Below are 71,853 nucleotides of genomic sequence, written 5' to 3' on the forward strand. Positions count from 1 at the left end.
CTTCCCTGCCCTCTGCTGCCAGGCTCCCGCAGCTGCTGTCCCAGCAGCGCAGCAGCCAGCTGACAATGTGCTCGCCTGGAGGACAGCTGCAATCTTGTCCCATGGCTCGCAGCTCACCCAGGGATGGGGATCACCTGCTTCCTGCTGCTTTTCTCTCTGCTCTCCTTTCCAACAGCCTCCTGTGCCCTGGGATGGCCCTACCTTGGGGTAGGCTGCCTCGCCTTCCTCTTGCTCCTTCCTCTTCTTGGGAGGACTTTCTGCCCTTCCAAAACGAGATGACTTCTGCATGCATTCCTTCCCCTTGTGTGTATTGGTGCCTGAGACAGCAGCGGGGTCGTCCCCGGAGCCAGCTGTAGGGCCTGTGCCAGGCTTGGAGGGGCTGCAGGGAACATGCCAGGGGCTGGAGGGGCTGCAGGGACCATGCCAGGGGCTCGAGGGGCTGCAGGGTGTGTGACAAGGCTTTGAGGGGCCTCAGGTCCTGCCGCAGTGGTTGAAGTCGATGCAGGGAACATCAGAGTTGTTGGAGGGGCTGCAGGTAGAATGCCAGGGCTTGCAGCAGCTGCAGGCTGCGTCACAGCTTTGCATCAGGTCAAGACGCATTTTCCTAGAACCATACATTTCCTCCTGAAGGGGCTGAAGAGCATGGAATGGTCTTCAAAATGCACAGAGCAGACCCCAGCAAATGTAGAGCTGCTGCTAGCAAGTAGGTAACTTTATTGTTCCTGTTGTTAATTTTGTTTCACAACAACAGATGCAAATATGTATCTTGAATGAGGGCAAAGGTGACCTTGGATCTGAAGCACACAGGCGTTCGCTAGTGTCCCCCCATCCGGAGTGAATCCAGAATGACTCGGAAGGAAAAATAAAGTCCAAACCAGTGCGTTGTGATAAAGAGAGTTTAATAGGGTAGAAAAGGAATAAAAACCAACAAAATAATAAATAATGATACTTACAGTTTATAAGATATTAATATATAAAAATATTTAATACTATTAAATACTTATAATTTTATAATAATAAAACAATGCCATACCGTACAACACAGTCAATAAAGTGGATTTAATTAAATAAATAAGAAAACCAATAAATTAAATGAAAATTAAAAAATTTAAATTTAATACAAATAAAACCCATTTTTCCCATTCCAATGAATTGCTATCCCCATCATCACTTCCCATCCCACTGATCATTTGCTATCCCAAAGACCTCCCAGTTCTTATCCCCTTGGCATGCCAGTGCAAGAAGAAGTGCTCTGCAGGCAGAGGCCTTGCTGAGTGACCACCTAAGGAGAGGAATTTGATCCAGAAGGCAGGAAAGAAGAGCAATGCCCCGAAAGAAGAAGCAAGTCTTGTCTCTCAGCCCTTTGGTGTCCCAAGCAGCAGTTGCCATGGCCAAGCTTTCCCAGCCCAGCTGCTGCCAGCATCTCCCCAGCTTGCCATTGCCACCTTCCTGGGTGAGGCGCGCGCGCATTTGCCATTGGCGCTGTTGCCATCCCTGTGAGTGGCAAGCCCATCCCCTAGCTCCAGCACGAGAGAGGGGAGAGGGCAAGCGAGAGGGGCAAGGGCTGAGGAGCGTGGCTGAAGCTGGAGCACGTGCCTGCAGAGGTCTCTGTGCCTGCCTGGGTGCTGCGGGGGCCGTCGAGGAGAAGCCCGAGGTCGGTCACGGGTAGCTGGAGCCTGGCACTGTCGGCGGGGCGCTGGGCATGCTGCTGGGGCTGCTGGAGGTGGGCTGCGGCTGCACACAGGCCAGCTGGCACGCTGGCCCCAGCGCCTTGGCCCTGGCCCCCAGCGGCTGCAAAGTCTCGCTGGGGGTCTTTGTCCCCGGCTGCTGGCGCTGCAGCGTCCTGGCCCCGCTGGCCTGGGGACAGAGCCTGTCCTGGGGCCGCACGGCACGGGGCTCCCCACTCGGAGTCTCCGGCAGCAGCCGCGCTCTGCGGGGAGGTGGCGCCGCTGCTCCTTGCCCCCCTGCAGCCCCCGGGCTTCGCGCTCTCTTGCTGGGTGCCGTGGTGCTGTTGATCGCCAGCTGCTGCGCGCTGCTGCCTGCTTCCCTGCTGCTGCCAGCCACCGTGCTGCTGCCAGCCGTCTTCCCCTGGCACGGTCTCTTGCGGCCTTGGCCAGCCTGGCCCAGCAGCGTCTTCCTCTCCTTGCCGGGGGGGTTCTCCGTCGTCGGCCTCCTGTGCTGGCAGCTCTGCGCTGTCCCGGGGGTGCTGCTGGGCGCAGGGCGCTTGGCCCCCCGCTTGGTGCCGGTGGACGCAGGGGCAGGCGGGGGACTCTTGAGGGGACCCAGGGGGCGTTTGGGCAGGGGTCTCCTATGGTCACTGCGGCCCTTGGGGTTGGGGCGTTTCTTGGGGGAACTCAGGGGGGATTTGGGCTGGGGTCTACGAAGGGCACTGCAGCCCTTGGGGTTGGGGCGTTTCTTGGGGGAACTCGGGGGGGATTTGGGCTGGGGTCTACTAAGGGCACTGCGGCCCTTGGGGTTGGGGCGTTTCTTGGGAGAACTCGGGGGGGATTTGGGCTGGGGTCTACTAAGGGCACTGGGGACCTTGGGGTTGGGGCGGGTCTTGAGGGAACGCTGGGGGGGTTGGGGCAGGGGTCTACTAAGGGCACTGAGGAGCTGGGTGTCAGGGAGGCTCCTGGGGGGACTCAGGGGTGGACTGGGTAGGGGGCTCCTAAGCGCACTGGGCAGGGGACTGGCTGCAGGGCTGAGCGGGGGGCTCACTGCTGGCACGACGGGGGACTGCAGCGACAGCCCACCCTCAAGCTTCTCGGGGCGCAGCCCAGGGGTTGAGGGGACCTCACCGAGGGCTCCTGTGGCTTCCAGTCCCTGCGTGCTCGGCTCCTCGATGTCCTCGCAGAGGTCGGGCAGCTGCGAGAGGAAGCGGCTGAGGGCAGGACTGCTGGGCAAATCGGGGAAGGCGTCCTGGGGCTCCACGGCATCGAGCCAGCTGAGCAGCTCCTCCATGCCGGGGATGGGGATGTCCAGGTCGGCCAGGAGCTCGTCCTGCATGTGCTGCAGCTGCTGGCTGTCCCCTGCCAGCTCTGGAAAGGCCTCGGCAAAGGCATCAGGGCCCAGCTCGGGCAGCTGCGGGGGCTCCTCAGGCACCTGCGGGGCTGTCGCCGCTGAGGACGAAGCAAGAAAATCCCCCAAGACGGGCGATGTCAGCTTTCCCATGGCCCCTGGGTGTGGGGCGCCCAGCGGCCGGCTGTGCCAGCCCCAAACTCACCGTCAGGCGTCGCCGTCTGGGTGCTGGCGGTCCTTGGAGCCTGGGCAGGCTTGGGGGCAGTGGGGCCGGGCAGCGGGGGCCCCTGGTCCTCGCTGAGCCCCATGGCGTGCAAGCAGGGCTCCGGCAGCTGCCCCCGGCTGCTGCTCAGGGTGCGGGGCGTGGGGAGCGCCTGCCCCCGCAGCGGAGGCCCCGGGACGAGGGGTGGCGGGGGGTTGCGCTGGGCGGGGGCCTGCAACAGGCAGGTGCCTGCGGGGTGCAGGAGCTCCCCATGGAGCACGGCCCTGGGCCCCAGCCCCAGCGCATGGTGGGGTACCAGTGTCCCCGTCACCATGGGCTGTCCCCACTGATGGACACAGGGGGCACAGGGAGGAGCGGTGTGGGGGAGCTGCCCCCCGGCGGGGAGCTGCACCAGCTGCAGCTGGTGCCCCATGGTTGGGAGCTGCACCAGCTGCAGGTTTTGCTCCACAGCGGGGAGCTGCACCAGCTGCAGGTTTTGCCCCACAGCGGGGAGCTGCACCAGCTGCAGCTGGTGCCCCACGGCGGGGAGCTGCCCCACAGCAGGGAGCTGCCCCCCGGCGGGGAGCTGCCCAAGCTGCAGGTGGTGCCCCTGGGCTGGGAGGTGCCCCCCAGGTGGCAGCTGCACCCCGGCGGGGAGCTGCAGCACCTGCCCCTGGACCCCCGGCACCACGTGCCAGACGGTGGCCTGGGGCAGCGCGGAGGGGAGGGTGGGTACCTGCGGGGGCTGCAAGGGCAGCGCCGTCGCTCCGGGGAGGGAGGGCAGCAGCCAGGCAGCCACCGTTGGCGGCACGGCTGGGACGACGAAGGGGGAGTTTTGCGTCTGCGCAAGCCGCGGAAGCCGTCTGGGGAAACCCTCTGTGGGAAAAAGGCCGCTGGGCTGAGCTCTGGGGCGCTGGGCTCGCCAGCAGGGCCGCAGCCCCGGGAGGAGCGGGAGCCGGCTGCTGGACCTGCCATGGTGGCTGGAGAGTGGGGCGGTTGCTTGGGGAACCCGGGCAACGGGGGTTCCGTCCCAACGGCTCACCAGCCCCTCGCCGACATCTTGGGGAGGACTGCAGGCTTTGGACCCAAGCAGGCTGCCCAGCGCAAGACTTGGCCATGTTCATTAGAACATTACTAGCCTCTAAGCCTCATGGCATCACCTTCCATCTTGACTGCTAAACCTCCTTGCTCCCTACTATCTTCTTTGCCAAGATACAGCTGTCCACATTTACTTTTCCTACTTGGCTGGACTGAATTTAAGAAGGGAGCTTGCAACTCTTCCTCTTGTTTGCCACTTCATCATCAAACCAAATGAAAATAGAGCTTAGGGAAATGGTTTAGTGGGGACTGTTAGCGTTAGGTCAGAGGTTGGACTCGATGACCTTGAGGTCTCCTCCAACCTAGAAAATTCTGTGATTCTGTGAAAACCATTTGCCTTTAACCTCTTTATTTCAGGCCTTCTTTCCTAGTGGCCATTCAAAACTGGGAAAAAAATAGTCTACCAAGTGGGGTTTTTTTTTGATTTGATAATAAATCTGCAGACTGTTAAGTCATCAAGCACTTCAAGACTGTTTGAAATAATCTCGAGATTAATATAAAAGGAATTCCTCACACACGCTGCGGCCGCTTACCTTTAGTATAGTCGTTGGATGCGATGGAGCAGTATTTCTTGCTTTCGCCTGCACTGGAAGTCTTCCCTTCCTTGTAAGGTTGTTTACTGCTCTCACTTCTGCATTACTGACATGAAGAGCCATCTGGAGGATGGCATTCTTCCTTCTTCTCCCGCGTTATCTTCTGGAAACGAGGATCCAAGTGTTCCAAGGAGCCTTTTGCTTTCCTGGTGTTTCTCCTTTTTCTTCTTTTTCTTCTCCTTTTTCTTCTTTTTCTTACGCTTGCGATTGGCATTGTCAAAGCGGAGCGCACAGAAACACAAATCATGAAGTCTGAAAGAAACATGCAAGTTAAACAGGGAAAAAAAGATGTGGCACTTGTTGCCTATATGAAACTTGATTTATTTTACCACAGGTGATGATTTGCAGCATGTCAGCTATTTTGTGGTGCTTTGTGCACACGCAACTTACTTTAGATGCAGCAAACTTAAGCCGTCAGATTGAAGGACCATAGGTCCTGGTTTGTACACAGATCATTAACAACGGCTAGCTCTGGAATATGTGCAAGCAGAAAAAATCTTTTAACCTAATCTGGAATGGTGTACGGATGTGATTCGAACTATGTGGTCCAAAGCTAGTGCTCTGACACAATTCAGCAAGAGCTTTCCTGTCTTCACTGATCAACCTAACAACATGATCCCCAGCCAGCTGGTGCTATCTAAAGAACTTAGAAACTACCAGAAAAAAAGAAAAAAAAAAAAAAAAAAAAAAAAAAAAAAAGGAAGACATGAGAAGCACCCAGAAAAGAATTAGAATAAAAAATGAGGAGTATGCTGGAATCCTTGCTTACTTGGAATCCTTCTCTCCATCTTTATCCTTAGACTTCTGTTTCTTCCAGAACTTGTGATATTTTTGCATTTTTTTCACCACCTAAAAGCTCCTTTTCTATCTTTCTGTCTTTCCTTTCTATTTCACTTTCACTACCTTCTGCACGGGTATATTTTCTTTTTCTGTTTCCTTCTGTTTCATTTTTCTGGAGACAGTTCTCCAAATGAGCTGACACAGGTGGAAGCGCATGTCTTTCACGAGAATGTCTTCTGGAATGTTGCTGAGGTACCGAGCAACGATGCAAGTCTGCTCGGGGTGTGCTAAAGCGACGTACATCTTCCTCTCTCAAGAGGGAACCGTGAGGCCATCCGCTTTTGTAATGATAATGCTTATGTGACCTGCTGTAGTAAGTTGCAGTCCATCTGTCAAAGGCTGAATCGCCGTGAGAGAACTTTCTCTCTCTACTGTCTCCTGTCGCATGAGGTGAATAGTAATCCTTGTAATAGCCACATCTTTCCCATCTCCGTGCTTCGTCTCGATAGTATCTTTCTCTGCTCCAACTTCTTTCCCCTTTGGATCGGTAGTACCTATTGCTACCTTGTTCTGACCTTCCTCCGCTGCCAGATCTGTACTTTGAATATTTGACTGCTCTTCTGCCATTCTCAGGGCTGTTTCTTTCACGAGGGAAAGATCTGTACCTGCTTCCCTCCCAGTACTCCTGCTTGTGACTCTTTTGCTCAACAAATTCCACGCTCTGAGAACACCTCCTCTTGCTGGAAGGACCTGCTTTTTGACTCTCCTTCTCTTCACTAGGAGCATGTTCCCTCTTGCTTCGGTAATGCTCTTTCTCAGTGGTTTTAGTCTTGTCCTTTGTATCTTGGCGTCTATCTGCAATAGCTAAGGAAGAAAGATTGTTAGAGCTACATTCAGTGTCAGACTTGAGAGAGGAAGTTTGCCGCAATTTCTCACCAGGCTCACAAGACTCTTTGCCAGACAAAACGGTTTCTTTTGAAATGAGGTCACGTTCTTTTGATCTTCTTGCTTTCTCCTTGTCTCCACGGTCATCACATTGGTACTGGGCGAGGTATTCATCGTTCCCAGGAGATTTCGGAGGTTCCGCAACACTGCATAAAATAAAAACCCATTTCTCACTTCTGCTGAAGGACGTGAATATTAAGAGTAAAACCTTCCAAAGGCAAACAAACAAACAAAAACCTCCGGACTACAGGAACCCTCGCAAAGATATGCCATTTAGAAACCTCTCCTGTGATTAGGACACCTTCTTCAGCTCCCAGAGAAAGTGCTTTTTCCCCTCTTGCTTCTGAAGCCATTGCACTAAAAAAGCAAACGCATCTGTCTCCTTCCACCTGCTGCTCTGAGAAAAAAGGCATAGGGGCGAGCAGGGAACAGCCAGTGTTTCTCCAGACAGTGGAGAAAAATGGAAAAACATTCTATAAAGGAACACAAGTTCTCCTTGAGGCACCAACCTGCATCAGAGTGATATGCTCAGTGCTGATCATTAGTTCTGTTCGTGACACTGGACACACAGTATGGAATTGTACTAATTTAAATCCTTCCATTAAATACTATTAGTAGACAGATAAAACTGTAACGAACTTCCATAAAGTCTTGTCTTAATCAGACTGTGCTCATTTTACCTCATTTCCTCTGACAAGCTGTTCAGCTGGCTGGCTCTGAAGGACTCCGTGATGACTTCTCGATTGACTGAAGGCATAGCTCCAGGCATCTGCAATTAAAACGCACAAGTCAGCAGACAAAAAAATACTATTTGTAGTAGTACTGAGGACTAGTCTTGTCAGAATTTCTCCATTAAATGGTAAGCAAGACCGCTGTGAGTTGTATGCATTATCTACACTTCAAAGATAACCCCAACTCACCCCCCAAAATCTACTTTAGGAAACTTAGGAATTTTTATCTCAGCTGAGCTTAAGTTGACAAGTTCTAATGTAAGCTCAGGTCTGCAAATTCTAAGGGGATCATACCACAAAGTCTTACGATCACGTGTGTGCTGTGTTTTCTCAGTATTTCACCTGAATTAGGAACACAATAAACACTCCCGAATACATCGTAGGTGAGAAATTCTCGATGGAGCAAATCTATGTTTCAAGCAATCCATTTGTTTTAGAAAAGAACATCTCAGAAGGTTTAACAGGTTCTACTCGGCAAGTGGAATCATCAAGTTTCAGTCCGTTTTCTTTAGATTCATTAACTAACCTAATAGCACCATTTAGTGAATCTGTTTTTGGCAGCTCATGCTGGGATCTTCCTTTGTCAGCATTCTGACAGGAAGAATTGGAATGCTGCAATGTACGGACTACCTTTCACACCAAAATTCCATTAGAGGACATTGCATTGCATTTCAAATTCCTTTGAAATAAGCCCTTTGACTCCTCCTCAGATTTTCCTGAAGATTCTGCACCATAAGGGACTGTGTTATCAGAGCTGAGTTTAGGATTTTCATTCACTGTTGGCTCCACAAAAATTTCATCAGAAACTTTTTTGTTTGTTTGCATTTGCTTCATTTGCATTACCAAATTTGTAATTGTGGATGAAGGAACAGCCTGGTAGAGATCTTCATCCTCCACAGCACTGCTAAGAAAGTCAGGCTGTGACACAGTCTGACGAGCAGGCAATTTATTGTGAATACTGATGGTGATCTTCTGTTTTCTTGACGTATCAGTAATTGAAGGCCTGGTAATTGCCTGGTTTTGAACACAGGCCATTGGTGGTGCTGAAGATGGCCTTTTTAGGGTGACACCAGTGGTCTTTGCGTCCTCTTTTATGGATCCATTTCCATTTAAACGGCTTGAATTCTGTATTTAAAAAGAAGAAATTGCAAGATGGATTAACGCAAACACTGCATGTAACATTTTGAAACACAAAACTCTCCTACTGAGTGTTTCTACAAATGGTCTTAACACCTAAAAAGAAAAACACACTGCCCGTTAAGGATAAATGCAAGTCCAATAAGCGTATTCAATTCCTGCTTTTGGTTTACTGCAGATTGGTATCAAATTAACATCATCTTTGAAAAACAGCCAAGCAACTTAACATTACCTGCTGCTATTCCCAAATATATTTATTTTCCCCTTTAAACATACCCTGAAAAGCCTGAAGTAATCGTTCTGGTGCTCAGGAATAAGACATTTAGTTTTCCCTGTCTTAGCTAAAGTGACGAGGATAGGAAAAACAAGTCCTCTTTTAAATGATTTGAGGATTAGTACACTCTGCTTAAATAGTCAAAGAGCGTAGCTCTCTGTGCTTTAGAAAGCTGTCTTGGAGGTATAAAGTAATGGAGTCGCATGGCTGCACAATTTAGCAGTAACCACTGTTTGAATGACTCTGGCTGTAGCATGAGGGCTGTGAAGAAAGCTGCAGCGTGGGAAGGAAAACAAAACTAAGATGCCGAAAACCAAACAAAAAACCCCACACCAAACCCCAAACCCACTAGCAGTTTGGTGCCGTTATCTGCCCTCCCGCTTCCCTGAATTACCTTAATCATATGAGGAAGAAGTCGTGGTCCCAGAAATCCAGCCTGCTTACTATTAGCCCCCTGCTGACCAGGAGGGAATGAACAGGGATAAGATGGTGCTGGCAAGTAAAACGCACGTTCTCCAAGTGTCAAATCATAGCGCCTTCAGAAAAGAGCAGTGATCGTAGTTTAGTTTTTCTTTCAGCCTACTCTTGGATTAAATCCCATCCTATCATTTTAGAGGAACAGCTCATACGATATGGAAGCCTTCTCTACAGAAGGCTTCGCCATGACTACAGACTGAAAAGTAGAGAACAGTCTTCCTACTAAGACTATCACTTGCACAGCAATAATTCATTCTTACACCACAGATGGCCTTCATTTCTCTCCTTCTCTAAATTAGCCAGCTACAGATAACACATAGATAGCAATTTACATGAGTGCTGCAGTTTAAGGCCGAGCAACAAAAGATAATAAACGACACAGAGAATTTCAGGTTAGACAGAACTGAATTAGACAAATAATAATCTTCTCCCGGGATAGCAAGAAAAACACTTGCAAAACAGAAAAATATCAATAACAGGAAAGTAAATCTCTTCTGAACACATTTTAAGATTTGTTATTACCTGATATAAAAAAGTATGTAAGCTTGCTGACCAAGAACTCTTTTAATGTCAGTATGCACTACTTTAGCATCATTCATCTGATACCAAAGTCCATTACCAGCCTGCAAATAAAGACAACGATTTCTTTAGGTGAATTGCACGTTTTCCAATTGAAATCACGGATAGGAACAAAATACACACATGTCAAATAAAAATATAATGAAATCTTTTTCCCTAGAAACAGTAGCTGCTAGTCATGCTTTAATTGGTTTGCCAGCACAACCTTTACCCTGTTAGAAATGCTGTTGACTTCTACCTTTACATAGCATATATAGTGTCCTGAGTGACAGCTGACACCGTGATGTACCAGCACCGCGTATAAGGCATAGAGCAGTGGTTCTCCCATTGACTGCGACATGTAGGCTCTCAGGTCCAAATACTCCGGATATTTCACCTCCTAAAGAGACATCAAGAAGATAGAAAAATTATCCCAGAGTACTTCGTGGACTAGCCAGAGAAAAACACTTCCAAAAAACACAGACTAGAATTGATTTCTAGAATATATTTCTCGAATATATTTCTTGATTCACTACAAATAAGTCTTCCCATAAACAACGGTTAAGACTAGAAGTTGCAGAGAACTGTTTCCTGATGAATCAGCCTTCTCAGAGGAAAGCATATGCTTCTTGTCAAGCGGGAACTTTATTGATATTAAGAGAAAGAATAAGCCATAGTCGTTAGTCTACAATTATTGTCTGAAAATATTAACAACTTTCAGCTTTGGGGGATGTCCCATTACACAATGATATAGTTGCATTACAGTGGTAAATATACCTTGTTGATCTTTCCACCTGTGAAATCTGCAAATCTTTTCAGTGATATTGTGAGAACCTTGGAAGAACGGTGTATGGTAAATCTCTTGGACGCAGGAACCATCTTTTTACACCTTAAAAACAAGCAGAGATAAGTGTTTGAAGGCATCTTCTTTTTTCGCCCCCAAAACAAACTCCTTTTAATGTCTCACGCATGCCTATGCTATTTGAATGATATTTACTTGCATAATAGGTTGGTCTTTTTTCTTTTCATAAACCCATGCACTGCGTGTCAGGTTTGTTAATACAGAGAAGAAGGTCAATTTTCCCAACAACTCAGAGCATAGCGGGAACAGGAATCTCTCACAAAAGGGTATGACCAGGTTGGATGGCAAGGTACCATTTCTTGGTCTACAAAAGTGGCTATTTGAACTCCAATCCTGGATACATTCTTTCAGCTTTCAAGGGAAATACAAATACTGAAAGCGGAACGAGAGAGCCTTGGTCCCCAGGGCTAGAAATTGCAAATAATCTCCAACATAGGTCGACTATCAACATCAAAAATACAACAGAAGCACATGGTCATTCTACAGGAGGGAGACATTTAACAGTAGGAAGTCTTCATGTACTGAGCTTGTCTGGAAAGACACTGAACCCATCTGCCATCCTTTGAAACAAAATAGTTCAGTTTGACACATTGCCCGCTCCAAGGTAGGACCTACGGTGTAAGCAGTGAAAATTAGCCACTAGCCCAGAGAACAACGGAAACTGGGCAGTTTACATCAAGAAAAGTACTGTCGAGAGCTAATAAATAGAAAGAACAAAAGTAGCTCTTTTTGAATTCTGATGGCAAAATACAAGCCAGAGAATTGCAAACCCATAGGGAATGCCTATGAACAAGACTTCCCCCCTCCAAGGAAACAAAAATCCAAGTCTTTTATAAACTTCCACAAAACTTGTAAGTAGATCCAAAGTTTAGAGGTAGTCCAACAGAGTCATGCAACATAGAAAACTGACATCTAGGATTAAGACCTAATTCGTCAAAATCTTACTCGCTACATTTATAGCAATTCTCTCCATCCAGCTCTTCAGGTTTCACAAAGAGTTCCAGAGCTCTGCTAACAGACGAAACCGCCTAGAGCAGCGAGAAAGAAGAGCGTAAAGTCACCGTAATTCAAAATTCCAGAGACATACTAGTAGTTTATAAGAGAATCTTACTAACATACTCAAGCGATCTACTAGGAGCACTGTGAAGAAGGAGGCAGAAAGAGCATGCTCAGCATTGACCTCACCTGGAAGGCATTTGACTTTGGAACAAATACTTTCCCAGTTGCCTAGACAGCATCTACAGTGTGCTTTGTCATCAATACTGGGGACAAATTCATCAGTCTAACAATTAGATGTATATTGAGGTAGAACAACAAAGAAGTAGGACAGCATTATAATTTTTGCAGAAAGAGAATTCTTTCCCCTTAAACCCAATGCAAATGTGGAGACTATTTACATGGGTTCCACGGAAGGACAAAGTCCAATCCACTTCCTTAGCACCACCAAGCTCTTACGTTTTAACATTATATGTGGTTTGGTTTTTTAAGTTAAACAAGTTTAATTTAGAAAGTTATGCATGTACTTAAACATCATGAATTATATTTAGAAAACATCTTACCTTTATATCCAAAGTGATATCAAGAAATGCCTCATACGTATCCGAAACTGCTTTGCAATTCAAGCACTTCACTGGAAACAAAATATAAATGCTTAACATTATGTGAAGGAGACTAACTGTCCAAATTCAAGTTGTTGACAGATACTACTTTAGACAAACTACAGACTGCTTTACTACTGACAAAAGACACAGATCAGTTCTAAGGACAGGAATATTTTTTCAAGTACCTCTTGATCTTAGAAATCCTCCAAATATTTGATGAATGATGGTGGTAGCTTGAGAAGATCTGTCCAATCTGGAAATAAATTATAATCAGACCTCAGAAGATTTAAGGCACAGAATTAACTCTTCAAAGAGTTTGATGAAAACCAAGGATGATGTAGACTTGCGTTGCTGATAGTAAATAAGGCACTAAAAGGTGCTAGAGATCATTTCTGAGAGTAAATAAAGGACTAGAAGGTGCTAGAGAATGTATGAAAGTGAACTTGTTTATGCTTACTCGGTGCTTCCGTTCAAGCACGCTTCCTGCATAGCATCAACAGTATAGCGCAAGAACTCGTGTGCGTCTTCTTGACTGCCAAAACGGAAATGTTGTCCTATTCCTAAATAAGAAGATGATAGTATTGACCTCATTTAAAAATGAAATCATTCTTGTATTTCTAAAATCTCTCTTCATTGGAGTGTTAAAACCACTTAGACACATCAAATAATTATTTGAAGATTACAAGCTATCGAAAAGAAACACATCTGAAGCCACTTACGACTGAGATTACTGATAACATGCGTAGGCTCGATGGCATCAACAGTGCAACGCAGGGCCTGGTTAATGTGAGTCTCCATCGTGCACATCATGCAAAAATCTTGTTCACGACCTGAAGAGTGAAAGAACAAAGCATCCCAGTCCAGCGAAATATCCATACCTACGAACATCTAAGTACAATTTAAGCTATAGATACCATATCCACTCTCCTTGCTACATTCTCTTCTCCCAAGATGCCAATGTCCCAACAGTCTTGTAACATTTCATTTCACACAACTTGACAGAAGAAAAATATCCACTAAGCCTGTATTCAAATGCATTTTGTGATGAGAAATCTAAAAGACTACTGCAAAGTCGCAGTTGTAAAGGCTGACAGGAATGTGAACTCCACAGGCTGCAAAATGTATTACTCTCTAAAATTATTACTAAATGCATTACTGTCCAATGCACTTCATTATTCCCATGAAGCAATAAATGATCCTTTAATAAACAAACAAACAAACAAACAAACAAATAACTAAATAAATAAACCATGGTGCATTAATTGCACTCCATATGCTATTCGGAGCCCACTGCTAATACAGTGCTCAAAGCCAGCTGCTACAGGTAAAATCAGGCAAATAAGCTTATCTCACAGAATCACTGCTGTTCTTTCACCTTCAGAGCTATCCAACAGATTCAAAATACTGTTAGAAAGTACTCACATGACTGGCTGTGCTCAAGAGAAAGCATGTAATTGGCAAGTGGGGGTGTGTAGGTCAAACACTGCAGAGTAGCATTAAGAAAACATGTGTTGCCAAGATTGTACAGGCCAACTCCAACACTTTGTGTTTCTCGCCAATCCATACAAATCTTCTCAGGTGGAAAAAGAATGCTCTGTGGCGGAGCAATTCCATCATTAACGACTGCAAGAAAGTTAAATTTAAAAAGAGATCTTGTTTGTTTGTTTCGAAGAAAGGTATTTAAAAAAATACTATTCTGCAGGAGCACCTAGAGGAGCTAGCTACAATCCAAACCAGAAAAACTTATTGCAGACAGCTTTAATACCACCAAATTCATATTGGCTGGTCAACACAATGTTTTGGGAAAAAAAAAAAACAAAAAACAAACAACTTTAGTCAACCATTTTAATGTTGACTGTAAATATATCAAAATTAATTTCTGTAACATCAGTCACTTCAGCTGCCTTAGGGGATTCGCTTTTGAAGTCTTTGTTCACAGTAGTCCCCTTCTCTATCAGTGCAACAAGTAAGAACTGCATTTTCTACTTTTGCTTTGAAGAAAATGGAGGCAGGATAAAACACACACTTACTTAGATCTCTTGGGGCAAAAGCCTTAGAATTTTCAGATGATCTACAGTAAATAGCACCTCCACGTCCTTGGGCCACAGAGACTTGGCTTGAATCTTCTGCAGGCACTATCCGGCCCCAGTTGGCGGTGCGTGACATCACTATTTTAGGACTTGGTTTCTTGGATTTGCCAGACCGCCTTGAAGAGGGCTTTTTAGGCTTTGAAGATTTGGGCTTCTTAGCTACGGTCATTGTTCACATCTGCAACAGAGACAGAAGTTCTGGCTGACGTAAGAATATCAAGAAGCATTCCAAGAAGAAAAGAGTAACAGAAGTCCTGTCACTTAATCTCAAAGAAACAGCCTTAAGAACTAAATCGCTGGTATGAATGATTTAAAAAGAATCCCCAAACTAAACACACAAAGTGAAAATTTCCATCTGAACTCTATCAGTATTACTTTTCGCTTCTGCAGAACTAGTGGCTGATGCCATTTCTTTCCCTTCCGTAGGATTTTAATCCATTACAACTCTGGAGTCTTTTTAATATAAAAATGTAGAAGACATTCTCTGAGGGGAATCAGTTATTTATTGATTTCCGGAGTTGCGCAATTATCTGTTAATTAGTACCTATGATCTAACAGATAATTGTTGCAATTATCTATTGCTGGCATTAGTAACGGAACACTATTACTTCACTGCCTGCGTTTTTCTGTTTTGTCTGCACAAAGGTACCCAGAACTCACTGCTACTTTTCTTCTGTCTTTCCAGGGCTCGCCCTCTACCTCACTGTCTACTGCACCAGTCATGAGGGGTTTGTTGTGATTCTATAATGAGCCTAGCTTTTAAATACACCTTTTCTGGGCGTCACTTGGTGACGGCAAGTTAATTTGTGAGGGCTCCTCAGTCTACATCATGCGGTCGCTTTTTCCAGGTGAAAAAGCGGAGCTGTAAGTGGCAGTACACTAAAGCCCTGGCATGCTGAGATCCAAGAGGAGAGATGTTTGGCCCTCCTTTTCACTCCTGGGAACCATATACCTCAAAACCCACAGAGGATGGGCTATATCTCAGAGAAATCTTGGGAAAGGAGAGCATGAAGAGCATGTTTGCAAATTCATTTCTCCCTGGGCTTCTTCTGCTTCTCCAAGAAAGACGAGTTTGAATATAACTTTGGCAGCAGTACTTCTGGTGTTTTACTCCTACCACATTTAAAACTCCTATGAAAAACTGAAAAGTTAGACTAAAAAGCAGCTCTTTCCGTTCTACTTTGTAAAGTTGCACGCTTTCCTCATGCAAAACAACAGGGGAATGTAAGCTAGAAACGGAAATGCTGAATGTAAAACAAAACAAAACAAACCTCAGCCCTCCAGGACAAAAGCCAATAACTGCTACAAAGTCCTTTTTAAAATGCTGATTAGGTTTCAAGGTGATACCGCTTTAAATAAGCGTAGTTGTGTGTCCATAGGCAGAAGCTGAATAATGACAGGATGAACTTCTATACCTCATGTTTTGTTACTGTCTTACTGTAGCACACAGGGACTTGTTACCTTTAGGGAAACCACTAACCTCATGGAGGGTTTAAAACATAAGCTAGTTTGTTATACCAAAATGACGGAGAGAACAAAGCATAAAGTGCTTTCAGATTTCTAGCACGCCTTGATTGCTGTCCATTAAACTTCAGACACGTTAAACAAAACACAGTAAATAAGAAAACTCCTAGTCCCACAGCTGGCAAATTGTGTGCAGAGGTTGTAATTAGAACTTTTTTGCCTTGACGTTTTACATTTAAAATTGATTTTAAATCCATTCTATACACACTTTCCATTCCTGAAAAAACAATACGCAAACCTGACAAATGCATTTACATGAGAAATGAAGTCGTCCTTGTCCGATTGGAAGACTAAGGTGACAGCTCCTGGGCTCAGGGATAAGCTCCGATCTTCACCAGTGACAGCTCCTTTTGTAGGATTGAAAGGGAAAATGTTTCAGCAACACTTTGGAAACATACTTAAGGGACAAGAAACAAAATCAAGACTGCAGTGAGAAGGAGAACAGAAAAACAATACTGGGGAAAATGAAAAGGGAAGGGAAGGGAAGGGAAGGGAAGGGAAGGGAAGGGAAGGGAAGGGAAGGGAAGGGAAGGGAAGGGAAGGGAAGGGAAGGGAAGGGAAGAAGAAAAAAAAGAAAAAAAGAAAAAAAGAAAAAAAGAAAAAAAGAAAAAAGAAAAAAAAATAAAAAAAGAAGAAAAGAAAAAACGAAAAAAAGAAAAAAAGGGAAGGGAAGGGAAGCAAAGCGAAGCGAAGACCTTGATCTTTATACTGACCAATGAGATAAGCCTTACACATTTTTAAGTTTATTTTTGACAACTGATTGAGGTGTTACCAGGTATTAAGTACGATTCAAGAGCAAATATTAACACTAGAAAGAAGAAATCCGATCCACCACCACTGTTTCAAAATACATCCATTTCTCATTTGGAGATGACGTCTCTCTGGCAAGATAGTAGAAAAACTGTAAATACCAATAGAGCTTCCTCTCCCGATGTTCCATATACATACCGATGCTGTTCCTACACCTACGCTCTGAGCATAAATTTATGTTGACATGAGTGACAAGAGAGGGTGTTACTCCTCTCTTTGTTTGCCTTGAGAGACACACCTCTTGTCCATTGAAAAGTAAATTCAAGATTCCAGATCAGTTAAGACAGTTGCTATCCCCCCATTCAGAGTTCTGCAGCAGCACTCTTCAGATGTGTTTAGCAGTCTCTTTAGAAAATGTTATCACTTAGGACCTGCTTCTCAGTAGGTCCACGTTTGGCCTCCGCTTAGCAGAGAGTCAATCCCAGCTTAAGCTTTCGTACAAGAGCCCCTTCACGAAACGGAGTTGAACCCTGACATAACTGAGTTGAACCTTTAACCTTGAAGCTTCCTTAAAGAAGAAAGCAGCACCCAGGCCAGGAAATAGAAATTAATCGTCACTTTACCCTGAAACGCAGTGGGCTATTCTGTGCTGGCAGGATTGCTGCCGGGCTGGCCGACGAGGCGGCGGGCAGCTCCCCGGGGCCACAGGGCCTGGCACAGGGAGCCGCCGGGGGTCTCCAAGGTCCGGGAACAGCGGCAACAGCGGCAACAGCAGGGACAGAGGGGACAGCAGCGACAGCAGCAGCCACCTCAGCCGGGGCCGTCTCCACAACCGCCACAACGGCCTCGGAACGCCGCCGAACTCGGAGCTCCAGCGTGACGCCTTTTGAACCTGGCCGCGCTGCTCATGGCTAAAACCAGAGCGTTTCCTCCGGCGTGTGTTTACTGTCGGTGCCGGATCGGCCCTCACCCCGAGCTCTCCCTGCCGGGAGGGCTTTGGGGTTGGGGTTTCCCTCCCGCCGCCGCCGCGGGCAGGCCCCGCGCGCAAGGGGTCCGCGCTGGGGAGCAGCATCTCACCCACGGCGAGAGACCGAGGGCACGACATGAAAAAGCCCCGACACGAAAAAGCCACGACATGCGGCCGAGGCGGCGGGGAGACGGCTCTGAGGGAGCTGCCACTTCGCCCCGCCGTCCTCCCCTCCCGGGCCGCCCCACCGAGCCCCGTGCGCCTCAGGTGCTGCGCTGAGGGGGTGGCTGGCTACTGAGACAGCTGCCCAGGGCACTGCTCATGGCACCGAGCCTGACGGAGGTCAACAAGTGTTGAACAATGCTCTCAGACATCGGGTCTCACTTTGGGGTGGTCCTGTGTGGAGCCACCAGTTGGACTTGGTGACTATTGGGAGTCCTTTCCACCTTGGGATGTTCTCTGATTCTAGGTCAGCAATCCAGTAGCTGATGAGAAGTGTGGAGTCATTCAAAGGGAAGAGAGAGCACAACACTTCTCGTTTGCAGAAGCGGCTATTTGGTTACCAAACCGACGATTCCTTTGCTTCTAGAGCAACTAACAGCAGGGATCCGCTTTACAATGGAGGGAAAAGAGTCGTTGGCATGTCATGTGAAGTAAGCTTCAAATCCCAGAGGATGATTTTGTTGGAACTTTATTCAGCTGAAAACACAGAAGCCTTGCTTTTGCTTGTGTTAGTTACAGCTCCAGTTTACTTTGGTTGGGAGGGAAGGCATTCCAGGCTAATGTGCTGTACCTGTTCCTTCAGCTCATTGTCCATAAACGGAGGAGCAAACGAAATCAGTTTTATCTCCATTAAATGCAGCAGACAAAGCGGAGTAGAGGGCGATCTAGCACTTAATTTTTCCTGTAAGCAGGAAACCCAGAACTCAACAACACTTTTCAAATCTTGTCCTGCAGTAAATGACCAGCTGAGTGAAGCTTGCATTTAGAGGATGTGCTCCTCCAGTAGACGGAAATAGCTTTTCCTCTTCACAAGTGCAACTGAGTGGTGGACTGGCAGCTACGTGGTTAACTAGTTGTGCCAAAGGGGTTGTGTTGAATGCACAGAAAAATATGCAGGTCCCAACAGTAAAGGGTTGTCTGTAGGCATGACACTGAGTACAGATGTTGTCTGCAGGTTCGTGCAGAGTGCACCGCGCCAATAAGCACCCAGAGTCGGAATGCACACGAAGGTCTTTTAATTATAGAATTACTTATAGAACTCTGCAGAGTCAGGTACTTGGCCATCTTTCGCAAAGCAAGCACACCTCTGACTCGAATCGCCGTCATTTATACACAGGAAACTTGTGAAAACTCTCTCTTTGGCTCCTTTGGATTGGTTATTACAGCTCACCTAACTTATCTCCACTGAGCTTGTGCATTACAGAGGAATACCGGGGGGGAGGGGGAACAGGAGAGGGGGGACACACACCGAATCCCACATTAGCATAGATTAGCATTTTGACAGGTGTGATTTTTAATGTGCTAATGACCCTTAATGAGAAAAAGGTTACTATAGGTCAGTCTGGAGCTCGTGTTCTCCTTCCTGTTTTTTCCCTTTTAGCCCTTCTCTTCCTTGCTTCTGCTAGCTCAAGGCTACCTGTCTCTCTCCTTCTTTATTTTCTCAGCTAAAAGACTGCACAAGCTACAGGCCTCCCTATTTGCTTCAACATTTCCTTGGTTTTTTTTTTTTGTTTTTTTTTTCCCAGCTCTGGGACGACACAGGTGTGGTTTGATATTTGCCAGTATAGCTAAAACTCACGCCAGTCTGCTCACGCACAATAAGTAGTAAGATTTAAGGACTGGTTTCATCGGCTTCTTCCATACTAACATCCTTCTTATGTTTTAGATATGCTGTAGTTAAATCAACACTAAGTTACTACTTGTGGAGTAATCGCCTTAAGCGACTAGGCATCATAAGCACACCTCCATCCCAAAAGCTACCCGCCTCCAAGGTGCAACCACCCCTCACTGAGCACGCCCTCGGAATTTCTCACAGTCTGTACCTTTAAACGCAAGTGAGATCATTTCTACCAAGCACAACCAAGATATGCATGACTAGAGTCACTCAAGCTCCACCTTAAAGATAGAAAATAATATCAATTGCTTTAAGAGAAAGGGGATGTTAGGGAAGATACTATCAGGAAGGATTCCTTCTGACATCACTCGACAGGCTGAGCCTCTCACTCCCCCACCCCCACTCCATTGGGACGCCGTGGGGTAAGATCTGAACGCTTGCTTATACCAGGCGTCTCTGTGGAATCTTAGAAATCTCTAGAGTTTTGATGCTTTTTCATGTCTTAATACCTAGGCTGTGTACCTGTGCATTTCATGCATGCTAGCTTGCTTTTGCAGACAGTGAATTTATCACTGACAATCCAAAGAACCTGTGTACCTGTCGCCGTAAGAAATTGCACTTAATTGCATTCTTCCTAGCTGTGAGAGTTCTCCTTGAATGCGACTAGAGCGAGGCCGTACTGCGTTGTTGGTGAATCCGTGACCGTGATAGTTCAGCACCCTGAATCTGACGGGACCCATGACGGTCAATCGGCTACACCCCTTAACACGACACTACTAGAGGAAGAAGATGACAGGGCTTGCATGCACTGCATTAGGCTTTGCATGTGAAAACACCCCCAAATAATTTCACGTACATTTAACGTTTTTAAAGCTACAGCCCTACATAGTTAAGGCATCAGCATTCATTCCTTTGCTTGATAGCAAAGTATGAACATACAGAAGAGTTAAATATTTTCTTTGCATTCTTAAAGGCGATTTTTCAGACTTGGGCTTCAGTTGTTGGAGTTGAAGAGATCAGTAGACATCCTTACTTTTACGTTAAGACCAAAATCTTTATCTAAGATTGTGTTATCTAACGCAACTAAACTCCCACCCCCACATGGTTTTTTTGTAACTTCGCAATGATCTTGCTGCAGTCCCACTCTGATGGTCTTTCAGTAACATGCAAACTGCCGTGGCAGATTCTGTTACAGTGCTTTTCTATTGACAGTGTGCATAACACTCAAGGTAAAGCCCCTCATTTCGCAGTGGGGACATAAAGTGTTTCTTTGGACCCTGCTGCTTCTGTTAGTACTCATTTTTTCACAAACTTGTTGAACCTGAGCCGTGCCTACTGAGCCAACGAATGCTTTGATGACACAGTATTTTGTCAAAGCAGTTTTGCTTCTTGGAGCTACAGAAGCAGCTCTGGCTACGTGATAGGGAATTGTGCTGCATTGGCAAAACCAGACTTAGCTACAGACTTACAACACTTGCTAACTCGATCTATTTCAAATCTCATTTTAACTTTAAAGGACAATCAGTTTTGTGGCTCCTGTCTTACTAATTTGCCTTGTTTTGCATGGAAGGGCAGCCTGTGAATGTTTTGCTTTATTGCATGCTTCAAAAAAAAAGGCTGAGGTAGAGACTGGAGGAACCTTTTCTATTCTATGGACTTTCCCCCGACAGTGTGGAATTGCAGGCTACTTGGATGAATGTTCCAATGTGAGTAAGGGAGCAGACCTCAGCCAAAGGAGGTGGAATCCTTGCTTAATAGTAAGTATCAGTGTGGGGACATCTTTGCTTAACGGGAGCCATTTAAACTCTTCATAGAAACAAAATAAGCTGGACATCTTATGCTTGGAAAGCAGTATGGTTACACAGCTGCTAACATAATGACTTGAGTCTTCTGCTCTGCAACTTCAGGTTTTGTTTTCAAGCAGTGCATACATCAGTTTAAGCTTTGGACAAGGAGATTTGCAATGCAAATAGTGATAAACCAGAATCAGCGGCGCTGACGAGTGTCAATTCTTATATGCTGAAATAGCACCTTCAAGAAAATCTGTTTATCTAGCCAGGTAACGGTGTCTCCCTGTAAACATGAAGGAAATGCCAGGAGCAGCCAAACCTCTTTGCTGTCAAAATAAAGAGCAAGTCGAGGCCAACATCATGCCATAGTGCAAAGGCTTGCGAAGAAAGATCATTCTAAGAGGTCTGCAAGAAAAGATGACTTACTTTGTCATAAGTTTGTCAAATAGAATGGACGAGTTAGTAGTCGAGTACCGACTGTGTCCGACTCTACAGCTGCGGCGCAGCTCCAAGTCCCTGTTTTCTCCGTGGACTCGTCTCACAGTTTTTGCACCAGCTCTACTCCTCAATGTTCTGGTGACTGAAACGCAGAAACAAAGTCTTTTGAAACAGTGAAGATGGGATTCTCCTTATTTCACCGTTGCTCTTGTAAAATGGAAACAGACAGACAAAAAAGGCACCCTGAAGTGGATTGAGTTTTCTTTACATTTCAGATCAGAAGTTGGTGTCACAACCACTGCATTCCACTTCTTTATCGCTCTGCACGTTTAAACTGTCTACTTAAAACTGGGACCTGTAGGGAGATTTTTAAAGAGACTGAAAGCTAGCCAGACAAAAACAAACGTGCAACTTTTGTTCCATGCAGGAGGGAAATCTACTCCACTTATTTCTGTCTTGGAAAAGTGAGAACAATCAACACCTTTCTCTAAGGTGTTTTCACTCCATTCATGTCAAACTGTATCTACCAGTGCTCAAAACAAACACTAGGACATTGCAAGCCTCTTCCTAAGAGGTGTATGTTTGATTACTCTGTTTATGCATGCAGCACTTCCATTTCCTGCATTAGGATCTAACAGCTCAAGGAGGGAAGAATCGTTTCAAGAGAAACACCCAAACACCACATAACTCAAACTCGTGCTTTTTAGAAAAAAGCCTGCCCATTGTTTGCCATACAGCACCCTTTGGCACAGGTTTGTTGCTTGCACTATCATTAAAAGAGCCAAGAGGACAAGGGGAAGGGAAGAGCTATACCACTGTGCTGCTAGGATCAAATGAAAGCCATGGAGTGACCAAGTGCCATCCTCTTCAGTAACCAGCGTAAATAGGTATCCCGGGGACTTACAGCCACTTATCTGTGCTATATTCTTTTTTTCGTTCCAATTTTGGCTTTCTCAACTGCCTACATTAAGAAAGAGGACAGGGCAGAAAAGGGAGAAAAGACTTGTTGTATTAGACCCATCAAGGATGGGAAATTTCACCATGTTTACAAGCCAGTGCTCCATGGTATACAAAGAGAAGCCTGTAGGCCTCACGCAGGATCCACATCCCAAGTCTGTTGTGTGCCATATACACGCGGTTCTGTATGTACCCACATTTCCTAGCTTGCTCATGTTGAATTCTCAAAATTATGAGCAATAGCACCCAAGTGGAAAAGATACATGTCCTGGTTTCTGTTAGGACAGAGTTAGTTCTCCTCCTAGTAGCGGGTAGGTTGCTATGTTTTGGCTGAGGATGTGTGAAAGGATGTTTAGAAGAGTGCTGATACCACCCCGATGTTTCAATTGCTGCAGAGCAGTACTTACAACAAGCCAAGGACCTTTCGGTGTCTCACTGTCCTACTGGCGATCAGAATCGGCGCACAGCAACAGCTGCGAGGGGACAGACTCAGGATGGCCGACCCCAACTGGCCAAAGAATTCTATGCCTTATGGCAACACGCTGCACCATGGATAGGGCGGGGCAGCCGGGCTGCTAGGGGTTACGCTGGGCACTGGTCAGCGGGTAGTGAGCAACTGCATTGTACATCACTTGTTTTGTACACATTACTAGTAGCAGTACTATCATCATCATCATCATCATTATTATTATTTTCCTGTCTTAATAAACTGCCTTTATCTCAACTCGCGGGCTTCACTGTCCCGTTTCTCTCCCCCATCCCAGAGAGGGAGGTGGGAGGGTTGCAGAAGGGCTGTGTGGTGTTTAGCTGCCGGCCGGGTTAAACCACAACAACACCTCAAAGGGGTTGGGGAAAAAAACAGGTTTGTTTTAGAAAAGCGGAAAACTTTCACTGAGAAGAGGGATTCTAGTTTTAAGGTACTGGTACGCCATCAGCATGCTCATAGGCCTCTGCTGATTTTAGCCGGAGGTTTATCAGGCCACAACTCACTGCACATGCTTTCTCTCTTGCTTTTCAATCTACAAATCAAACAGAGATTGAACATATAGAAATACAGTACCTTGAAAAGCGTCTTCTCTTGACATTTCCCCTCAGTATCGCCATACTTTCTTCAAAGCTGGAGACTGAACACCGCAGGATGCTTTTGCTCATTGATCTTAAACGGTGTCCGTTGAAACATTCAATACTGGGAGAAGAATAATCCTAGGGAAAGAAGGAAACAAGAATATATTTATGTGAACCACGTAGATTCAGATAAAGAAATTCTGCCTCACGCAAGTTTAATTGACCCTCCTGACTTGGTAGTGGGGCAACTAATGGCAGGCAGACACTGAAACGCTGCTGTGCTCAAGAAAAACCTGGAGAGAAAAAAAAAAAAAAAAAAAAAAAGCTTTCAAAACTAAAGCTTCCCTTTCCCCACCGTTTTCTTGTGGATAACTTAAGCTTAATATCCTTGGCAAAAAGATATTGCAGCAAAACCTTTCACATAAACTTAGTGTTTCGTGAAAAACTACAACAACAAAACATTAAATTCAATTGGAATTTTTTTCAATAAATTCAATTGGAATTTAAATTCAAAACTTTTAATTCAGTTGAATTTAAATTAAAAAAAATAAACTAATTAATTTAAATTAAAAAAATTTAAATTCAATTGACTGTTCAGAGGAACAGTCAAGCTTGACATTCTACATCCTAGAATTAAAATCTAGTTTGAGTTTTTCTCCCATCTCCAGACCTTGCTAAAGATGCTTATTAGGAGCTCTGTCAAAAAAAGTGAAAGGCTTGTTATATCAAAGCTTCGAACCCTTCTTACTGCCCTTGACCTTCTTCACATTGCTGCTCCTACAAGGGTGAGTACTATCATTTTTAGTACGGGAGGGAAGCTGTGATATCCTTGAGTGAGGGGTCGTTCTGTTTACAAAATGAAGTTCCAGTAAGAGTACATCAAATGAACCAACTTTCTTTGAACTTTAATTCATCGCTATATTGAATGAATGACCTCTGGATTTCTCTCTCCCATTTGGAAGTCAATTTGAAAACAAAATACCTCTGCCATAAAGAGCCAGGCATCAGAGACACCTGTTGCGCCTCAAGAACAGAGAAGGTATGAACGACAAGAGCAGCTGAATAAAATGCAACTTGCCATTAGAAATGGGTGTACTGGCATCTACAGGTGCCACTGGCATCTCCTCATTTTCATTACTCTCTTCATCTGGTTTCTCGTCTTCAGTAGCAGGGTTCTGCTGTGGTGACTTGGAGTTGTCGCATGGAGCACACGCTGCAGAGGTGCAACCTTGCAAGAAAGAATAGATACCAAAGATCTTCGTCGTGCATTTTCAGTTACAAATGCAGAGCCAAGTCTTCAAATCCTTAGCGTTAAAGCACGTACCTCTTTTCTCACGAGATTCTTTAATTGGTTCACAAAGTCGTCCAAACTCTGTATCCGTTTCGTTCCTCACCATTGAATATGCAGTGCCTTCCAAAACATAGGCGCTGTGACGATCTGAAATTTTACACACTTTAACTGAATGTTGTCTACCAACCAATGAAACTGTTTTGATCACAGAAGAAAATTGCTTTCTTCATAGGTTGGTTCCAAAAGGTTCTCTCAGTGAATATTTTCAGCATAACAACATCGAAGTTAATTAAAACAAAAGCACTAGTTCCTTGGGAACACTTATATCACAATTCCATGCCCAAGTAGCAAAATGATAAAATATTTACAGTCTGGATGTCCAAAATCATCTAATCCATCCGAAGTCTATTGTCTGCACACAGCATTTATCCATCTATATGTTTGACAGATTTTTTAAACTAGGGCTAAAAAGCACATCCTCACCTGTAGATCTTTGATCCGGGTAGTACTCTAAGGCATTGTTACAGATTAGATCGATGTCCTTCAGCTAGTCTCCGGCAGTGAGGTACTGGCGCGAGTCAATTTGAGTCAGAACTGTTGAAAGATCCATCGGCTCTTTAATCCTTGTGGCATAGTCAGGTACCTGCAGATCAAATACAAGCATTCAGAGGTTTTCTTAACCTTGCACACTGTCTACCAAAATTATTCTGAAGACTTTAAATAAACGACTTCCTAAAAACTCTGAACATTTGCGATGCATCAGAAGATGCTGAAATTAACCAGTTTGCTTCTCAAAAATGGAAGGGCTTTTTCATTTTTCATTAGAGCGGCCACGAGAGGACAACAAGAAGTAGGGAGGTCAGAAGCACGTGCATGGTAGAGAAGAAACACTGAGGGTGGGAGATTCATTTCACTTTGCTTCAGAAAATCACAACAGTGAAAGCTGAGCAAGCCATCCGGCATTCTCTTTGTTGTCGACATTGAGGAAAAGGTGCATGAATTGCACCTGTGAAGTACCTATTGCAGGCATCTACTTTAGAATGAGATAACTGGGCCCTGAGGTGCTCATTTCTTCCCTCAGACCAGAAGAGGAGACTAATGACCAGTTCAGATGAGGACATATGTATCTGTCTAGATTTTTCACAGCTCAAGAACCTAGGAGAAAAGGGGAAGAAAAGCCAGTGGAGGCCCACATGAAGACGACTTTGCTGATCCCCAGGTACATTCAAGTTACATCTGTCTTTGAAATATACGCCCCTAGTTTAGGCTTATCTCATAAATTAAGGAGAAAAAGGCATCTAAGCAGCCAATTGGAGGAAAAAGAAAACACACTGCACTTATGGTTGATTCCTATTGAGGAGTTCCAGATGAAACAGAGAACAGGATCTCAAAACTTAGTTTTACAAACTGCTGCTCCTATTCCTGTTCCCACAGGAACTGACAGTCCAAGAAGGGGCTTCAGACTTCACTCAAGTACTCCTGTAAATACTGTTTGTCATTATAAGGAAAGATCTCTGTGCTTTTCAGTGCTGTGACACGCCTACGTATCAAAGCTTTTTCACGAGCAAACTGTGTTGGCATTTGGACTGGCTTTTTAGAATGAAACCAGGGCTTTCAGCGAATAATCCCATAAGACACATTTGAGAGTCAGCAGAAGTAAAAGCACTGCCTCTGCTTCTTGCAAAATCCTAACAGTGCAGCCCTAAAAACAAAGTTGAACCTTCCCCAAAACGCTGAGAAGTATGAACACTGAGAAGTTACAGACACACACGGATCAGCACTACTTTACCTTCTGTGGGTCAACGGGCTTTGCAAATTCCCTGAAACGTCTGTCAGTGGCAAGTCTGTGAGTAACGTCCCTCAAGAAAATTCTAAGGTCACGCAAGGTATCCTTCTCTTCCTCCTCCAGCATCTTTACTTCTTCCTCTTGTGGCTTCTGAGGCTCAGCTGGTGGTGCTACAGGCACAACTTCCAATGTCCAATCAACTTCAATTCATCAGGAAAAATTAGCCAATTTACAGTACTCAAATACAAGCATATGACAAATTACTGACAGAAAATGACCACCAAAGCAAAGACCAACGAGCTAGTAACTTCGATAGGAAAGTTTTAGATGTACTTCTCATATCCTCCTCACCTCTTTTCTTTACAGGAGGCTTAGCCACTTCATTTAGAATTAGGTCCTCAAAAAAAGGCTGCTCTCTCTGCCCTACCAGGCAACTCAATATTGCACACTTCTCCAAATTCCGTATTAAATCATTTTTGCATCTAAAGCAGAAGGAGGAGAGACATTTCAGATTTAAGGCCACAAAAAACTCATCTTCGATTCCAAAAAGACGAGTACCTTTTCAAATTAAGAATAACCTGAAGAACACAAACTGAAAAAAGTTATCTTCCTGGCCTTAAAACGCTACATTTTCACAGGTTGGCACGGCAAATTCAAATATCACCTTTAAGAATCACCTGTAGAATTAAAGCTCGCTGAAGGGATTGTACGCTACACTGGTAAAGTAATGGCTTTCACCACATCCAACAGCGCCTCCTTTGTATTTACTTGCCTTGCTGCATCCTTTACTTAGAACCTTTATGGCTATAGAGGGAAAAGAAAGGCTTCAGCAGACAAGTGAGGGCTTTTTGCTGAGTTTTTATTTCTCTACCAAAAGGTGTCTGAAGTAGTTAGTACCTCTACGTCTTCCTCCATTTTCAAGTTCTAGTAATAAAAGGTAGGTGAGGAATTTCACTACTTATTTTAGAAGGAATTTACAGCCTGTACAAAAACTTCTGTGGGAACTCAAGCACTTTCAAAGCAGTTGATAATAAACACGTCTAGGTAAGACCCGTTCTCTTCCCCCGATGACTGAGACCAAATCATCAGAATGACAACAGCGTGGTCCTGTTTTGGGCACCTTCCCTTAATGTAAACTCTCAGAAGTCAATGAAGTTCTGCACCTACTTTTACTACAGTTTATTTAGGAATACAACTAGAATTCGATTCCAAAGTTACTTTAGCAGAAATTGGAACTCAGCATTCCAGCTTTGAAAGCTTTGGCCTATATGAAGAAAGAAACTGATTTATTTATTTATTTTTAATCAAAGTGTTTAAATTCTCTACTAAATTGCATTATTAGCAGTTTACCCAACATAGCATGGAATGGCAGACTGTCAGAAGAAATCTCTTCAGTAAAAACATCCTCTTGTCATTTCAAGCACTTCATATTCTTGACTGAACCACTTTGTAGCAATCAGAATTATTGTATTAATTTATTATTTGCATGCGTGAGAAAGGGGTGAAAGTCACTTGCTTGACTCAGAAAAAACCTTAAGCAGATGCTTTCACAGTATTCTTTTTCTCTAAGCAAATTTTAAGTGATTTGTTAGGGTGACTGAGTAATAACAGCATGCATTTAAGAAAGCACAGCATTTTGATGTTGAAAGCATTCATAAATTACAAGACACTGAAGAAATAGTAAGAAAAGTATTGACAAATACCTCTTCTGGGAGATCTGAGTGACGTACATCAGACGGAGCAAGCAGCAAAACTGGCGAAAATGCTGGAATGTTACGTAGTAGAGTTAGAAAAGTAAGTTTCAAGGCAGGTCCAGCGTTGTCCCACCATAAATGGATATCTGGGACATAAATTGTGCTTGGTGCTGTCTTCTGAGCATTTCGGATCAGCTAGTGAAAAGGAAAGCTTGGGTAAGAAAACTAAAACACGTACAAGAACCTCTTAATACACAGCTACATAGCCATCTGACTGCCCCATGAAATGAAACTACGTGAACAGAGTGGCAAGCATCCTTTCACATAAGGAATTTCTCTGTGCACCCTTTCAGATTATCAGTATTCGGAGAACTCTAGTCAGAAGATGGGAAGGATATATTCAGGCAGTGGCTAGACACCGTAGCTATATGGCCACAGCCACAATCATCGCATAACAAAGAAAGGAAATGTCCCTCTTAAGGGACACATCAGTATTCAGTCGTGTAACATGTCTGTCCTTACTTGTATGGCTCTCAAACGTTTCCACTAAAGGTAAAAATATTTTAAGGTAGTGATGCCAAACAAGAAAATGGATTTCCTGCCTAAAAGTAAAAACACCAAATCTGGTCATTTTTTCTAGTTAAAACCACATCACCGTGCAAATGAAGTGTTTTCTGAATGTTAATGCTTTTATTGCACATACTGCAACAGCACAAGTTGTGCATGTCCGTGCGAAAACAAAATAAACAGAAGCCCCAAACCTTGGTTGCCTTACTAATATAATTTAGAAGAAGGCTACAAAAAGTAGCCGACATGCAGTCTGATACAGAGCCATCTACTGGGAGCACACAGTCTTAGGAGGCAATGAGAACTACTTTCTGGATCCCAGTGACATGAACAGCATTTCTTTCCACAAAGAGATGTTTATTAGCAACACCGCCCAGCTTCCTGAGCTGCTAGCAACAGCCTCACTGTAAAACTGGGTATGGAAAATGTCGACATGTACAACATCCAGATTGTTTGTGGTGCTGTCTAAAAGAAAAGCGGATTTTCAGACAGAAGCAAACATCCCAGCACATTAAAACAAGGCCACCTCCATTACCAATTAATTTTGCTCACCTTACTTGCAACTCGATTGATCTTTTACATACAGTCAGTGAATCTGATGAGAAGAAAAAGAAAAAAAGGTACCTGTCCGCAGATTTCTTCTGGCGGTGCAACGTTTGTAAGCAGAACAGAAAGGTCCAGGGTGTGAACGGGAAACTTCTCCAAAGCGTGCAACACCACGGGTGCCACGTAAGAAACCTGGCCATACCCTTCTTTTCCTACTATTAGCAGACAGGGCTGGCATGATGTTGGTTCCCAGAAAGCACTCCTAGAACAAGAGTTAAGAAAACAAGTTTATAGATGAGGTGCTGAATAGACACACAGATGTTCCAAGTAATTTTCCTATAGACTTTCTTTTCCCTCCCCAAATAATCCAAATGGCAGCGGTATATTAAATACATGTAAGATTTCCAGTTAAGTTATTCACTCATTCCAATTGTTTCATCTTCTTCCCTTTGTTTCATCTTCTTCCCTTGTGTTTCCTATTCTTTACTAAACCAAGACTGCAAATTAATATCCCTGCAATCTTGCTTTACTACTAGGAAATAAATTGGTGAGGAGCATTTGTTTCCCCACTACAATCAGGCTGTACCTCTGCTGGCTTAAATCAAAGATGCTAGAGACTTAGCCTTGCTCTAAAGCACAGAAAATCTTCTGGACAGCACAGCAATAGAAACGGAGAAAAATAACTGATCCAGCTGTGACAACATGATCTAACTTTCCAACTGTGGGCTTGCATGACTTCCATACTAAAATAGCACAAGATTAACACAACTTGGTGGCTTAACAAATAAAGACACCATTCAATTTTTTCTCAAGGTGTTTTAACAAGCCCTTTCTCAGTTTTCTTTCTGCTACATAATTCACTACTGGTTTAACAATCCTGGAAAACAGAAGGGCAAAAGGTGGCAACACAAACCCATAAAGTTGGGGTATTTTTAGCTAAAAGGACAGACTGCACATTTATGTGGTCTTGAGTCTTTCAAAGAATGCCATGGATTAAGTCAACGTGTTCTGGTAGTCTACGGATCACTTTGGCTTACGAAGAGAAGCCTGGGCTTTTCAATTTGGTCATTCAGAGCAACTTCATTACAACTTTAGTCCCTCCACCCTTTCTTCTTGTGAATACCAAGCACCCCTTCAACACACAAACTTGATGTTGCCCCTTCCTCTACCACCCCTCGCACTTTTAACAGCTGGAACTGTTTACAAAGACTCAGCAGACCTGAGAATTTAAACGTAACAGGGATCTATCTTTCTTTACCTGCTGAAACAGAGGCGTTTTTTCTCTGGTCCGTTAGGCATTCCATCTTTTAATTCATCTCCAGAAACCAAGGATGCGTCGTCATCACTGTCAAACATATCATCTTGTAAAATAGGATTGAAATGCTCTGAAAGGCAAAAGAGGTTTGTTAACTTTCCTGAATAGCCTTTGTCTCTTTCTCTTCCATTAATACAGCTTCTAAATCAGTGCCAAAACCCTTTCTTCATTTGAGAGCACACACTGAAAGCTATTTCCTAGAGTTCAGCCCACCACAGATCTAAGGAGATGGCACAAGGCCCTACAAAGCTCTACTAAGTCCCACTGATGTGTACATATAAGGTATGCTACTCTTGGTGATTTTTTTCTCCCCCTTAGAATAAAGGAGATTACAAACACTTTCTGCAGTTGCTAAATAGCTAAAAAAAAAACAAACAAGACCATTTCTTTCTGGAGGAGGTTCCCACAATGAAAGCATGGGGATAAAGGATGTGATGGCCACAGAATTCCATTCATCTAGTAAGTATCAATGCTAATTGATCTCACGTGTATAGTACGATCCACAAACATTTAAATTAGGAGACTGGTTAAAAATGATGATAGCTAAAACAATATTTAGCTTAGAGCAGGTATACTTGTATCCTGGTCCTGACATTCTTCAGAAAGGAATTAGAAACATTGACCTAGAAATGCTTCCCCTCCAAAGATCTGAGTTTTGATTTTTTAAAGAAAAATAGGTGCCTTATACTTCAAACCTCAAGTCAACCTCTACAAATGCTAATTATCTTAGCTGCCGTCAGAAGCAGCATGCTTCAGTAGAGAACGCATCATCCTTTACTGTGTATTGATCATTCAGAGCTTCCATTTGGCATTTCAGTTTCGAATCCACAATAAAACCTATGCGTTATATTCCAGACTTGCCCAAAAACAAGACACGCACATGCAAATAATAAAATTCTACCACCATTATGTCTGAAAGCTATAAGTTGATTGCACAAACCACAAGTTTTTGCTTTAGCAGAATTATAAAGAAGTGGATGCTGTGGTTATACCTTGCTGTCGGTCCTCCTTCAGTGCAAGCTGTGCATGCGGGAAGATCTTCTGCACAACTTGTAAAATATTCTCTACTGATCTTTGAAAAAGTGGCTTGAAAATGGGTGATAGTGCTTGTACGGGCGAAGTCTCGATCCGGTTTGAAGCTGGAACAACCTTCTTCATAGCCATGAAAAAGTCCTTCGCTTTTATTTTAATAGAATTAACATCTAGCTGCAATTTCTCCCTACTTGCATAAATCTGAGGATAGCATCGGCGTAGAGAGCACAGCACAGCTTCAGTACAGAGGGATTTGATATCTGCACCACAGTATCCTAACAAACAAAAATCAAACGTTACATCAGTCAAGGCCCAGGTTTACAACATGCAACATTTAAAGAATTTGTAATGCCAAAACCAAACAGCTTAACAGGGAATTCAAAGTGCTACCGCTTGTGAGGAATGTTTTAACATTTCGTGTCCATAAAGAACAATTCTGTTTGAATCCTGTCTGCCTCTGGGCCCTGCACTGGCAATTTAATTCTTGAACCACAGATGCAGTGTGTCCCAGTCTCCCCCTCATTCTAGTCAATTTATCAAGTCTTCAGAAAATACTCCTCAAATTTATGAACCTGTTAGCTTTTGTTATTCCGGACTTCTATTTCTAACAGTTACAGCCTTTTTTTTCCTGTCTTCTTCGAGATTAACTTAACACTGCTATAGATGTGACTGTCCCTGTGAATGGCTGGGGAAGAATGTTTTAATTACTCGTGAAGTGTCAATAAGAAAGCTATTTGTGTTTGATGTCTGGGAGTTTCATAACAACTGATAACAACTAGTGACTGTTATGGGATACTATGCAGACCTTTGGTATCTGGCCAGGGGGCCAAGAGATTAAGAGGAAGAAAAAAGAAGCTGAAGGACGGCTGGGAGACAAGACCTGCAGAAAATGTTCTATAAACTTGGTACAGTGCCAAAGGAGTACAAACAGGAAGGACTTGGAGAAGAAGACTACGAGCCTTCAGCATGAAAGACCCCTAGAGACCCCCAGAGAAGACTGATGCGCATGCTCCAGTAGGAGGGACTGGACCCCGGAGGCTAATTATAATAATCTAATTTTTTTGGAAGTAGTAATGAATATGTATTAGTCTAGGAGCAAAAAATCAGCTGCTTGATGTAACTGGTGTGTGCCCTGGTGGAGCGGAGACTCTCAGTGCACCCAGCACTGTTTGCTTACCTCTATTCTTTTATATTCTTCTAATAAATCCTATTTTTTTTATTTAATCCTAATTTGAATCCTGAGCCATTTATACCACTCTCTGCAGGGAAGTTTCATGTTGCTCACTGCCTGATATCCTGCGCTTATGCAGCTGAAGCAGACTCCTCATCAAAAACTATACTCTTGAGGAAGATGCCCCAGAACCATTTAATGTTCTCAGACAACAAGAGGAACGACAACAAAGAGTAAATAGATGAAAGCATCTCACTCTGATTGCTATGAAGGCGTGCCAGCTGCCTCGTTGACTAGTTGTGCAGCAAGGCACAAGAGCATGGGTACTGCCTGGTACAAGCTAGGTTCTTTACAACTTGGTCACAAGCAAGAATCCATTTTGATTTCAGTCTTACCAATGCATTTCTCAGCTAGTTCATCAAGCAACATGTCCGGTGGCTGAGGGGTCCAGTCACTAGTATGAATCTTGACAATTTCTTTTCTAGCCTGGAAGCAAAATCATTGCATTTTCGCTTGTCCCAAGTTTTCCTTAAAAATACCAACAAGAAACAAACAAACCAAAAAGCAAACAAACAAACAACAAAAAACAAAACAGTCCTCCCTCAAAACCCCTCATCTACTAATACACTTTTCTTACTTGCTCAACTTTCAAGTATTTTACAGTTATTTAATATACACTCTGCATTGTCAACCAGGAAATTGAATATTTCTTATTTGTTATACTGAACTTTTTCTAGGAACCTACAGTGAAAGAAAAGGCATTTATAGCTTCAATAACAAGTTTCCAAACTACGAGACCTAAGGACCCAGAGGAAAATACTGTAATGAAAAATTTATCCAGAAACATTTCTTTGCTGTCCAAAAAACTTCTCTAAAACTTAGCAAGCTTTCATTGGGACAGTCTCATTACTTCATCACATTTGCTTTCCAGCCAGTAAATTCACAGAAAGCACTTCTGGCACAATGCTTCCAATTGCTACAATTGCTATAAAGAAGAAAAGAATTATGACTCAAACTACTACCACTGATCCGGGGCACAATCAAATGCAAACACGTCCCCTATTCACTCATAAGTGAAGGATTGAGACCAAAAACACAACTTCATGATGAAAGCGCCCAAGTGGACTAAATAATTAAGCAAACAGGTACAACTTTGGGAATTAAAGGTTTGATTATAGAACTAACTACTTGGTGGTATCATCCTGACCATATATATCCAGTACCAGATTTGCCCTCCATGGAACAGCGCAGTGTCTCCACATATCACTCTTTCGTTCAAGTTGTCAATTTTTTTTCCTATAAAGTTGGACTTTGCCATGGTAGCACTAACGTTGAATTTAAGTTCTCACCTCTTTATCTGGCAAGTTGAAGAGGAACTCTCTGTCAAAGCGTCCTGGTCTTCGTAAAGTAGGACCTATAGAATCCAGTCTGTTGGCAGCTCCAATTACCACGATCTCTCTTCTGTTATCTATGCCGTCCAGAAGGGTCAGAAGAGTTGAAACAATGGAACAAATAGAAAAATATAAGTTTTACTTACTGGTTCAGTAAATTTTGTTACATTCCACATGACTTTCTTCCATGAGTAGTCATAAAGGACAAGCTTTTTAAGGACAAGACTCATTTTAAGACATAAAAAATAGGTAAGTTAACACAGACCACATGCTGATATCAGGCTTAGTAAATTGGTTTCTACTATCGTTTAGAATCACCTGTTTTGGCATTGAGTTACAAGTTTTCAGGATAAATTAACATGTTCACAGTAAATTAAACAGGTCATCGTCCTTTTTTTTTTTTTTTTTTTTTTCCCAAAGATCAAGCAGATTTTATGTAGGTGCAAAACTGTAATACCTATGAATGTGGTCTTGTTTACTGAAGCGCACAGGAGCGAGACCATCTATCTCATCAAAGAAAATAATTGAAGGTCGCATCTGACAGGCCTAGCAGGAAAACACTGAGTAAAACAGCATTATTTAAAGGAAAAATGCACAAAAACATCATGGTTGGAATGTCATCTAAACTAGATTTTTCACTTTAGCCTCTGGGACCTCTACTGATAGAGCTACTGGAGTATCTGGCATGACTAACAGAAGACAGCAGTCTGTGTCAACCCACTGTATCCGGGTGACAGGAAGCAAATTGTTCCAGTAGTTCTTACAGCTGACATTCACAGCAGAAACACTGGCATTTCCATTTCAGGGGGAAAAAAAAAATAACAAAATACAAAAAAAGAGCAAGTGCTACTTAAAAACGTTGACCACAGAAAATAATGGTTTCAACTCTGACAGAATACACTGTGCATTTCAACCTTACCTGTTCAAATAACACACGAAGTTGGCGTTCTGATTCCCCCACTTATTTTCTCACGCAGTCCGAAGCATTTCTCAGAAAAAATGATATTTTCCTGTCACTTCGACTATATTCACTGGCAAGTGCACGATCAACTAGTGTTTTCCCTGTTCCTGGGGGCCATAAAATAGACAACCTCTGCAATAAAAAAGATCCAGATAGGAAAAAAAACATCATGATGAGTACCTCCTACAACCATCGTCTCTAGAACAAACTCGTCTTTCCTAACCAAAACACGTCATGTACAAGACAGCAGTAATAGCTGAAGTGTGGGTAGAGGCAGAACAGATAGAAGTTCCGCGTTTTTACAACATTTCACAAGAAAATTCATTTTTTTCACCCAAAGAAATGAATAAGGAGGTAACTCAAACGTATAAAAACTTCAAAAGAGAGCATACTGTCCCAGAAGGACACTTCCAAAACTGCTGACAAACAGGGTGATTACAGCAAACCGGAGCCAAACGGGCAAACTTCAGCACAGAATCTGAGAATGGGCTGAATGGTGAATCACCAGTTCATTCTGCAGCAATAAACTGCATATTCTTGCTTTCACAATATGCAGAATCTGATAGTAAAGCATTTAATGCTCCTTTCAAAAGCATTAAGTTACTGGGTTTGGTCTCTCAGACCATCTATTGCTGATGGCAAGTGAGGAAGCCTAAAGCCGGAAGGAAAAGCGATGCCTTAGCACTCAGAGGAAAAAAAAAAAAAAAAAAAGAAAAAAAGAAAGCAAAAGTAGGCAGGAAAAACAACTGGGCTTCCAGGCAACATATTACAATTGACTTCCACACTAGATAATCCCTTCTTGCTTACAGACTCATCAAGCTGACTTGTACATAAAACTGAGAACAAAACCACTCCAACCCAACTAACCCAACTTTTTAAAAACACCAGATGGTAAAACTTACAATTTTCAGACATTGCTTATATTTTTAACCTACAAATATTCTGGATTTTATCCATTTTTAAGAAACCACTTTTTGCTACTACTAAAACAAATGTTCACCGCTGCCAAAAATGTTGAAGCACGGAAGCATATTGATACCTTAATTGAACTTTCTCCTGAAAACAGCTGACTTACGATTTATCACTGTCATGAGTTACCTTGGGGGCTGAATATTGAACTGCTGAAAAACTTCTGGATACAGGACGGGAAAAATCACCATCTCTTTCAAAGCTGCAATGTGTTCCGAAAGACCACCCACGTTCTCAAATCCAATCTAAAGAGAAATTCAACACCACAGAGTTTGTATGTTAAAGAAAGCAGCAACCTAGATCAAGGTTTCATCAGAAATTATCTCAGCACAACGCAAACATTCTGGGCAATTTTTGAAGTTGCTTTAGAGAAAACCATCAACAAAGGTAGTTGTAGATGGCACACTGAGATCTTTCAGAATCACTGGAAACACTCGCTGACACGATGATTAGTTTACCACTTACCGCATTATCTATTTGCATTGCATCTCCCTGACTTCCTCCAGCTTTCTTTTGATCCCTCTGAACTCTCTTTAGGTCCCGTTTCTGACGTTTCACTCAAAAAGTCCTGATTTGAATTAAGGAGAAGTTATAGGGCTTCTTTTTCTTTAAGATGCAGCTCGAAGATTTTTGTTTTTCATAATAATGCCAAGCAAATGTAGAAGACATTAATTAATATATTAGAAGACCTAATTAATTGACATAAACTTACACAGTTACATTTAGATAAACTTAAACATGGCTAAATATTCATTTGAAGGAGATTCATCCCTCCCCTATTCTCTACCGACAGCAACCTTCTTGGAGATGTGCTCTCGCCGTCCTCACTGCTCTCACCACCCTCCTCCGTATCACACGTGCTAAGCAAGGGAGATGAGCAAGAGGGTGTAGAATCACTGATGTCATCTGCACGTCTCCGTCTGCAAGCAAGCATATAAACCAGAAAGTTAAAAAGAAAATAGAGCAGATACTAAGTAACACCAAAAATTAAGGGAATTCTATCTCAAAATTGCCTCTGAGATCTATTTTCCAGTCCACTGTACTCCTTAGGAATCTGATTTCAAAGGCCATGACATGATTTTCCTCGTGACAACTGTCTGCTTTCAAGAATGCTCAACAAAATATTGGCAATCAACAGCATTCTCTACGCACTAACTGCTTACAGAATCCAAAAAGCCTTTATCATTACTAAGGCAATTTATGATTTCATTTAGATCTTTTATTGTTTAAGGTTAACTGCATATAGAAACATTAGTTGATTCCAAACAGAAACTAGAGTCAGTATTTGAGTGATAACTTTTTTTTTTTTTTAAATCTAACAAAACTTCCATAAAGCCTCTCCCTCTAAATCGAATAAAATTATTTTCGGTTTTAAGAAAATCCTTTGTATCCTTCAAGATTAAATAGTCTGACTAAGATTTTTAAGGGGGGATTCCGGCTTCAGTTCCAGAACCAAAGAATTTCAGTTACAGAAACTCAGACACTACCTCCATAATCATCTTATCAGCGACCCACAAATATTGGATTTAAAAAAGAAACCAACTTAAAAGTATCCACCTCCTCCCCTCCAAATAGTTCTTTCCTCTCTATCCTCAGACTACCAAAGTACTGATCATAAACTTACTCTGTAATTACCACTAAACTGAAAACCCGTTGAAGCATTATGCAGTAAAGAGACTGACAGCTCTACGGATAAGTAAGAGCTATCACTAGCCATACACCAACCTGGCACGTCTTCTATATTTTTGTGACCCAGCATTTTCAAGTGACTCTTTCTGTCTGACAGAACACGGCTGGCCCGAGTTAGTCCTCTCTCGATCTCTTTGTCTTACTGAAAGGAAAGAATTTAGAATAATGATACAGATACATTTAAGAGAGGAGGATATCAAAAGAAAAAGAAAATGCCACGTGTTTCACTCATCCCTAATTCCAGAAGAATTTTTAACTGTTTTTGCTTTTCATCAGTGCATGGTACAAGTGGAAAACTACGCCCTGTTTAAAGGTGAACTGAAAATCACAAGAGCAAGACCATTAAGTGTGATTAATTACTGTTATAGCAAGGATACATAGCACTAAGTACGCCAAACAGCAAAGAAATACAATGTGCACAGGACACACGTGTCTGATAAAAACAGGGAAGTTCATGTGCAGAATGAAGGTACAGAACTGAAATAGAACTGTGTGCGCAAACACGTCTTTGCATTCAAAAATTCTATCTCACTTATGTGCAAGAAATAAGGTTTTAAGAGAAACTGTGCGTTCAACCTACTTTCCATAGGAGCTTGGTAGCGGTCAACAGGTTTACTCTGTCGAAGGTTGTAACGCCTTGGAACATCTTCACCACCATTTTCTTTGTTCTCACTTCCTCTTGATGTTTGTACTGTACCACAAAATGACACCGAATCATTAAGTACTTTTGCAAATTATATGAAATCCAAAATGCATTACACAGATGCCTGTCAGTTTTAGTATTAGCATTATTTTAATGACACAGTGGATCCTGCAAAACCTTAAGATGAATTTATGCAAGTCACGTTTCAGAAATCACAAATCCTAGCAGATGAGCATGCATCTGGACATTGTTCTGTGCTCTCTGAAACTGCTGATGGACTTGTCGTCAGCCTCAGTGTTTAACAACAGGCAAAATTCTGTCATATTGCTTAGCTAAGATGCAGATCTTCTGAAAACAGCTATTTCAGAAAGTCACTTCTTAGTTTGAGAAAGTATTTAATGGAAAGGGTTTTAATAATCTGCAGTGCTAAGACTAAGCGTAGTAATCTAAGTCCAAGTCTAGCTCTGCCACAAATTCTGTGAGCAATAATGGGCCAGACACAGGCTTGAAGCTCACCAATGAGAAAACAATGCCAAATGCACATAAGCTTAGGCCATTAGCTTCTGTCAAGTAACCTGAAGTTGTTTCATGAAAGATGGTAAAAAACACAAGAACCAGAGTGCAATCATCTACTGGGTTCTGGTGAATATCCTCTCACGTTAACAGCAGGACACCGAGGAAGGAACGTACATACTCCGTTCACCTACCTGTTTGCCACAAGGACTTATCTTTTTTTCTTGGAAAGCACTGCCCTCTCTGGTTTTTATTTTTTAACCCCAAAGGTTGCATTGCTTTCTGAATGCGAGGTAGGTGCCATGGGGTATACAGACAGCACACGGAAAACTGAGCGATCAGGAAATGAGTTTGTGATCACTACCATCTCCAGTCCTTGGTGTTCCAACACTTCTATCACAAAAGCATGAATTTCTCTGCTTTATTGCTCCTCTAACCCTTTCCTTTGTTCCAGTAACTTCCTTTATAACAACACCGACACTTTCCTCACTCTTTTCTGGCGTATTTTTCATTATAAAAGTATAGTCTAGCTCTTTCCTGATTTAAAATTGTAGTTTGCATTTTGATCATCAATTAATTGCCCCGGGCTCATTTCCCATTCAACGTGCTATTTAAAATTCCTCTCTACAAGTCTCTACTGCGCAGCTCCCTGAAACCCACACACTTTAACCAAGCTTCTCCCTCTAGACTGGCGCCCGCCTTGTATTCAAGCTACTCTTATTAAGACTTTGAGCTAATGTTTTCCTAACTAAACCTCCAAAGGAGTCAACTCTGCTTCTCCCTTACTAGTCCATGGCCCAGCCATTCTTCCTCTGAAGAACTTCCCTCGGGTTCCCACCTGCCACTGTGCATCTCTCTGCTCCTCTGGGCCTCTGAAGGGAGGAGCAAAGTATTTTCTGGGGCTCAGCCTCCTCTCACTGTCTCTCTGAGCTCCTTTGCAGGTGTGCAGCTGAGCTCTATCACATAATCTAACTCATCAGCTATCTACTGCAACACCCTTTTCGGTCCTTAAGTACACTCTTGCCCTCTTCTGATCTGTTTAGAAAGCTCCTACGAGGATGATCTAATTTACTGCCTTAAACACAACTAACATTCTTCTTAAAAACTGTAAGTTTTCCCATCACTTCCAAGTTCATACAGTCTTTCGTGGCTTAACCTCATTCCACAAGACCTTGTCCGGGGAGAGGAGAAAAAAAGTAATAGAAAAAAACCCTAGGGGTCAGCCTTGTCGAGGGAAATCGACAATTCCCGTCTGTTACTATTGCAACAAGAAGAGACACGTTCAGAGGAAATATCATAAGCGGGAACAAGATGAGAAAATATTCAAAGAAGAATAGGGGTGTCAGGGGCTATATCTTCTGGGGACTTCAACATCAACAGAGCCGTTGATAAAACTATTAATTGGTCCCCATAAAGAGGAAGTCTTATTTTCAGTAGACACAGGGGCTGAAAAATCCACTATTCAAAAACTTCCAAAAGGAATAGAAGAAGGGAAGAGTTGCATGTCTGTAATAGGGGCAAAAGGAGAGCCCTTTAAGGTACCTGTTTTGAAAGATGTAGAGACAGAAACAGATAAAAAAATCTGTCTTAATGATTTACTTTTGCTCGCTGAAACAGAGTACAATTTACTAGGAAGGGATTTGATTTTAAAATTAAACTTAAGCATTCAAAGCCAAGGGGATAAATTGCAGATTAAATTATACACTTTGACACAAAAAGACGAAGAATTCATTAACCCTTCAGTGTGCTATAAGGAAGGGGAAATTGGAAAAATAGAAATGGACCCCATAAATGTTCACATCGTTCAATGTTCACATGGATCCACATCGTCCAATTAGAATTAAACAATACCCTATACCAATGGAGGGTCGAAAAGGATTAAAACCCATAGACTTCTGGAAAAAGGAACTCTAGAACCGTGTATGTCACCTCATAATACACCCATCCTCCCTGTAAAGAAATCGGATGGGTCATACAGGACCTGAGAGCTGTAAATCAGCGAACAGTCACTAAATTCCTTGTGGTGGCAAAACCTTATACTTTACTAAGTCATATCTCTCCCAAACATACTTGGTATAGCGTAATAGATCTGAAAGATGCCTTTTGGGCCTGCCCTCTGGATGAAAAATCCAGAGATTATTTTGCTTTTGAGTGGGAGGACCCTGAAACGGGACGGAAACAACAATTAAGGTGGACCGTGCTACCACAGGGGTTTACAGTCACCAAATCTATTTGGACCAACTTTAGAAAAAGTTTTACAAGATTTTGCATTACCCAGGGAGGTAAAATTATTGCAGTATGTGGATGATCTATTAGTAGCAGGAGAAACTGAAGAGGGAACCCGAGAAGCTCCTATGAAATTGTTCAGTTTCCTGGGAGAAAAGGGATTCAAGGTGTCTCGATCAAAATTACTAAGTATTTTAAAATACTTACTATATATAAATAAAAATAAAGTAAATACTAAGTATTTACAAAATTACTAAGTATTTTACTTCCTGTTCAATTTGTGGAACAGGAAGTAAAATACTTAGGACATTGGTTAAGTAAGGGAAAAAAGAAGTTAGATCCTGACAGGGTATCTGGGATCCTATCCTTAAGACCCCCACAAACTAAAAAGGAAATCCAGCAAATATTGGGATTATTAGGATACTGTAGACCATGGCTTGAAAGCTACAGTGAAAAAGTTAAATTCTTATATGAGAAATTAATTAAGAACCAACTTAAGTGGTCTGCAGAAGATAATCAACAATTTGAAGAAATAAAAGAGGCATTAATACAAGCACCTGTGTTGAGCCTTCTGGATCTGGAAAAACCTTTTTATCCCTTTGTGAACACATCAAACCAGGCGGCATATGGAGTTCATACTCAAGACTGGGCAGGAATTAAGAAACCCGTGGGGTATTGTTCTAAGTTACTTGGTCCAGTAAGTAGAGGGTGGCCTGCTTGTCTCCAAGCTTTGGTCGCTACGGCATTATTAATAGAGGAAGTTAGAAAGATCACTTGTAATGCTCCCTTAAAAGTGTATACTCCACACAACGTCAGAAGTGTCTTACAACAGAAAGCAGAGAAATGGTTAACAGACAGCCAGATCCTAAAGTATGAAGCTATACTAATTGACTCCCCTGACTTAGAACTAAGGGTAAGCTCTGCTCAGAGTCCAGCACAATTTTTGTTCGGAAAACCATCAGAGGAATTACAACACAACTGTTTAGATATAATTGAGACCCAGACTAAAGGAAGACCCGATTTAAGAGATACTGAATTAGAGAAGGGAGAAGCACTGTTCATAGATGGCTCCTCCTGAGTAGTGGAGGGAAAAAGAAAATCAGGATATGCAATAATTAATAAGCACCTGGAACCTGTGGAATCAGGACCCTTGAGTCTATCATGGTCAGCTCAGGCTCGTGAGCTGTATGTCCTATATAGGGCCGTGGAACTATTAAAGGGGAAAAGTGGAACTATATATACAGATTCTAAATATGCATGTGGGGTGGTTCATACCTTCGGAAAAATTTGTGAAGAAAGAGGTTTTGTTACTACTCAAGGGAGGAATCTTATACATCAACAATTAATAATAAAAAATTTAAGGGCATTAAGAGAACCAAAAGAAATAGCAGTGGTACATGTAAAAGGACACCAAAGAGGATTAGATTACCACACCAGAGGGAACAATCTAGCAGATAAAGAAGCTCAGGAAGCAGCCTTGAGAACTCAGGCTGCTAAAATTAATACAGTACAGGAGGAAGAAAGACGAGAGGGAGAAGAAAAAAAGTTTACTCCTGAAGAACAGACAAAACTGGAGAAAACAGGTGCTAGATTAGAACAAGGAAAATGGACATTGCCAGACGGGCGAGAGATATTACCACAAGCTTATGCAAGGCAAAGATTGGAACGTTTGCATACACAAACACATTGGGGTACAAAAGCATTAAGTAATCACTTACTTCAACAATTTGGTTGCATAGGGGTATTTGAAATAGCAAAGCAAATCACACAAGGTTGTTTAACTTGTCAGAAGATAAATAAGAAAGTGTTTTGACAAGCAGCCGCGGGAGGAAGAAAAACAGCTTATAGGCCTTTTGAGAAAGTACAAGTTGATTTCACTGAATTGCCCATGGTAGGGAGGATAACGTATTTATTGGTAATAGTATATCATTTAATACAATGGGTAGAAGCTTATCCCGTAGCACCAGCTACGGCACAAATGGTGGCAAAAAATTTATTAGAACACCTGATACCTAGATATGGGATAATCCAGTACATTGATTCTGATCAGGGCACACACTTTACTTCTAAAATAGTAAGATTATTGTGTCAATCATTAGGTAATCCATGGGAATATCATACTCCATGGCACCCACAAAGCTCAGGAAAAGTAGAGAGAATGAATCAAACAATGAAACAACAATTGGCTAAATTAATGATTGAGACACAAATGCCCTGGACAAAATGCTTACCATTGGCACTTCTAAACATAAGAACTAAACCACACAGTGAGACTGGATTATCACCATATGAAATGTTATATGGTATGCCTTATTCACAGGGAATGCCTCTGGGAAACAATGTAGTTGAGGATTGTAGTATCCAGAAATACGCAATTACTATTGGGAAAAGATTGCAAGAGCTAAGAGAAATTGGAAGAATGGCTCAGACACCACCTTTAGGGTTTGCTATTCATCAAATACAACCAGGGGACAAGGTCTTAATAAAAACTTGGAGGGAAGAATCATTACACGCCCGGTGGAAGGGACCATACCTTGTTTTACTTACCACTGAAACAGCTGTGAGAACAGCAGAAAGGGGTTGGACCCATGCATCTAGAGTAAAAGAACCAATAAATACCCGAACTTGGAGGGTTGAGTCTGCTCCTGGGGAACTGAAATTAAAGCTAAAAAAGAACTAATGTTCTGGCAATAAGGCTCTGCATAAATTAAGAATGCCAGAAGGAGGGGACAAGCCTGAAGGGAAGAAAGGGAGAAGGCAAGACCGGGGCAGGACCCTCCACTGTGGTGTGTATAGTCTACCAAGGGAGGCAACCCCTACGGGTATTGACTGCCGAGTGGGAGGGCCTCAACCGGACTTTGCCCACACTAAAGCCAGGTTGTCCCAGGAAAAAGAAACAAACAAGCAAACAAAAATATATTTATATAATAAATATGATTATTATTATTATTTTTTAACCTATTGTAATTAGTTTTCCAGGAGCTGGATCACCCTCAAAGGCTGAACAGTAACCCAAGCTCAAATAGATCCTTGAAGTGGGCCCAACCCCTTGATTGGAGGCATTTCTCACACCCCCACGATAACCCCTGGATGACGCAGAAGGATGTTATACTTCCTGGTACTATTTTTACAGGGGCAATTAAGCCACGGGAATAACTTGTTCATTCTGGGGGAAGAAGTGGCCAAGGCTTTTAACCTTAGCAATTGCTGGGTTTGTGGGGGATCACAGGGAACTGAAAGTTGGCCCTGGGTAGCTGGCCCGGTTGAACCTAAGTGGTGGGTTAGTAATTTGAGTGAAGTTCATAATGGTACACAATTCTGGAAAGAGGAAGAAGGCCCATGGCAATTGCACTTGTCAGAGCAGGGTATATACTGTTTAACCAGAACAGGAACAGTAAAGGTGGGAAAAAGCTTTTGTAAATGGACTCTATCTCCCGGATATGATTGTACTGATCCTGAATGTGGACCTATAAACTGTACATCAAGTAAAGGAAAATGGAACGCTACACATGTCCAGCTGAAAAATGGGACTTGGCTGAAATGCTCATATAAGAAATTTTTTGGACCTGGATGCGAAGCCATGGCAAGAGCACAATCAAAGGGACAATTTGACGTTCAAATCCCGAGTTGTCAGCGTGATAACACCACTAGGGAGCAGCATGTGGTAAGAGTCTACTGCTGGAGGCGGCAAGATGAGAATGGGACAGAAGTGTTCTTTAAACATTTCTGGTCAGCTCGTGGTATGACAAGTCGTGAAGGAGAACTTAGTTGTAATTGTGAGTGGGAATCTAGTGCGGGAGCTTGGAGGTGTATATATACAAGTACTAATGGGGCAAACATTGTAACAGGACCACTTGGTAACAAAAACCCTTTGTATTTTCACACCCCAAGGAATAAAAGAGAATGGGACTGTCCTTTTCCAAATGGGACGTGGGCTCTAAAGGGACATTATTGGGTGTGTGGCAAACAGGCCTACAAAAGGCTACCAAAGGACTGGTCAGGAATATGCTACGTGGGCTACATAAGACCCTTGTTCTTTTTATTGTCACAAATACAAGGAAATCATTTAGGAATAAAATTATATGATGATCTGAATAGAGAAAAACGATCTATTGATGCTTCCTTAGCCGGAGGTAGTGCTCAACAACGGAGAGAAAATGAATGGCCCCCTGAAAGAATCATACAGTATTATGGACCAGCTACCTGGAACCCAAATGAGATAATATCTGGAGCCTGAGAACCTATTTATAATTTGAATCGAATAATTAGGTTGCAAGCTGTCCTCGAAATAATAACCAAACAGCGACAGCTTTGGATCTTTTAGCTGATCAGTCCACCCAGATGAGGAATGCTATCTTTCCACATAGAATGGTTTTAGACTATTTACTAGCAGAAGAGGGGGGTGTGCGTGGGAAACTAAATGATTCTAATTGTTGCTTACAAATTGACGATAATGGGAAAGTGGTTAAACAGATAACAAAAGAAATTAGGAATGAGCCCACGTCCCAGCACAAACTTGGAAGGGTATGGATAGGGATTTATTTTCATGGCTGCCTGGTGGACCATGGGTTAAAAGGATGTTATTTTTATTTTTATGTGGTGTAATGATGTTATTATTCATACCTTGTATGATACCTTGCTTTACATTATTGATACGCCCGATAATAAATAGTACATTTGTAATGACTTCATTAAAAAAGGAAGGGGATATGTCAGTTATGATGCTTAAGAACTGGACCCTCCGAGAACAGACTGATGAAATCCAGTTATTAATGGAAAAGGTTGAAAAAGAGACACGAATTGAGGATATTAAAAAGAAGATAAGGGACTGTGAGGAATGTTTGAACAATTCTTGTCAATAGAGAGCTTGAAGGAAAATGTATTCGTAAGTTTTTTCCTTGAAGTCTCTGATATCCGGGGCTTTCAGAACAACTGCTAACTATTATGACTTTTGCATGGGACACTATGCAAGCCCCTGATACCTGGCCAGGAGATGAAGGAGAAGGGAAAAGCTGAAGGACGGCTAAAAGACAAAGCTTGCAGGGAACGCTGTGCAAGCTTTTGACATGCACCCAAGAAGTACAAAGAAGGACAAGAAAAAAAGCGTGAGAGGAAGACTATGAGCCTTCAGCATGGGAGACCCCCAGAAGGACCACCAGAGACTGATACGCATGCTCCAGTAGGGGGGTTCAGATTCTGGAACTAATTATAATAACCCTGTTTTTTTAGAAGTAGTAATGAATATGTATTAGTCTAGGAGCAAAAAAAAATCATCATCTTGATGTAACGGGTGTGCGTCTAGGTGGAGCGGAGACTCTTAGCACACCCAGCACTGTTTGCTTACCTCTATTCCTTTAATAAATTGTAAACGTTGATTATTATCCTATTTTGGGATTTAGCCATTTATAACACCAGTTATAGACAGGTTGCTCCAAAAGGGGATGCTGGAACCATGTATGTCCCCACATAATACCCCCATTTTGCCAGTAAAAAAGGCTGATGGATCATACAGGTTTGTTCAGGATCTTAGGGCTGTGAATCAGCGAACCATAACCAAATTTCCAGTGGCAGCTAACCCATACACTTTATTAAACCACCTAACACCTCTGCATAAATGGTATAGTGTAATAGATTTGAAGGATGCTTTCTGGGCCTGCCCATTAAGTGAAGGGTCTTGGAATTACTTCGCCTTTGAATGGGAAGACCCCGAAACAGGAAGGCGACAACAGCTTAGATGGACTGTACTTCCTCAGGGATTTACTGAATCCCCACATTTATTTGGCCAAACTTTAGAAAAATTATTACAACTTTTTGAGGTAAAGGGGGAAGTGAAATTGTTGCAACATGTGGATGACCTATTAATAGCTGGGGAGACTGAAAAAGAGACACGGAGAACCACTATCCAATTACTTAATTTCTTAGGGAAAAAGGGTTGAAGGTCTCAAAATCTAAATTACAATTCGTGGAAAAAGAAGTAAGGTACTTAGGACATGGGCTTAGCCAAGGAAAGAAAAAATCGGATGCTGACAGGGTATCTGGGATTTTAGCCCTATCATCACCCAAAACAAAGAAGGAAGTGAGGCAACTGCTCGGGCTCTTGGGATATTGTAGACCCTGGATTGAAGGGTTTAGTGAAAAGGCAAAGTTTTTATATGAAAAATTGACTGGAGAAAAAATTAAGTGGAACGAGGAAGATGAGGAAAAGTTGAGGTTGATGAAGAAAACGTTAATAGAAGCTCCAGTGCTGAGCCTCCCAGATTTACAAAGACCCTTTTATTTATTTGTAAGTGTTTCTAACCAAACTGCATACGTTAGTTGCAATTACAGCTAAGTCAAGAATGGGCAGGAATCAAGAAACCTGTGGGATATTGTTCCAAACTCTTAGACCCTGTGAGGAGGGGGTAGCCAGTGTGCTTCCAGGCAATTGTGGCTACTGCCTTACTGATTGAGGAAGCTAGAAAAGTCGCTTGTAGGGCACCTCTGAAGATACATACTCCACATAATGTTAGGGGAGTACTCCAGCAGAAGGCTGAAAAATGGTTAACTGATAGTAGGATGCTGAAGGATGAGGCCATCCTGACCGACTCCCCTGATTTAGAATGAAAAATAACTGCTGCACAGAGCCCTGCACCCCTGACCCCAACCCTAACCCGGATCTAACCCTAACCCCAACCCCAACCCCTAACCCCAGTTCCCTAGAACTACATTTCCCGGTATGCTCTGGGCACCCAACATGGCCTCCAGGAAGTCCGGAGTCCGAGAACTACATCTCCCGGCATGCTATGGGCACCAAACATGGCCTCCCGGATACCCAGTGCCGGAAAACTACGCCTACCAGCATTCCCCAGGCAGCTGGCCTGACCAATCACAGGCCGAGTGTTCGAGAAATACCTTTTACCAGCACTCACTGTAACCCAAGCACTTACCGGCCTTTCAAAATAGCCACAAGCCCTAACACTAAAAGTCCTTGAAACCCCTACAGGCATAACCCAAACTATTTACCACACTAAACCCCTGAAGTCCTATGCCTAAAAGCCCAAACCCAAACACTTAAGACGCTCAAAACCCAAACCCAAAACATTAGGATTCTCAAAGCCCTAAACAACAAAATTAGAACGCTTGAAGCCCTAACCCCAAAATTAAGACGCTCAAAACCCAAAGCCAACCCAAATCAGTAGGATGCTCAAAACCCTAACCCAAAAAATTAGGACACTCAAAACCCTAACCCTGGAGAACCTAACCTGAAAAAAAAAAAAAAAAAAAAATCTTAAAACCCTGAATAACTGACCAAAAATAAAACCCTAGGACCCTAACACTAAAAAGCCTATCAACACTACAACCCAAAAAACTCTAAAACCCTAACACGATAACCCTGAAACCCTTAAAACCCTAACTGTTAAAACTCCAACCCAGTTATACACCAGTTACCTCCCTTAAGGGATATAGAGGAGCTCTCTCAGATATGGCAGTCCTACTTCTCATGCATGCAGCCAGAGGTCGGTCTCATTCTGGTGCTGATGGTGGTGGAAGCAGGGGCAACGGTGGTACTGCTAGAGATACCACAGCCACCGGAGGTGGATTGTTAGGATATGGAGATGGTAGGTTATCCAACGGCTCCCGTTTATTATCTTTTTCTTTTTCCTGTTCTTCTTCTTCAAATTTCTTATCTGCTTTTAGTGTAAATATTGAGGCTGGAAAAGGACATGAAGTCCTCCTGATCCATAATCCTGCATAATCGCTTTCTTCCTGGCAAAAAGGTTCCTTCGAATTAACATGTGTATTTCAGGCGTGACAAATCCAGTCTTCAAAGGATCGAAAAACAGACCGAAAGACGTGATCTTAAAGGCTCCTTTGGCCGTTCTATCACACAATACTGGACTGTTTTTTATTTACTTTTTCCTTTTCTGGGGCCTCTATCGTTCCAATTTCTAACCGTTATTCCTAATGGACTTTCTGGTGGTGTGTCTGGTAATTTGCTCCCTTTCTTCTGGTCCCTGGTCTTCGATTTTGTCTGACCCATCTAGGAATTTTACTGTGGCAATTCCCACAGCCCTTGGTTACATTAGTAAGAGTGTCTTACAGAGGGTTTAAGATCTATCACACACCCACAAATCCTATAGGAATCGCTTCGGTCCTTCACCGGCCAAGTCCCTCGCGGGAGATTGGAACCGCGGTTAGAAGACCTCCACAATCGCTTTGGAACTAAATTCCATCTCAGTCACACTCTTACACAGGCAACCAAATCCCACCCAACAGAACAGTATATGCTTTAAACGCTTACGACTACGTTGTCTTCATTTGGATCTTCACATGCAGAATTACAGGCAAAATAGAGTGCTGCAACCAGCAAGGGAGCTGAAGAAAAATCACAACCTTTGCTTACCTTTATTCAGGTTCAAGATGCCATTAGTCCCGACCCGACTCGAACAGCAGCCACCACATGGTGGGGCGCCTCTCCTAGATCAAGTAAGAATTCAGGAACCAAAGCCCTCCCGGACGATCCCCCAGTTGTCATACACGACTGGGTCCCAAATTCGATTGCAATTACAGTTTACAATTTACTAAACAAAGAGAGGTACGCGGGCAGTTACTCGCAAACAGATATATTGTGCCAGCTGCCCTTCAGTAGCCCAGTGTCAGACCGGATGTCTTTGCCAAAACAGCCCGGACAATGTATTAGTACACCGATGCACTACCACGTTAATCACTAACTGCCAGGCAGGACAGCTCCAGACCAAACACATACACACAGGCACGCCACAAACACTACAAACAAAACACACAACACAATGCACAAGAAAAAGTGACCCCCAGAGGGAAGCCCTATGGCAACAGCAAGTCAGAACAGGTGCTCTGTAGCAGACCCAAGGAGAGACTCAAATATCATGACAGGAGACTGGAAGCAACTGCCAGAACTGGGATGATGGAGGCCTAAAAAGCCTGCCTTCAAGACAAGAGACCAGAAGGATGGGGAGTGAAAACCCCTGAAGAAGACACTTAGGAAATCAATTCCAAAGCAAGAGCTCCTGATGCGGCCCAGATGACTTCTTCAAGAGTGAGGATGGAAATAGATGTGATCTCAAACAGAATACAATGCACAAGACCTGAAACATATCTGCACTTCAAGCAGCGACTGCAAGACAAGTGCTCGCATCAGCCCTACGATGATGAAACAAGCATTTAGGAACTTCGGTGTGGCTACCAAGTTGCCCGTCTAATCTGTCCAGTGGAAGAAGGAAATGCGGATATCAAGACCTGAGGAGCATGTAACATATGTTGATCATATCAAGAAACGTTTGATACAAAAAAGTATTACACACACAGAAGTGATTCCTTTAAACTCCCACTGCAAGATGAGAGGTGCTCAGCTCCCAATTGAACATCAGCATTATTCTGATGATGTTAAGTGTTCAGTACCCTCAGGATGGCTTCCCCAGGGCCTGCCAAACACCAAGAGCAACAGCACAGTACAGCACAGACAACACAGAACACAGATGACAAACTGGGACTGCCCTGCCTGGCATGTGTTCACACTGTACGTGACAGAACTCCCCACACATAATCTCTCTGCCTGACCTGATCGATCCTGAAAGGCCCCATCCAAAGCAATGACTTAGAAGCACAGACCCTCGCCCTATGGGTGCATTCACAACCCCAACTCAAACATAGCACTTGCCCCCCAACTTAGCTTGGGAATGCTGGGAGGCAGGTTCCATCTTCACCAAGGAACACAAACGCTAGCCAGGACATTGCCTCAGGCACCAGGCTCTTCTTCACCTGCAGAAATAAAGTGCCATCAGGCACCAGCACACCAGCCAAATTTCTTCCAGTAGAACAACCTCCTCAGAAACAGTCGTAGTCAACTGACCTGCTCCGCTTCTGAAACCAGATAGATACCCTCTAGAAAACTCCCCGCCTCCCTCTGCCAACCACTCCCCAACATACAATATTTGCCCCCGGACTTAATTCTCAGGGCTCAGAATCCACCATCAACGTGGACCACAAAGGCCAGCTAGGATGTTCCCAGTACCTTCTTCGTCCCTGCAAAAGAGGAGTCACCCAGAGGCGCACCAATAGACTACAACACCAAAAACAATACCTGTTTTCCACCTTTTCTCCACTCACCTTCCCGATCCAGGCTTAGCACTTCCATTCAGTGTGCCGAGCCAAAGTCATAGGGCTTAGACCAAGGAGAAAGAACAGACAAACGTGACGATCCACAAAACAGTCTTTCCCCACTCCTCTTCCTTCCTCCCCTACTGCAACAGCCAAGAAGCCCCAAAGCCACGTACCCCAACCCAGTACGACCGCTTCGCTCACCTAACATCTCAAGGAGATGCATCATGCTCCCTGCTCCTCTTGCGCCCTGAGCAGCTCCAGCATTTCAGGAACTGGAACTGCTGATGTCTGGCAGGTCTCAGAAATGTGGCAGGAGACGTACTCTGCTGTCGCAAGGCGCTTGCAAAGCCGGCCCAACAGGTGAAGCAGACTAACACAGTCCACCGAACAACTCGGGGACCCCACTGCTGTCCACTCACTCTCATGCTTCGTTCAAGTTTCCGTGCCTATGCCCTGGGCTACAAAAAATAGAGAGAGAAGGTCACATCCACGATGGACACACAAACAGTACAGCTCCTTGATAAGAACTCAAACACAGAGACCAGAGCTAGACAAATAAAAAAAACACCCTGAAGTCCACAAATGCCAGATGGCCATGAATGCATAGCAGCTCCAACAGGGCTAATCACAAACTTACACTTTGCAGATGAAGAAGGTGACCCTGCTCAGTCTCTTGGTAATACTGTACCAATGTGGTCAAGCCCCTTGTAGCATGTAATCAAGCTGGTTTTAGTCCTTTGTAGAGTTACACAAGTGGGTTGGTTCATCTAGAGATTCAAAAATAGCTCAAACACAGGAGCGTATGCCACCATCCCAAAAAACAGTGAGCCAGCAGCCTCTACTAAATATCCCTCTATTAAGTGAATTCCAAGCACTTAGAAATCCAGAAATCCATAGACTCCAGCCTGCCTAAAGAACCCTGCAACTGACTGAAGGAATCACCTGGGAAAGGGGAGGGGCAAAGCACAAGAAAGTAGAAAGAGGAGGAGCAGCAGCTGTGGTTTATTTACTTATTTATAAGGCTTAGCTCAACAGCATGCAGACTGCAGACAAGACAACTGGGGTGTTTCTAGAAGCAACAATCCCCATGCTTTTGCTACGGCTTTTAATATTAAAAGGACAATACCACCAAGCAAGTAACTGAAGCTTTTCCAGCTGGAATTAGCTCAAACTTTTATTTACATTTAAAGAAAACTCTAGGAGCAGAACAGATTATACACCAACAAAATCAATTCCATTCCATTCACAGGAAAAATCACTTACTTCAGTAGGCTATCTGAAAACCAAAGGCTATGCTGATGGGTCAAAACACGCTACAGGACACTGGGGCCAGGCCCTCCGCTGCACCAGCTTAAAACCCATCCCTACACTCACCAAGGTGCAACCCCAACCCAAACACAGATGCAGCATTTCAGCCTCAACAGTTTTGCAAACTGCTGGAAAGCAGGCTTCATCCTCAGTGAGGCGTGCTCAGGCTACACAGGACAGGGCTTCGGGCACCTCTTTGCCTACCAAAGACGACCGACATCAGGAACTGCCACACCAGACAACCTTTTTCCTACACAACACCTTTCTCAGGAACCACGCAGCATTCCAGTGACCTGCTTTCCTCCTACTCTAAAGGCTATCTCAGCCCACCTTGTCTGTGGCACCTCATAAACAGGAGAGAAAGCAATCGCAGGAGCAAAAGCCACAGCGCCCTCGGGACAGTTACTCTCATCCCCTCCTGTACCTCTGCCGCTTGCCTGCCCCACATGGCACATGCTTCCATCTGTTCTCTTTACCCACTTATAGCACCTCTAAAAGAGAAAGTGGAATTTTACTCGATTGGATGTAAGAAAATAACTGCAGTGACAACCGCACCCCAAAAATAACAGCTACCTCTGCTCATCACACCACTCACTCCAGAGGCACCTCGGGTCATGACATCCTGGACTACATACTGAGTTTCAGCCTGAACAAAGGAAAACACAGTCACAAGATAATCATTCAGCTGCCAGCATTAGCACCCATCCCTCAACAACACAAAGGAACCCCATTTACAATATTATCATTTCAAAACAGCAGCCCCCTTGCCTCAGCACCTGGAAAGGGGATCAAGCCAGTCACTGAGTTGCCTACCAAGTGCTGGACAGTTCCAGAAGGAGCTCTTTCCTGTGACAGGTTCCTCCAAAGCTTTACACTCTACTGGGGACAGGAAAGAAATAAAAATAAGAATTTCAAAACCCCGTATCTGTAAGCTTTCAAGATTCGACAGACCTCCTCAAGCACACCGTTCAAGCGCTATGCGAGCAGCTGCTCGCAAGCAGCACTACTCTCCTCCCCCCCAAATCTGCCAAACACCATAGAGATGACTGTGCCAGCTGCCCTTCAGTACATGCCCAGAGGCAGACCGGATGTCTTTGCCAAAACAGCCCGGACAATGTATTAGTACACCCATGGACATTAGCTACCATCACTAACTGCCAGGCAGGACAGCTCCAGACCAAACACATACACACAGGCACGCCACAAACACTACAAACAAAACACACAACACAATGCACAAGAAAAAGCGACCCCCAGAGGGAAGCCCTATGGCAACAGCAAGTCAGAACAGGTGCTCTGTAGCAGACCCAAGGAGAGACTCAAATATCATGACAGGAGACTGGAAGCAACTGCCAGAACTGGGATGATGGAGGCCTAAAAAGCCTGCCTTCAAGACAAGAGACCAGAAGGATGGGGAGTGAAAACCCCTGAAGAAGACACTTAGGAAATCAATTCCAAAGCAAGAGCTCCTGATGCAGCCCAGATGACTTCTTCAAGAGTGAGGATGGAAACAGATGTGATCTCAAACAGAATACAATGCACAAGACCTGAAACAGATCTGCACTTCAAGCAGCAACTGCAAGACAAGAAGTGCTTGGATCAGAGTCATGATGACAAAACAAGCATTGAGGCCCTTCAGCACCGCTATCAAGTCGCATGTCTAGTCAGTCCAGTGTAAAAAGCTAGGAGGATATCAAGACCCAAGAAGCACAGAACAGACATTGCAGAAGCAACACTACAGGACAGACGAACAGAAGGAAACTGTCATGCCTGGCACACGCACTCAAGCTACAAAATAATCCCGCTGCTTCTATTAGCCTGGTGACCCAGCCACAAGCAGCCTGAACGTGACCCAGCCTGAACTACCCTCACAGTGGCACCAAGTCTATTCAGCCAGCTGGCTCCACGCTGCTCTGACTCCCAGCTCCCATTAGCCACCCCAGATATGCAAATACCAGGTGCCCCCCAACTTAGCTCTCAGGTTGCTGGATGGTAAAGTTCCTCCACCTCAAGAAATGCACAAGCACCGATTGTCATCTTAGTCAAGTGCCAGGCTCATCATCAGCTGCAAAAACAGACTACCAGCATTCACTAGCACTCCGGCCATGATGCCCACCTTCTCCACAATGCTGACTACTTCTGATGTTACATATGATTGTGCTCATGTGTTCCTCTCCAAATCCAAACTCCAACAGTGCAGCCAGTATCATCCACACCACCTGGGAAAACAAAGGGATTAAATGATCGCTGCGTTCACAAGAAGTCACCCAATGGTGTTTTTTTGTTGTTGTTTGTGTGTGTGTTTTTCTTTGTTTTTTTTTTTTTTTTTTTTTTTTTCTTGAAATCTGCTTTAGCTCAACAGCATGCAGACTGCAGACAAGAGAACTGGGGTGTTTCTAGAAGGAACAATCCCCATGCTTTTGGTGCAGCTTTGAATATTAAAAGGACAATACCGCCCCCAGCAACTAAATGGAACTTGCTTAACTGGAAATAGCTCAAACATTTTTTTACGTAGAAAGAAACATCTAGGTGCAGAACAGATTATACGCCAAAGCAATCAAACACCAAACAATCTTTCCTTCACTTCGGATAAGGGATGACCAGGCCGACAACACTCACCTTCCCTCAGAGCTTCGTAACATGAAGATTTCCCTTCCCTGTCCACGACTGCACAAAGCACCTGCAAAGACAAGAGGAAAGCACACTCTGAGGCACCTCATAGCCACAGTGTACCTGCTGCAATACCTCTCTCTTCCCAGCTCTGTTACTTCAGCTGCTCACCAGCTCTGAGATTCTTCGCTCACAGCGCCACTGCAAACTCTGCCCAGGCCACACAACACACCAAAAAGACATGCACACACACATGCCAAAAAGACATGCACACACAGCAGCCCTGGCAGGGGTAATCACAGACTTACCCTTTGCGGATGAAAAAGGTGACTCTGATACAACCATGCTCAGTCTCTTGGTAATGCTGCATCTACACTGTCAAGCCATATGTAGCATGTAATCAAGCGGGGGTAACTCTCCAGAGGACTAAAACAAGTGGTTTTATACCTCTAGAGATTAAAATATAGCTCAAAAACAGGAGCATATGCCACCATCCCAAAAAAAAAAGTGAGCCAGCAGCCTCTACTAAATATCCCTCTATTTCAAGCACTTAGAAATCTAGAATTCCAACCACTTAGAAATCCAGAAATTCATAGACTCCAGCCTGCCTAAACAACCCTGCAACTGACTGAAGGAAAAACAAAGCACTGACCCCAAAGAGCAGCCCAGGCAGAGGGAGCTCTCTGATGCCATGCCTGGGGCTCATATACCTTCTGGCCCCGCCCAGCACCCAAACCAAACCAGCTGGGAAAGGGGAGGGGCAAAGCACAAGAAAGTAGGAAGAGAGCAAGAAAAGCAGCTGGGTTTTTTTCTTTCTTTTTTAAAATCAACTTTATCTCAAAAGCATGCAGAGAGCAGACAAGATATCTCTGGTGATTCTAGAAGCACGAATCCCCTTTTGCTTTTTCTGCAGGTTTTAATAAGGGATTTACAATATCACCAAGCTAGTAACTGAAACTTTCTCAACTAGAATTAGTTTAAACAGGCTCATCCCCATCAGTAAACGCAGAGAACCAGCATTCACTAGCATGCCAGCCCTAATACCCACCAACACCACAACGCTGACTACTACTGATGGAACATACAGTTGTGCAATACCTCTCTGTTCCCAGCTCCTTTACCTCACCTGCTCAACAGCTCCACCTGAGAAACGTGCCCGGGCGGCGCCGCGCCGCAACGTGCCCGGGCGGCGCCGCGCCGCAACGTGCCCGGGCGGCGCCGCGCCGCAACGTGCCCGGGCGGCGCCGCGCCGCAACGTGCCCGGGCGGCGCCGCGCCGCAACGTGCCCGGGCGGCGCCGCGCCGCAACGTGCCCGGGCGGCGCCGCGCCGCAACGTGCCCGGGCGGCGCCGCGCCGCAACGTGCCCGGGCGGCGCCGCGCCGCAACGTGCCCGGGCGGCGCCGCGCCGCAACGTGCCCGGGCGGCGCCGCGCCGCAACGTGCCCGGGCGGCGCCGCGCCGCAACGTGCCCGGGCGGCGCCGCGCCGCAACGTGCCCGGGCGGCGCCGCGCCGCAACGTGCCCGGGCGGCGCCGCGCCGCAACGTGCCCGGGCGGCGCCGCGCCGCAACGTGCCCGGGCGGCGCCGCGCCGCAACGTGCCCGGGCGGCGCCGCGCCGCAACGTGCCCGGGCGGCGCCGCGCCGCAACGTGCCCGGGCGGCGCCGCGCCGCAACGTGCCCGGGCGGCGCCGCGCCGCAACGTGCCCGGGCGGCGCCGCGCCGCAACGTGCCCGGGCGGCGCCGCGCCGCAACGTGCCCGGGCGGCGCCGCGCCGCAACGTGCCCGGGCGGCGCCGCGCCGCAACGTGCCCGGGCGGCGCCGCGCCGCAACGTGCCCGGGCGGCGCCGCGCCGCAACGTGCCCGGGCGGCGCCGCGCCGCAACGTGCCCGGGCGGCGCCGCGCCGCAACGTGCCCGGGCGGCGCCGCGCCGCAACGTGCCCTGCTCACTCCCTAGGCACTACTGCCCTTATGCGGTCAAGAAACTGTACCCCACGGTTTCCCAAAAACAACGTACCTGACAACCACTCATAAAAGAGCATCGAGTATGTGAATTCCAAGCACTTAAAGCCTAGAAGGCTGCAAGATCTAAAGACTCAACCCACAAGTAAACCCACAAGCAAAAGATCCAAAAATATAACAAACTGTCCCTAAACCTGAAACAGACTACCCTTTACATGCCCACTGCTGCCTTTTTCATATACATGCTCACACAGGGAGCCTCCATGACACATTTCTCCTAAACCATGCTCCATCACTTTTCCACCAACGTTGTGGCTTTGGTAAGATTTGACATATAGGCAAAGACTCACAGAAAGCCCCGTAATTCTGCCAATATCATAAGGGACCCAGAACCACAAAGCAAACACACAAAGTAGCATCACCATACTATCTGTAACACTGCTATAACAATTACTCACCTGAGGAAGAGCTGCATGCAATAGAAGCACCTACTACTAGGTTGCTTTACTGTGACAGATCCTGCCAGTTGCCACCCAAAAAAGACATGCGTACCCGTTTCTACTTGAAAATGCATCAGTCCATAGACTCTGAACCACCTAAAGAACCCTGCAACTGACTGAAGGAAAAACAAAGCACTTACCCCAAAGAGCAGCCAAGGCAGAAGGAGCTCTCTGATGGCATACCTGCAACTCAGTTACCATTAGGTCCCACCTGGAACCTGAAGCCAATCACCTGGGAAAATACAAAAAAAAAAAAAAACAGAAAGAGGGGGAGTAGTAGCTGTGGTTTCTTTACTTATTTATATGACTTAGCGCAACAGAATGCAGAGTGCAGACAAGAGAACTGGGGTGTTTCTAGAAGCAGACTAACACAGTCCACCAAAAAACCCAGAGTCCCCACTGACATCCACTCACCATCATGCCTCATTCATGTTTCCGTGCCTATGCCCTGAGCTACAAGAAACAAAGAGAGAAGGTCATATCCACGATGTACATGCAAACAGTATAGCTCCTTACAGAAAACTCAAACACAGAGACCAGAGCTAGAAGAAAAAATAAATAAATAAACACCCTAAAGTCAACAAATGCCAAAAGGCCATGAATGCACAGCAGCTCCAACAGAGGTAGCCACAGAATTACCCTTTGCAGATGAAAAAGGTGATCCTGCTCAGTCTCTTGGTAATACTGCACCTACGTGGTTGAGCCTCTTGTACCATGCAATCAAGCTGGTTTTAATCCTCTGGAGAGTTACACATGTGGGTGTATACATCTAGAGATTAACATATAGATCAAAACCAGAAGAGTATCCCCCCACCCCAAAAAACAGTGAGCCAGCAGCCTCTACTTAATATTCCTCTATTAAGTGAATTCCAAGCACTTAAAATCCAGAAATCCATAGACCCCAGCCTGCCTAAACAACCCTGCAACTGACTGAAGGAAAAACAAAGCACTTACTCCAAGGAGCAGCCCAGGCAGAATAAGCTCTCTAATGCCATGCCTGGGGCTCATATACCTTTTGGCCCCGCCCAGCACCCAAACCCAATCAAGTGGTAAAGGGGAGGGGCAAAGCACAAGAAAGTAGGAAGAGAGCAGGCACAGCAGCAGCTGTGATGTTTTTTTGTTTGTTTTTTGTTTCTTTTTTTTTAAATCTGCCATCAGGGAGTGTGAGCGAGAGATAGACTTCTGGAGTAACTCCCTGCAGGGCCTCAAGGGGAGGTACCGAGGTGAGACTCCTCAAATGGGGGTGGACCCCCTGCCCTGTAGCCGTAGGGCAGAGGGAGGGGATCTGGGAGCTGAGGAGGAATGGAAACAGGTCCCTGCTCAACATCGCAGGTGACGCCCTCCCCTTCCAGCCCTGCATTCCCAGGTGCCCTTACACAACAGGTTTGAGGCCCTGGAGCTCGACAGACCAGTAGCTGAGGAAGAGGTAGCAAGTGTTCCCAGGAGGATGCCTAGGGCGAGGAGGTTGACTCCATGCCTCAGGACTGCCTCCACCAAGAAAGACAGGAGGGTTATTGTTGTTGGAGACTCGATTCTTAGGGGAACAGAGGGCCCTATTTGTCGGCCTGACCCTACTCGTAGGGAAGTCTGCTGCCTCCCTGGGGTCAGGGTCAGGGACGTTGCCAGGAAGCTTCCCAACCTGGTACACCCCTCTGACTATTACCCTCTTTTGATAGTCCAGGCGGGCAGTGACAACATCGAAGAGAGAAGCCTCAAGGCTATCAAAAGAGACTTTAGGGGACTGGGTCGGTTAGTGGATGGAGCGGGAGTGCAGGTGGTGTTTTCATCCATCCCTACGGTGGCAGGGAGGGGTTCAGAGAGGACACGGAAAGCCCACCTGTTAAACACGTGGCTCCAGGGCTGGTGCCAACGCAGAAATCTTGGGTATTTTGATCATGGGGCACTTTACTCAGCACCTGGCCTGATGGCCGCAGACAGGTCCCTATCTTTTAGGGGAAAAAGGATCCTGGGCCAGGAGCTGGCAGGGCTCATTGAGAGGGCTTTAAACTAGGTAGGAAGGGGGATGGGGCTGAAGGTAGGATTGTTGGGGCTGTGCCAGGGGGAACAATGGCAAGGCCGGAGGATAAGGCAATGGCCCAGCTGAAGTGCATCTACACCAATGCACGCAGCATGGGTAACAAACAGGAGGAGCTGGAAGCCATCGTTCAGCAGGCAGGCTACGACTTGGTTGCCATCACGGAGACGTGGTGGGACCAGTCTCATGACTGGAGTACTGCAATGACTGGCTATAAGCTCTTTAGAAGGGACAGGCAGAACAGAAGGGGTGGTGGTGTGGCTCTCTATATTAGAGAGTCTTTCGAGGTTGTGGAACTCGAGGCTGGGAATGACAAGGTCGAGTCCCTTTGGGTTAGGATCGGCAGGGACAACAAGGCTAGTGTCCTGGTCGGGGTCTGCTATAGACTGCCGAACCAGGATGAGGAGACGGATGAGGAATTCTACAGGCAGCTGACAGAAGTTGCGAAATCGTCAGCTCTTGTTCTCATGGGGGACTTCAACTTCCCTGACATATCCTGGAAGCACAACACAGCCCTGAGAAAGCAATCTAGGAGGTTTCTGGAGAGCGTGGAAGATAGCTTCCTGACGCAGCTGGTTAGTGAACCTACCAGGGGTGGTGCCCCGCTAGACCTTCTCTTCACAAACAGAGAAGGACTGGTGGAGGATGTGATTGTCGGGAGCTGTCTTGGGCAGAGTGACCACGAAATGGTGGAGTTCACTATTCTTGGCGAGGCCAGGAAGGGGACCAGTAAAACCACTGTATTGGACTTTCGGAGGGCTGACTTTGAGCTGCTCAGGACACTAGTTGGTGGAGTCCCTTGGGAGGCGGTTCTGAAGGGCAGAGGAGTCCAGGAAGGCTGGGTGCTCTTCAAGAGGGAAATCTTAATGGCGCAGGAACGGTCTGTCCCCACGTGCCCAAAGACGAGCTGGCGGGGAAGAAGACCGGTCTGGCTCAACAGAGAATTGTGGCTTGAGCTTAGGAGAAAAAAGAGGGTTTATAATCTTTGGAAAAGTGGGCAGGCCACTAGGGAGGACTTTAAAGAAGTAGCGAGGCTGTGCAGGGACAAAATTAGGAAGGCCAAAGCTCATCTGGAGCTCAATCTGGCTACTGCCGTTAAAGATAACAAAAAACGTTTCTATAAATACATCAACACAAAAAGGAGGACTAAGGAGAATCTCCATCCTTTACTGGATGCGGGGGGAAACCTAGTTACAAGAGATGAGGAAAAGGCGGAGGTGCTCAATGCCTTCTTTGCCTCAGTCTTTAGTGGCAATACCGGTTGTTCTCTGGATACTCAGTACCCTGAGCTGGTGGAAGGGGATGGGGAGCAGGATGTGGCCCTCACTATCCATGAAGAACTGGTTGGTGACCTGCTACGGCACTTAGATGTGCACAAGTCAATGGGGCCGGATGGGATCCACCCAAGGGTACTGAGAGAACTGGCAGAGGAGCTGGCCAAGCCACTGTCCATCATTTATCAGCAGTCCTGGCTATCGGGGGAGGTCCCAATCGACTGGCGGCTAGCAAATGTGACGCCCATCTACAAGAAGGGCCGGAGGGCAGACCCGGGAAACTACAGGCCTTTCAGTTTGACCTCAGTGCCAGGGAAGCTCATGGAACAGATCCTCCTGAGAGTCATCACGCAGCACTTGTAGGGCAAGCAGGCGATCAGGCCTAGTCAGCATGGGTTTATGAAAGGCAGGTCCTGCTTGATGAACCTGATCTCCTTCTATGACAAAGTGACGTGCTGGGTGGATGAGGGCAAGGCTGTGGATATGGTCTACCTTGACTTCAGCAAGGCTTTTGACACCATTTCCCACAGCATTCTCCTCAAGAAACTGGCTGCTCTTGGCTTGGACTGGCGCACACTTCGTTGGGTTAGAAACTGTCTGGATAGCCGGGCCCAAAGAGTCGTGGTGAATGGAGCCAAGTCCAGTTGGAGGCCAGTCACTAGTGGCGTCCCCCAGGGCTCGGTGCTGGGGCCGGTCCTCTTTAATATCTTCATCGATGATCTGGATGAGGGCAATGAGTGCACCCTCAGTAAGTTTGCAGATGACACCAAGCTAGGTGCGTGTGTTGATCTGCTTGAGGGTAGGAAAGCTCTGCAGGAGGATCTGGATAGGCTGCACCGATGGGCTGAGGTCAACTGCATGAAGTTCAACAAAGCCAAGTGCCGGGTCCTGCACCTGGGGCACAATAACCCCAAGCAGAGCTACAGGCTGGGAGAGGAATGGTTGGAGAGCTGCCAGGCAGAGAAGGACCTGGGAGTGATGGTTGATAGTCGGCTGAATATGAGCCAGAGGTGTGCTCAGGTGGCCAAGAAGGCCAACGGCATCCTGGCTTGTATCAGGAACAGTGTGACCAGCAGGGCTAGGGAGGTGATCGTCTCCCTGTACTCAGCTCTGGTGAGGCCGCACCTCGAGTACTGTGTTCAGTTTTGGGCCCCTCGCTACAAGAAGGACATGGAGGTGCTTGAGCGGGTGCAGAGAAGGGCGACGAAGCTGGTGAGGGGCCTGGAGAACAAGTCCTACGAGGAGCGGCTGAGGGAGCTGAGCTTGTTCAGCCTGGAGAAAAGGAGGCTCAGGGGCGACCTTATCGCTCTCTATAGGTACCTCAAGGGAGGCTGTAGCGAGGTGGGGGTTGGTCTGTTCTCCCACGTGCCTGGTGACAGGACGAGGGGGAATGGGCTTAAGTTGAGCCAGGGGAGTTTTAGGTTAGATGTTAGGAAGAACTTCTTTACCGAAAGGGTTGTGAGGCATTGGAACAGGCTGCCCAGGGAAGTGGTGGAGTCACCATCCCTGGAAGCCTTCAAAAGACGTTTAGATGTAGAGCTTAGGGATATGGTTTAGTGGGGACTGCTAGGGTTAGGTCAGAGGTTGGACTCGATGATCTTGAGGTCTCTTCCAACCTAGAAATTCTGTGATTCTGTGATTCTGTGATATCCTGGTTTGGAGAGAAGCAAGGGCTATGGAAGGCTGAAAGTCTGAACAGAACCAAAGTCTTTGTGTACATGGCTATGGCTGTTGCCTCTGTCACTGAGGCCTATGAGGAGACGGCTTATTGCTAAAGCACCAGGGCCTCATTGTCTCCTTGTCCCCACCCATGAACCTGGAAGGGGTCGTACCATTCTCCTGCACTTGACAATGCACATCCCCATCTCCTAGTGCCCCAGGAAGAGCCCTGAGCAGTGTGTGAAGGGAAGAGATCTCCCTTCACAGAAGCTGGAGGTCAAGGCCTGGCCCTGGTGCTTGGTGAAACACATCCACTTTGTCTACACCTCAGTGTCACCTTCACATTGCCTTTGTCTCCTTGTCCTCACTGCCTCCAGTGTTCTGATCTAACAAGCTCCAAGAGAGGCTGTGTCAGTGCTGGCCCTCAGGGGGACACTGCAGGAAACTTGCCTCTGACTTGGACTTCTGGAGAGATGTCTTCAATTGTCTCTGAGTGCCTGAGGTTTGTGGGCTCATCAGCAAAACCCCCAGAGGGGTGATTCCAATGTCTTGGGCTGGGCCTGTGCTGCTGAGCTGGGCCGGGCTCCTGGGACAGAGAGAGCTCGTGGCAAGAGGGCCCTGGTGCAGAGAGACAGCTCTGCCCAGGAGCAGCTCCTCTGCACAGCGCAGCAGGGCTGGGGGCTCTGACCACAGGCACCCAGGCAGAAAGGGATTCCAGGCAGCCTGGAGGGAGAGCTCAGTGCAGGAGAAACCTTCACAGCTCTGCCCACAGTAAGTATCTGGCTGCAGGACAGTGCAGGGGAGGTTCCTGGAAAAGGCTTCTGGATGCGGGATGTCTATGCTTGGCCAGGAGCTGCCAGGATGTCTCATGTGGCTTGTGCGGTGTGGAGGAGAAGGTGCTTCAGGGCAGCTGCAGGGGTGCCCAGGGCTGTGGTGCAGAGCAGGGTCCCTGCTGTGCCCCAGGGGCTGTGTGCCGGGGCATGGCCTCCGCTGCCTGCCAGACACAGCATTCAGCCTGCCTGACGAGCTGCCCAGGGGCTTGAGCAAAGGAAGGGCAGGGCAGGTGCTGCCTGCAAAGAGAAGGCTCTTTCTGCACTCTCTGCCTGCGCTTTCATAGTCTGATTGTGGGGTAGGCTGTGTTAAGAGAATGGTTGGGTTTGCACAGGTAGTGGAGCTTCCTATTGCATTGGAATGAGACATAAACAGGTTAGTGACAAACCTGAGAGTGTCCCTTCCCTTCTCTCTCCTTACAGACTGCTCCAGGGCGTTTTTAGAACCGTTCTTTAGGACCTACTGAGAGGGGGATGTCCCCAGAGCTGTCCCCATCCCCGGGAGGTGTCTGCAGGACAGAGCTGGGCACGCAGAGGATGGGATGGGGTCTGTGAGCATGGACAGGAGGAGACATGGGGACAGATAAAGAGATGTTGACAGGACAGCTGCAGGCAGCAGGGACATTGGCAGGCAGTGAGAGGGAGCTGCTCCCTCCCTGCCATTCCCTGCAGTGCAGGCACCTTCCTTGCAGCAGCCCCTGGTCTCATCTCTTCCCCAGAAACTCCTTCACAGTTTCTGTCATGGCATATATAACCTATGGGCTGAAAATATGGGGTGTCTGAACCCTAAATCTCTGTGTAAGTAGACACATTTGCTGCAGGCCCCTTCCACCTTCCTCCATGGAAGAAGGCACAGAATCACAGAATCATAGAATATCCCGAGTTGGAAGGGACCCACAAGGATCATCGAGTCTAGCTCCTGGCTCCCCAGAGGTCCTACCCCCAAATTCCTACCATATGACAAGGAGCATATTCCAAATGCTTCTTCCACGCCAGAGCTCTTGTCCCTCTCCTGGCTGTGCCAGCCAGATGGCACAGGTCTGTGAGGACAGCCTCTACCTTACCAACACCGCAGCTTCTGCACTGGGTTGGGTCTGCCCTACCTGCCCATGCCTGCTGCTCCCCCTTCCCCAGCATGGCAGCTGGTGGTGTCTGATTCTGACAAGGAGTGCTGTGAACGGCGGGTGAAGCAGGAGGAGATGCTCCCTGCCAGACATGCACGATCCACCTGCTGATTTTGTCTCCTGAGTATTGAACAGGGAAGACGCACACAGAGTCACACAGCCAAACGCCCCTCACTCAACAGAGGGAGCCACTTCCCAGGAACCTTCCTTCTTGGAACCTCGAATGCAGCAGAGCAGCCTCACTGGGAGCTGATGGGGAGAGGAGGCTGCAGTGTACAGGACACTCAGGAAGCACACAGCAGGGCTCCAGATAGGGAGAGACACAAAGGTCCTCTTGGAAACAGGAAATGTAAGGTTTTAACTGGGAATTAACTGAATTTTTCTCACAGACTTTACTCCTAACACTCCTTATTTATTTATTTATTTATTTATTTATTTATTTATTTATTTATTTATTTTTCTCATTTGGCAGTGTCCATGTCCAGAACCAGCAAATGCCCAACATCAGCTCTGTGAGTGAGTTCCTCCTGCTGGCATTCGCAGACATGCGGGAGCTGCAGCTCCTGCACTTTGCGCTCTTCCTGGGCATCTACCAGGCTGCCCTTCTGGGCAACGGCCTCATCCTCACCACCGTAGCCTGCGACCACCGCCTGCACACCCCCATGTACTTCTTCCTCCTCAACCTCGCCCTCCTCGACCTGGGCTGCATCTCCACCACTCTGCCCAAAGCCATGGCCAATTCTCTCTGAGACACCAGGACCATCTCCTATCAAGGCTGTGCTGCACAGGTCTTTCTATTAGTCTTCCTGATTACAGCAGAATTTTATGTTCTCACCACCATGGCCTATGACCACTATGTTGCCATCAGCAAGCCCCTGCACTATGGGAGCCTCTTGGGCAGCAGAGCTTGTGCCCAGATGGCAGCAGCTGTCTGGGGCAGTGGCTTTCTCCATGGTGTCCTGCACACAGCCAGTACATTTTCCCTGCCCCTTTGCCAAGGCAATGCTTTGGACCAGTTCTTCTGTGAAGTCCCCCAGATCCTCAAGCTCTCCTGCTCAGATGCCTACCTCAGGGAAGTTGGGTTTATTGCATTTAGCTTTTGTTTAGGTGCTGGCTGTTTTATTTTCATTGTGTTGTCCTATGCGCAGATCTTCAGGGCTGTGCTTAGGATCCCTGCTGAGCAGAGCCTGCACAAAGCCTTTTCCACATGCCTCCCTCACCTTGTGGTAGTCTCCCTGTTTGTCAGCACTATTGTGTTTGCCGGTGTGAAGCCCCCCGCCACCTCCTCCCTATACCTGGACTTTGTGGTGGCAGTTCTGTACTCAGTGGTACCTCCAGCAGTGAACCCCCTCATCTACAGCATGAGGAACCAGGAGCTCAAACATGCACTGAAGAAGCTGTTTCAGTTTTCTTCCAGGAGCAATTAGCTGCTGCTCTGCTGCTGCAATGGGAAAAACTCACCAAAAAACCCACAGTGGGAGACACAGCCTTTCAGTGCCATGTTCCAGGTCCACCAATGCAGCCCCCAAACTGTGAGAAACAAAGTAAAAATGTTCTGTACAGAAGGAGAGCAGATGGATCTCAGGATACAGGACTGCAGGCACCTGTGGGCAGTATGGACACTGACCTGCGGTCTCAAGCCTCCCTGAGTGGCAACAGAAGAAAGAGACCAGTGCCTGTCCTGTGCCACCTCCCTGCCAGCCCTGCCCTTCCACAGGTGGAGTATTTTTCTCTTACTTGGGCACCAGCAGAGCTTTGCCTCCTTGTCCTCCACAGGGAGATGAGCCACAGGCCTGGCTGTGTGCGAGGAGGCAGCAGACCTGAGCAGAAAAAAAGACAGTTTCTTGTCACTCCAGCATCTGAAGCGTCCAGCCCCTGTGGTTGATTCTGTTCTCTGCAGCAAAGGGATGTCACCAAGCCCCAGGTCTGTGGTTGCTCCTGCAGCTCTGAGGACCTCTCCAAGGGCATCACAGTATCAACGGTCAGGACCTAGAAGGGTCAGCTCGCCCATGGATCACAGCAGTAGGTTGGTAGGATTCCATAGTACACAAGGACACGGACACCTCGTTGCTCTGTTTTCATGAATGTCTGTATTACAAATTGCTACAAACCCTTGTGGTGGTTTTACCGTGCTGGGCTGCTAAACACCACAACTGCTCTCTCACTCTCCCTCTTTAGATGAGGAGGGGGAGAAGTAAAGCAAAGAACAACTCACGGGTTGAGATAAGGATAATTTAATTAAAGGGAAATAATAATTAAAGAAAGATTATTATGAACTAAACAATTTAACTAAAGGGAAATAAAAAGGGAAAGGAAAAGGGAGGAAGACAAACAAATAAAACAGATGAAGTCTATGTGGAAGTGCAGAGGAAAGAAATTACTCTCTACTTCCCACAAATGAGCGGTGCTTGACCACGTCCTTGAAGCAGGGCCACAACGCATGTAGCCGGTATTCAGGAGGAGGACTGACATTTTCACAATGAGAGCGCACCCCTCCCCTCTTCTTCCTGTTTCCACCTTTTATTGCTGAGTGTGACATCACATGGTATGGAATATCCCTTTGGTTGGTTGAGGTCGGCTGCCCTGGTGATGTTTCTCTTCTCACTTTTTGCCCATCCCCTAGGAGGGTTAGAGAGAGGCCTGATGCTGTGCCAGCACTGCTCAGCAGTAGACACAACACTGGTGTGATAACACTGCTGTTCCAGCTACAAGTGCAGAGCACAGCACTGTATGGGCTGCTGCAGGGAAAGTTAACATTCCAGCCAGACCCAGTACAACCCTTCCCTGTAAAGCAACTACATATTGCAAGAAACTACTAAGTTACCACTAGGAAAGCAAATATGGGTTTGTGATGCTTTCCCTAAATCTGCACCAATGAATATTATTTGAGGTGTTACTGGTATGACGCTCATGAATCCACTTGGTGAAGGGAACAAGGCATGGCACCTTCCCCTTCTTTCTTTCGGGCTGGTCATGATAGCTCTTGAGTGATGTGAACATCATTGGGTAACCCTAATGATATGCCTCCAGACTGCGTTTCTGGCTTTTTCCAAGGGCAAACAACTAAACAAAAGAGTACCATAGTTCTGTTGGCATAACTGCCATGAATATAGAGAACATCAAATAGTTGTCTACCTTGCCTGGTCTCACACGGGACCCTTCTGTTGTGGGGTTGCTGAGAGCTGAAGAGCAGGTGCTGATGGCTGCCACAATGGTGCACCGGCAGCGATAGCACACTGACCCCCAAGTCCTCCAAGCTCAAAAACTATGTATTCCTGTGAGCAAAATGTCAAAGAGGGCAGGAGACCTGCTTGAATGATCAAGGAGATCCTGGAGTGACTTAAATGGAAGAAGGATGTATACATAATGTGGAAAAAAGGGACAAGCCACTTGGGAAGAATATAGGGCCATTGTCTGAGAAAAGGTCTTTTTCAAATATATCAATAGCAGAAGGAAGAGGAAGGAAAATGTGGGCCAACTGCTTAACGAGGTGGGTGACCTGGTGACAAAGGATACAGAGAAGGCAGAATTACTGAATGCCTTCTTTGCTTCAGTATTCACTGCTAAGAGCAGCCCTCCAGAATCTCTGACCTTCAGGACAAGGGAGGAAATCTGGAGAAATGAGGACTTTCCCTTGGTTGAAGAGGATCAGGTCAGAGATCTCTTAGGCAAACCTGACAGCCACAGATCCATGGACCCCGATGGGATACATCCATGAGTTCTGAGGGAGCTGGCAGATGTTACTGCTGGCCAATCATTTTTGAAAGGCCATGGAAAACAGGAGAGCTGCCTGAAGACTGGAAGAAAGCTCATGTCATACCGGTCTTCAACAAGGGCAAGAAGGAGGACCCAGGCAACTACAGGCTGGTCAGCCTCACCTCCATCCCTGGAAAGGCAATGGAACAGCTCATCCTGGAGGTCATCTCCAGCATGTGGAAGAGAAGAAGGTGATCAGGAGTAGTCAGCATAGGTTCACCAAGGGAAACCATGCTTCACCAACTTGACAGGCTTCTATGATGGAATGACTAGCTGAGTGGGTGAGGGGAGAGCAGCAGATGTTGTCTACTTTGACTTCAGCAAGGCTTTCAGCACTGTCTCCCATAACATCCTCATAGGCTAGCTCAGGAAGTGTGAGATGGAGGAGTGGTCGGTGAGGTGGGATGTGAGCTGGCTGGATGGCAGAGTTCAGAGGGTCGTGCTTAGTGGAACAGAGTCTAGTTGAAGGCCTGTAGCCAGCAGTGTCTCCCAGGGACCTACACTGAGTCCAGTCCTGTTCAAGTTATTTGTCAGTGGCCTGGATGATGGAATAGAGTGCACCCTTGTCCTGGTTTCAGTTAGGACAGAGTTCATTTTCCTCCTAGTAGGTGGAATCACAGAATCACAGAATTTCTAGGTTGGAAGAGACCTCAAGATCATCGAGTCCAACCTCTGACCTAACCCTAGCAGTCCCCACTAAACCATATCCCTAAGCTCTACATCTAAACGTCTTTTGAAGGCTTCCAGGGATGGTGACTCCACCACTTCCCTGGGCAGCCTGTTCCAATGCCTCACAACCCTTTCGGTAAAGAAGTTCTTCCTAACATCTAACCTAAAACTCCCCTGGCTCAACTTAAGCCCATTCCCCCTCGTCCTGTCACCAGGCACGTGGGAGAACAGACCAACCCCCACCTCGCTACAGCCTCCCTTGAGGTACCTATAGAGAGCGATAAGGTCACCCCTGAGCCTCCTCTTCTCCAGGCTGAACAAGCCCAGCTCCCTCAGCCGCTCCTCGTAGGACTTGTTCTCCAGGCCCCTCACCAGCTTCGTCGCCCTTCTCTGCACCCGCTCAAGCACCTCCATGTCCTTCTTGTAGCGAGGGGCCCAAAACTGAACACAGTACTCGAGGTGCGGCCTCACCAGAGCTGAGTACAGGGGGACGATCACCTCCCTAGCCCTGCTGGTCACACTGTTCCTGATACAAGCCAGGATGCCGTTGGCCTTCTTGGCCACCTGAGCACACCTCTGGCTCATATTCAGCCGACTATCCACCATCACTCCCAGGTCCTTCTCTGCCTGGCAGCTCTCCAACCATTCCTCTCCCAGCCTGTAGCTCTGCTTGGGGTTATTGCGCCCCAGGTGCAGGAAGGGTGCTATGTTTTGGATTAGGATGAGAAGAGTGCTGAGAAGAGTGCTCAGCAAGTGTAAAGATATGCTGTTTCATGTCAAAGTGCTCTGTTTTGATTCAAAGCTCTCCTCAGGCTCTCCTCAAAGCTCAACTCAAGCCCTCCAGCTCAGATCCCTACCTCAGGGAAGTTGGGGTACTTGCGTTCAGTGTCTTTTTAGCATTTGGATGTTTTGTTTTCATTGTGCTCTGTCCTATGTGCAGGTTGTCAGGGCTGTGCTGAGGATGCCCTCTGAGCAGGGCCAGCACAAAGCCTTTTCCACATGCCTCCCTCACCTGGCCGTGGTCTCCCTGCATAGCATTACTGCCACGGTTGCCTACCTGAAGCCTCCCTCCACCACCTCCCTATTCCTGGGCCTGGCGGTTTCACTTCTATACTCGGTGTTGCCTCCAGCAGCGAAACCCTCACCTACAGCACGAGGAACAAGGAGCTAAAGGAGGCACTGAGGATGTTATTCTAATCTACAGTATTTCCCCATCAATGAGGTACCTGCACATCTTCCTCACATAAACCTGGACAAGGCAGAAACACCTTTGTTCATGTATTTCAAAATTGCTTTTCATTCTTTGCAATACTAGTCCAATAAAAATATTTTTCTCCATCTCATTTCTTCAACCTTTTGTTGTTGTTGTCTTTCTTGTTTTTTAACCCAAAGACCTCATTTACAGGTGCTGGTAAGCTTTGTAATTAACCAAATAAAATAACCAGCAGGTAGTCATTTTCTGTGAGTCTTGTTTCTCATAATTTCTCTTCAGGTACAGCAGAGGTTGTAGAATGAAGAAACCAGCTGCAATGTGGGGGAAAAGCAGAGATGTGGCTGAGGGACTCGATGTTTTTTTCTGTAGTACTCTGTACCAAAAAGTTCTCCTAGGCCTCTTTATTCAGTAAAAGAGATAAAGGATGAGAAGAGCATGTACCAAAAGGAACACCATGAAAAGCCATGAAGACAAGGGCCATTTTCTGCCCCTGCAGGGGACTAATGCTGGGCAAGGCCCAGCTTGGGAAGCAGCACTGTCAGACGTTCTTGGAGGGCAGTGAGCTGGGCAGGAGGCAGCCATGTGCCCTGGGAGCACAGGAAGGAAGGCTGAGGGGCACCTCACTGCAGCCTGTCAGGAGCTGCAAGGCGCTCATAGAGCGTCCAGGGCCAGGATCTGCCCCATGGCCATGAGCCCTGCCTGCCCTCCTCCTGCCATACTTCGTGCGGTGGCTGCAGCAGAGGGGAACCCCAGCCAGCCCCTGCATGGGGCTCTGCCACCCACCTCGCCCCGGCCCTCTCCAGCGCCTTCCTTGCTGCTCTCTGATGCACGCCAGCACCTCCCCGTGTGTGCCAGCCAGCACATCTGCTGAGGGCCAGTGCGGCTGCTGCTGGGGCAGGGAGCTCAGCATGGCCCTTGAAGCCCCCTGCCCTGGACCTGCCTCTCCCCTTGGCTTTGGCCCGGCCTTGTCTCTGCTGGCAGGAGTGCTCTTGGCATGCACTTCCTGGCCTCCCCTCGCCTGCGCACAGCTGCTGCCCACTCATGCTGCTGGCACAAACGTGTCCTCACCAGCAGCACCACCCCTTGGGATGCTTCTCCTGGTGTTTTCTGGCACATCACACCCACAAATGTCTCAGGCTCTACACAGTGTACCCTAATGCCATCAAGACTTAAAGAGGTAGAACCCACCTATATTTCTGGAGTGACAAGGGGATCCCAGCAGTTAACTGTCTGGAGGCTGAAGGGAGTCTAACTGGGAAGGAATGGCAAAAACACCCCATTGGGACTGGCCTGTGCATTCTCAGCATAGAC

The 71,853-nt window shown here is 45.7% G+C and overlaps 1 protein-coding gene and 3 long non-coding RNA genes across 4 annotated transcripts; all 4 read right to left on the reverse strand.

Moving 5' to 3' along the window:
* Positions 1 to 8,423: 8,423 nt before the first annotated feature.
* Positions 8,424 to 9,829, reverse strand: LOC311428782. Its single transcript, XR_014687886.1, has 3 exons — positions 9,778 to 9,829; positions 9,173 to 9,314; positions 8,424 to 8,492 (listed from the first exon to the last, which is right to left on the reverse strand). It is a non-coding gene; the product is annotated as an uncharacterized lncRNA (long non-coding RNA).
* A 4,578-nt stretch (positions 9,830 to 14,407) lies between these two features.
* LOC311428781 lies at positions 14,408 to 21,803 on the reverse strand. The gene is made up of 3 exons (XR_014687885.1): positions 21,661 to 21,803; positions 16,146 to 16,237; positions 14,408 to 14,544 (listed from the first exon to the last, which is right to left on the reverse strand). It is a non-coding gene; the product is annotated as an uncharacterized lncRNA (long non-coding RNA).
* Positions 21,804 to 34,444: 12,641 nt separating this feature from the next.
* On the reverse strand, positions 34,445 to 35,512 carry LOC311428780. Its single transcript, XR_014687884.1, has 3 exons — positions 35,407 to 35,512; positions 34,945 to 35,047; positions 34,445 to 34,564 (listed from the first exon to the last, which is right to left on the reverse strand). It is a non-coding gene; the product is annotated as an uncharacterized lncRNA (long non-coding RNA).
* A 1,101-nt stretch (positions 35,513 to 36,613) lies between these two features.
* LOC311428785 (uncharacterized protein) lies at positions 36,614 to 55,916 on the reverse strand (the record flags this gene model as incomplete). The annotated part of the gene is made up of 11 exons (XM_084540066.1): positions 55,834 to 55,916; positions 55,535 to 55,595; positions 55,032 to 55,134; positions 53,729 to 53,794; positions 53,489 to 53,561; positions 52,245 to 52,374; positions 51,809 to 52,065; positions 38,687 to 38,797; positions 38,143 to 38,248; positions 37,215 to 37,337; positions 36,614 to 36,662 (listed from the first exon to the last, which is right to left on the reverse strand). The coding sequence occupies exons 7-11, from the start codon at positions 51,831 to 51,833 to the stop codon at positions 36,614 to 36,616; spliced, it is 414 nt and encodes a 137-aa protein (XP_084396192.1). The 5' UTR covers positions 51,834 to 52,065; positions 52,245 to 52,374; positions 53,489 to 53,561; positions 53,729 to 53,794; positions 55,032 to 55,134; positions 55,535 to 55,595; positions 55,834 to 55,916.
* Between the last annotated feature and the right edge of the window lie 15,937 nt (positions 55,917 to 71,853).

This window comes from Aythya ferina (genome assembly GCF_964211825.1).
Source record: "Aythya ferina genome assembly, contig: HAP1_SCAFFOLD_139, whole genome shotgun sequence".
NCBI classification, from domain to species: domain Eukaryota; kingdom Metazoa; phylum Chordata; class Aves; order Anseriformes; family Anatidae; genus Aythya; species Aythya ferina.